Here is a 71273-nt window from a genome sequence, read left to right as displayed (position 1 = left end):
TGTAGGGGCCCTTCTGAGTAATGAGAGAGCCTTTCAAGTGATGTGTCACTCGATGTAACTGGGGGTGCATAGGTAAATGCTAAAATTTAAAAAAAAACGTTCCCAGAGCTAATTAAATGAAATTAAAACATTGTAGATTTTGTACCAAGCTATTTTATTATTGGGGGGTGTTATATTATAACACAGCTCTTTTATGGATTGTTAGTAAAATGTCGCTTTTTGTCTTTTTAGAGAACTTTTCAAAACGAAAAAAAGCATAATTAATCATCTAAATTTTCGCTCGACCGTTTTACATTTATATACTTAACCTTTTTATGAAAACTCGTCACGTCTTAACTGTACAATTTCTAATACGAATTGAAGGCGGTAACATGAAAGAGCATCCAACTGATCAAAATGAAAAATATTAATCAGAAACAAATATTTGGTTCTCCGTGTGAATGCCAGGTACGCATAAATTAAAGTCGATCAGACGTAATATATTTTTTTATTAAAGATGGATTGTTTAAATATTTTGATTTGTCTTTGAATAATTAATTAAAATGTATCGATCGTGTGTGGGAACCTTTTTCTCATTTTCCAATTTTTTTCGATACATTCTGCCATGAACGCACTTAATTTATATTCATTGCGATGGCAGTAATTTAATTCGAAACGAATGCGTCATAATTAATTTTTGTTCACCCGTCACATTACGGACCAAGTAAAGTAAAGGCATTCGGGTATGAAGATCGTTAATTGGGTTAGAATGGACGCCTGATGCCGTTTTTCGTAACGTTACTCTAATTCGCTTGACAGTAATTTTGTTTATCACTCTCGTACTCCCCATTTTAATCGAATCGGGGAGAGTTGTAATGTAATTTGTAGCCATTACTAGATGCACTTGCATTGAGCCATGACCCTTACCCTTATGTGTAGCCGCATGGCTCTCTCTGCTGTATTTTCTTGTTTTTTTGATGAATGATTTTGCACTTGACATTGTATGTAAATTACTAGATTAAATCTCGGGTCAGATTAAAAGGTTATCTTGACGTTTGCTTTTATATGCTGTTAAATGTTCCTTAACTATTATTTCTCATGTAGGTAAGGAACGTTATGAAAGTTAGTGGCACCGTTCTCTTTTGAGATGTGATGCTTTAGTAATTAAACTACAGCAATAATATCTGAAATTGTCCTTTTATTAGGAATTAGGATTATAGTTAAATCAAGGGGGTAGGGTAGTGGTTCAAAAGCAATTCTGCAACTGTGCTTAAAAGAGTAGTATTGATAGTCCAGTCATTCTGTACCGAAAAACGGCAAATAGACAAAATAATTCGTGTAGTTCCAATTTCTTTGGGAATGTGTGGTCGAAGATCCCCATAGGATTGTATAATAAAGTCCTCAGCGATTTTGGTGCCGCTGGGGCGAGGAGAGGGGGTTGCAGGTACAGTTTTGCGGATTTTGGGATATGTATCTTATCAAAACTCAAAACGAATATATTATGGTGGTTGGTAGCAGTATGCAACCGAAAAATATTATTTTTGCGTCACCTATCTCAAATAGCAGGATATGTGTGTATTTTTCAAATAGAGAACTGGTTGATAACTTCATGAGAGAAAGGATCATAAGAGACGAGTTAATCCCCTCTCGCCAGTTAATAGCACCGTCGAAAGGGCTAGTTCTATCTAACGTGTCACCTAATATCTCAAATGAAATCATCCTTTTCTAATTTAAAAAAATATAGACCGTGTCACGCATATCCCACATAGGTGCCGGGATAGATGACCCCGCGTATAAACGTGTTTTAAGTTTAACTATTCATGTCAAGGGAAGATAACGTTGAAATTCCAAATTCTGTCGTACATTTTCGTATATTTTCGTCCTCTGATAAGGTGTTTCACTTGTAAGGAGGGAGGCCACGTTGCAGGAAAATGTAAAAAGAAAAACACTCAATCCACTCAAAATTCATTAAGTTTATTGTTAGGATCACATAGACAGGTCAATGTGGAGGAAATAAATGTTAAACAGTACAATTCGCCTATCGAACAATGAAATGTAAATAATGTTGTTCAACAAACAGTTACAGGGATAAAAGAGCACACTCGCCGTCTTCCAGCCCATCAGAATTAACCTCTATATCACCCGTTAACTTCCTTAATAAGCCTTAGTTTAAAAAACAAAAGATATACAAAAACACCATCGAAAAACTTAACGATGAACCATTCTATGAGTTCAAGTCGCCGTTTCCAGGAAGCATTGACGTTTTATCATACCTATACCAAATTTTGTGAATATGTGACCGAAGTTTAATAATTATTATAATTTATAACTCCTTTGTAATATTTTATAACTCGAGTTCAAAGTTTGACACATGAACGTAGCGAGTGTGTGAATTGAACCAGTTGAAAAATACTTTTTTCTCAAGTTTTACACATATTTTTTTCTGAAACTTCAATCAAAATTCAAAAATTATCGTATACAGTAATGCAGTTTGAATCATAGCGATGTATATACGGGTATACGTTTCAATTTTAAATGTCATTATTAAGAATAATGCTGCAATTGTTTTTTCACTAGAGCGGAAAATCACATTTTCCTCACCCTTTTTAGAGACGATAGTAGTTGTTTTTAAAGTAGTTTTAGAAAAAAAAGCATTTAACATCATAGAGATGTGCCTAGTAGAGTGCCTCCATTATTTGTACGGATGGCACCAGAAATTAAACAGGTGTAGGTTGCGGTAATCGATCCTCGGTTGATACGAACTCACTGGTCAAGAGACTATACTGTTAACAGGTCATATACGACGACAATAGCTCGATTACAATTTGCTCACGGGCAATATCCAGTTGATTTGTGTAGAGTTGGGTTGGCACACACACCTATTTGCATATGTGGAGAACAAAGGGACCTCTTGGAATCCCCCAAAATAGTTTCTCATTGCAAAAATGTTTATATTTCATTCAAAATTTTCTAAACTTTATCTACACGTGAACTAAGTTTTATATACGTAGGTATGTTTCCTACAGAATTTTCTTTAATTTTCGCAGTCCTTGCAGCATTGACATAAATGACCCAGATTCCTACAAGACGTAGCCTTGCTTTTTATTTTCTCCCTGTATTTTATTTTGCTCGTGTTTCTTTGGAATTTTCTGTCGTAGTTGTCGAGAATTTTTAGGTCACACACAATTTCTTCTTGTTTCCCCAAAACCTTCGAATATCCTCCAGAATTCCGACTAACCTTTTTTTACATTACTTTAAATTTATTTAAAGATTGATTATTTGCAAATTTTCCAACATGTTTTGTTAGAATACTTCGTATTTCTTCATAATCTTTTGCGGTTTCCTTAAAATTTCCGCCTATAATTTGGCAAAGGTACTAATAAATTCCTAAACATTTTCATATGTTCCTTCCCCATTTCTCTAAAATTTCCTTATAATCTTTTAGAACCTAAAACTTACCCTTACTCTTCTAGATCCCATTAATTTTACTTTCGAAAGATTATCTCACAATGTTTCCTTTAAATCACGTAAGTAACCTTTTTTATACGAAATAAATGCATGTACCTACTCTTTTTAGAATTTACTTTCAAATTTCAATACCTACATCTTTTTTGGCGTTAATTTCCACACGAAACTAGTTCATTTTCTATTTTCTAAAATTTGCAGGCGTTAATTTTAGTTCCTTATAACTCCATTGAATTCCAATTCCCCAAATCTGTATCTGTATGTGAAGTTCTTCGTAGTGTTTCCTCAGGCTCAGAATGTCCTCCTGTTTTGTCTAAATTTCCTTTTAGGGAATACGACAATTTTATCATCTCGGGAAATTTACCCCTACTCTCATACAGGTTGTTTTTATGAGCTTTAGTTTAACGTTTCTGGGAAAGTGAAATAGGTAAATTTTTGAAAATTTGTACGTAGCAGTTACTCTGAAGGCCGAATCGATGTAAACATTTTCAAATAGCGGCACTACCGAAAATACCGGAAGTAGCTAGTAATTTCGTCTGCATCCACCATTGTTTAAAGTCAAAAAACTTACAAACCATAAATAAAGATATCGCCATGTGGGTATCAAAAGAACTGAACATTCACGTAGAATCCAAAAATTAGGGGTGACCATTTAAAATAACAAAGTTACTAGCTACTTCCTGTATTTCCGGAAGTGCAATCATTTTGAAAATATCAATTCGGCCTTGAGAGTAAGTCCTAATTACAAATTTTCAAAAACACCTACATATTTCACTCTCCCAGAAACGTTTAACTAAAGCTCTCAAAAAAAAATCCTGTATTCCTATACCCTCCTCAAGATATCCGGAAAGAGACGCTACATGCTATGTTACAAATAAACAATAATTAATTGCTTCATTTATTAAAAAAATTTTGTACTTGATAGTGTAGGGGTATTGAATTACGTTTAAACTTGAACAATTTTTGGCTTAATTGTCGTATTGTACTTGAACCGAAATTCTATATATAACGACTAAAAATAGATAAAGTTCGCGACGCAAACCATTAATTTGGATTTCGTGCGAGGAAGCTTTCCAAATGTACAACATCCATTATTTTGAATTATTGTGTATCTTCACACCTGGATACACCTTTAGGATTAAACTTCACCCCACGATAACTTCGTTTGTTCGTTATTTTAGTATAATGTTACGCACATGGTAATTCCCGTAGTAAAAGCTTGCACCACAAATCTCCGCTAATGCATTCGTCTCTTATTTGTAAAATCTATCTTAGTTATTTGTTTTCATTACCTACATATCGATTCGTAATCACATGGGACCGGCCCCCCTTAATACAAATACTTAACCATTAATGGGACACCGGATCTCTGCAATTTTCTCTGACAAAGCGATTAGTGCATAGGGAGTTGTGAATACGCATTGTTGTATAGAAAAGTGCGGACACATAAACAATAACCGACCCCTCCTGTTATACAACACCTTTCATTTGTCAATCATTCGGTATCATCGCCTTGATTTTGGATTACTCATTCTCCTTTACACCGCAATCACTGCAGCAACAAAAAAGCAATCAAGTTGAAACTGGTTAGTTGAATAAAATAAAATTTAATTTAATTGGAAGATGCCTGAAAATGCTAGTAGTTACTTTATACGTAATGGTCTTTATGGTCAGCAACTTAATGCTAATTGGCGTATATGTTATAAGATATTAGCAATAAAATTTTATTCCCCGTTTTTGAGGTAAATTAGAATCAATCGTGTTTACTTTACAAACAAGAGTCGTGCTCTATCACAGACAATGTTCCACCACACTCTCGACTAGTAAATCAACCCCTAATCGGCGTGATGCAGAGGGTTGCAAAGCTTCCCAAATAATTCATGACACTGTCCTATTTATGTTTCTATTTTATATCCCCGGCAAATGACTTTGGGGGAGAAAATTTCTGGATTATAAATTTCTATTTTCGTACGGATTGTGATTACATAAAAAAGCTGCACGAAATCCAATTAGGAGGTGTACGTAGACAAAAAGAAGTCCTATAGTCACAAAAAAATAAGGGAATTTTTTCGTTAGAACTAAATTTATTGACGATTCCTTAAAAATAAATTATGCGACAGTAAAACAAACCTGGCCATTCGATAAGATCTATCTAATGGTCAAGTGTCATCACACTATTTTAACGATTGGATATGCGGTCAGGTAAAATGCTTGGCAGAGCCTGATATACGATACCTGCTTACTATCTCTTCATCTAACTAACGTAATTAAACGAGACAGTCAACTTCAGGTTGTTTATTTATCGTACGAGACTCGCCCATTATTCGCATTCCTTATAAACAAACCACCATTTTTTTCTTTTATTTTGGACATTTTTCTGTATTGCTGTTATCGCAGATTTGTGTGTGGGTGAGAGGAGGTGCACTTGCAGGGGATTTAGATTGACAAAGGGCGAGTGGAGTAGCGAAACTACCCCCTAAGTTCAATCACTAGTCGGGGCATGTGCATTGGTACCTAATACTCAGATGCACAAAGGATTCTCTAATCATTTTCTTTTCACCTGCTACCCATAACGTCTGGCCCATCCATTTTCAGAATTTATAAACTGGGTGCGTTGGTCCATGAATCGAAGTGTTCCCTAGATTCTAGAAACATCGTGCAGGTGCATCATCCTGTTGAAACCAACAGTTTCCAACTTTTGATTTGTTTGTGTTGTGCCGTATATCGTTGCTACTCAATACTTTTTTTACGAGTCATATAAAAAAATAAGTTCTCGGAAACGAAACGTTGTGTTGAAACTCTCTCAATGGTCTTGTAGAGAGCTCAAAAAGTGGCAATGCGAAAGTGTTTCTATCTTTTTCTATTTGTTAACACCATCAGGAAAAAATTAAAACAAAATCGGCAAATTTCGGTTTTTCTGGCATATCTTCGAAAGTAATCGGAATTTTGTGGTTTAATATAACTCTTTAATTGCGCATCTTTTCTTTAATTTGACTATCGTCGTATCTTCTATGGTTTCAGATATCCCTATAATAGACACCCTTTCCTTGACAGTGGCAATAACACTTTTACTGCTTCCTGCCACTTTACGGACCAGAACTCAGAAACGGTACTTAAGTCCATAGTTACTAATAATATGGCTTGAAAGTGCATAGAATGCGAATGGATAAGGATAGAGCAGGTAACTGAAATACTTCGTTTGTCAAAGTTAAAAAATGTTAATAATCTCATAGTGTATTGCAAGAAAATGAAGTTTTACAAATTACATATTTATTTATGTAGGTATCATTTGCAACAATATTTCATCGTTCCACAGGCACCGCTGCAAAAAGCATGGCAATATTAGGAACTTATCTTTTGTTAAGCAATATAACAACTTACTCTTGTCTTTCTCCGGATTTACAATCATTCCTGCATTCACAGCCGGCAAAAACCACTCCGTTGAATGTGACCATCACTATACTAGCAATGACCATACATAATATAATAGAGAACTTCATTCTTGATAGACTCGGTAACTAGTATAGCTGTCTCGAATCGTAGGCGCATTTTATACTCTGCGTAGATTATCCAAAACTCATTCAAATCTATCAAGTAGATAGTAATGGCTATCATTTTCTTATCAAAGTCATTATTGGGAGTATTTTGTTGTTTGTTGTTTTCTTTCTTAACGTTACTTTAAGGTTATGATTAGAGCTTGCGAGTATCTTAAATTTTTTATTCCAAAGATTCGCAAATCGTCTTCACTGTAATAAGGAATCCACTATGAATGGGTTCAAAGAAGAGCAAGAGGGAAGGGAGGACGAAAACGAACAAATGAGGTACAAAATCGCCACTATAATACGTGAAAAATTTCACAGAAAAGGAAAATTGGCATGATAGCTTTCAGGGGAAGGGTATTCCATACCACCGAAAAATTCCCGGTGCTACATTCTTCCCCAAAACGAAATCAATGAATTTATACTATCTATCAACTATAGACTGATGTTTTCAATCAATTAGCTTAATTTAATACGAACCTAAAAGGCGATTTTCTCCAATGTGTCATTTAAAATTGCTATCATTACAGTTTTAAGTAGCGTCTTCAGTTCGTGCAAGATGGCGAAGATTTATAGGTAATAAAGCTAAAGAAGCGGACAAATTTGAAGTCTGCTAAAATAGTACGCATTTTAGAAATTTTGGTTTTCTTGACTTAAAAGCTGCTCTAATGTAATACCAATGGTAGTACGCATTATGCCTACAAATTGCTTTGACTCCTCACACTGTTTGGGTTTCAGGAAAACGCGGGGGAAGGTAGGCTGTAGTGCCTCATTTATATTTTTGTTAACCGTGCAAGTTTTCAAATCTTCATCTTGAGGGTTGAAGCAAGAGTCCAGTGCGCGTGCTCTATAAGGTTCGCTTCAAAAGAGATTGCCGTGGAAAGTCATGCGCCTGCTATACAAATTTATAAACACTCACCGATGCCACTTACTTTAATATTCCATACCACCGCATGAACTTGATATGAAATTTCATAATCGCGTATTTTTAGCAGAGTATTTTGCACAACTACATCGAAAAACAAATTTGAAGTACCCGCACTCAGTAGAGAGAATTCGATGATAATATTAATCAATAGATTAGGCTTTGTTTCATTGTTACCTAATCTATGAAGTGTTTGGTCCAGATCATAGTGCGCCTTAAAATACTACCGAGTGAGTTTTGACGCCTCCAAAAATAGCTATTTCAGTTTAACTTTAAATAGCCACTCTGTATAATTATAATTGTTTACAAAAAATAATGATCATTCAAACCTTTGATGAATTTAACGAAGCTATACCGTGCCCAAATCACGAAATGGAAAACCTTGCCGGCTTGCCCTAATAGGAAATTTTATGGATTACAGTCCTAGCGATGAAGGATGGAAGATTAGTGTTGTAAGCGATGTCCTCCTACTCCGAACCATTCGAAAACAATTTCTTTTGCGTTGCTCAGAACTGGCTTTGCGAACCTTTTTAAACTCAAAATAGTACAATCAACACGTGCAACGCGTGCTCTGGTGGTTAAAAAAATTGCCCGTTGAAGAAATTCGGTTTTAGAACAACCCACGAAAGTGGAGCGCTTATATCTTCACATTTCCTTCCGTCTGTCTGTCGTTCCGTGCTATACCTCAGTCTCTAGACCTTGTATCGACTTCGGGTTTTCGCTAAATGGAAGTTTTGTTATTTAATTTAGCTCTAACACTAGATATTATAAACTAATTACTCCACCTCTCCATCGAACCAAGTGTTCCGAACGATCCTATGTTTATAACGATGCGAAGATATACTACCTTAATGATGTTAAAATGCTGGGGATTGTTTCATTTAAAACTAAGTTAACACTGGATAGACAGAACGTGAGTCTTTGATACATTCTTCCACATTATATTATATAAATTTTATGTCATCACATCTTTTTAATTTCTCTTTGTACACGCATCCATCATTTATATTTAATTTATTTATACTGGTTTTTGGTTCATTTAGTGTAAGACAAAATTCGGTGTAACGATACCAGTTATATAGTTAGGGAAACTGTTGTTGGCTGCACTAGACGATGTCACCAGAAATTTGGCCGTTCAATAATTAAAACCTTTTTAGCTTCGTTTTTACATTTCCATTCGTGAATTTAGGGGTGAATTTTTGTTTGTTTTAAATTGAGGTTAAAAAAATGATCCGATTTTGCTGAATAGGTGACGGGTAGACATTTTTTGTACTTACTGCATGTCACATTTCAATATACCTACCCCCGTATACGTATTAAATTACATTTACCGTTTAAACACCTGTTTTAATATGTAGTCCGCACTGATTCACCATTTAGTTCATGAAAGAAATAGATATCAGTTCAGTTTCTAATTCATTGCGAATCGGACGCGTTGTTACCTATATTTCATTATTCCGTTTTCTATCCCTACTATTTGAGTACGGTGTAAGTACGATGTCGCATGGTGAGTGTTATGCATTATTTTGGGTTTTATTTAATATAGACCTTTCTCCATCACCCCACCCAAGGAAATGTAAATTGTAATTTTTGGAGTTTTTCGCCAAATGCAATAGTGTCTAGCCAAATAAGGGGATGCTAATTCCCAAAGACTTTTTTTATAACATTCCCACAACACCGCTACAAGATAGAACATAAAAAGTTAAAATGTTATGGGCATCAGTAACTTGCCGAAAACAAAAAATATGCTCTGCTCTTCCACTTAACCTACTATTGCACTGTTTCTGTTTTTTTATCTGAACGAACTCCGAAGCTGCGCTTTTTATCTAAAAAAAACAGTCTATACCTACAACAGTAGCTATAGATAATTTTCTGTACCTAAGTGTATAATAAATGTGCGGAAATTACATAGGTAAATCGGAATGGCGTTAATTGACTACACGCAATTGTCTACAAGTAATCGGTACATCCTGTATCCTTCATCAGCAAAAGGGATTACTGTGAATTAGTGACTCTCTTTGCTTCTTGTTTTTGTCTTGCGCAAGACCAGTGATTTTTGTTATTGCATGGCGTTGCAAGACAAAACAAGAAGTACCTTTGCAAGGTCTTGGCGATCGATTTTGAAAATATTTGCTTTGGGTGAAAAAATAGCTAGCCACAGAATCATCGGGCTAATAGATATTTAGATAAAAGGAACATTTACCTTTACTGGCGAGAAAATATTGAACTACGAGGCCCCTTAAGGTCGAGTCAAGGAGTATCACTTTACGGGCGAGTTTTTCATTACATGTTTCCCGAAATCGTTTTTTAATATAAAATTTCATTATGCATGGCTAATGACAGGCGGCAGGAAAATGAGTCTGGTAAAGTGTTACTACTACTGTCATGGAAACTAAAATTTCCTGACATACAGGAGGTATGTAAATGAAGGTTTCATGACGATTTCCTCAAAAATTTTACGAGTAGGCCGTCGCGCACTTGGGCGCGGTGCGGCAAAGCGCCTTTTTCGCTTACATTGATTTAAAATAGGCAAACACTCACTTGAGCGTAGCGCGGCGCGGCGTGGAGTATCGGCATGGTGATTTAAAAAGGCTTTGACGCCTTTTAAGATGCTCGGGCGACTGTAGATCATGTTTTAGTTAGTCTATATTTAAAAGTGCGGCGTCTTGAAAGGTAATTTAGAGCGAGGTAGGTTCGGTTAGCATAATATTTTGCAAAATAGGTAAAGGTTGACCCCTTAGCTGCTGCAGAAACTAACAAAATTTGCGGGTCTCAATTGCAAATCGAATGGTAATATGGCCATTAACAGGGCCGGTGTTCGCTCTGTGTGCCCCTGTCTGCAAACTGCAAAAGGGCGCCCTGGACGAGGGCACTTATCAGTTATGTGTGTATGTTGAGTGGGGAGAAGGGGCACTGGAAGTTTCTCGCGGAAACATTTTTAAAAAATTATTCCTAAAATAGCGAATTTTAATGTTCTCCAGGTGATCAGTGTAGTCGTTGTTTCCGTTGATTTTAATTTTATTTTCCTAATGAATGAAACCGCATTCCGAATAATCAATTTTGTATATTTTAAAGGGAAATTATTTACGTACAGAAATGGAAATACTTGCAATTAAACTTCTGCAGTTTAAAGTTCATGAAAGTTTATTGAAAAGCTATTTTTCGTGATTTTAAATTCACGCAAAAGCGACAGAGAGCTAACTAAACTAACATAATAATACGTATATTTCAATATTTGTGATATCGTACACACACATATTGTAGGTACATACCAGGTTGGTTCAAATTCGTAGCTCACCATTGGGATATCCTTAACGGCGAGAGATACAGTGTAGGTTATAGATGCTCCTTTTTGTGACTAAAACGCATTTGAAATGCCAATTTTCTAGCTTAAACGGTCCAAAATGGACGTACCCTCTATGGGCATTTTTTTTCGACAAATATGAATCTGTTATATCAGAACTTCCATAATACGTTAGATGTAGAAGCTACAGGCTACCACTTTTTTATTTTATGGATGCCATATTGAACAAAAAAAAAGAAATTCATTTGAATGAACCCTCCACCATATAGCCATATTGATTGAACAAGATCTAGTTACCCGTGGAGGTTTTGTTGAGAAATGAATGTAAAACATTTGATTTTCAAATTTTTTTGGTAGGTAAATTTATGTGAATGTGACACGTTATTATTTTTTATGTTCCCTATCTCATTCCGGAAGAGGCGGAAGAAGCCAATATGGGTCCCATATGAACTAAGAAAGTAATACTTAGTCTGTGGCTTCTACATCTATAGCGTGTTATGGAAATTCTGATAACAGATTCTATAATAACAGATTTTTGAAAAAAAGTGCGCATAGAGGGTACTATCGGGAACTGTCCATTTCCAACCGTTTAAGCTATAGGGACAATGAAACCGTGTCTAATTTTGTGTGGTCATGGGCGAGCAACTATATTTTTTTAAACAAACATCAATAGATTTTTCGTTTCACTCCATTATTAATCATCATTAATTTAGACATTTTTTTTAAACCTGCAGGAATTTTTACGAAGTAAATTAATATAAAGAGCAATTTCAATTTCAGGTGTCTGTAATTTTCGGCGTCATACAATTTTGACTAAACATGTTACGTATATTATTTCTAACAAAAGGTAATTCGATTTTATAAAAAAAAAGATTCTCGAACAAAAAAATGCATAAAGGTATAGTTTAGGCATATCGTTTTAGCAGTGATTGCTTAGTTCAGAATACTGTGTTGTCTTGGAAATTTGTTTAACTTTGGAAAACTCATGAAAAGCATAACGTGTCTTCGACAAATTCCTACCTACATTACGCGTCAAATTTGAAAAATGAATTAAACTGGGTTTTTAGTCTAAACATAATTGACTTGCTTTAAAATTATGCTGTGAGAGTGCCGAGTTTATGTAAGTAAATTGTAGGTACTTTGACAATAGTCTTTAGTCAGAATTAATTTCTATATGTCTTCATATCGGCAAGTAACGTTGTATACTTACACGGCCAAAAAGGATGCAGAGAACTAAACCAAAATGCGTCGACCCGTGAAGATTAAAAAAAATAATTCTTGTTAATAATTTTGCGTACATATGTAAATAAGTCATAAACATTACATTGTCATTATTCCTATTATAATTTTCAGTTCACAGACTTGTATAATTATCCTAATTAATTGGGAAACCCGCACGCATTCTTGCAAGTGCTCCCAATTTATTATATATAATTATCGTGGTTGGGGAATCTGGTCACTTTGCGGTGTTCTTTTTAGTTACTCACTGCCTTTACGTTTTCCCAGGAAGCTCTACTCTTTTAAGCAAAGGGAAATGTAGCCATTTCGCATGAAAGATAAAATAGCATGTAACAAGCGCGATGATTTTTAAATTAATAACTTGAGCCGTACATTAATTTTTTAGGAATTTATGCTTAATAATTGTTGTGTTGATTTTTATCCGTACGCTTTGTCTTGTCAAAAATAGTAATGAATCTACCTACTTTCAGATGTTCACTTTAGTGAATTAATGGAGTATGATTTCCTTTGTTTAAGTACCTATTATTAAATATTGTCCTTGTTTGAAAATTCCACTCATTTATTCAGGTCCGGCGTTTTTAATTAAGGGCCAAATCATTATTTTAGCTGAAATTACCTGCACTAGTTAATGGTAATTTCAGCGTGTACCATTTTGTAGTGGTGCGTATCTATCATTGTTACTATTAATTCTAGTAGGATTGTCCTTGTTGTAGGTAATCCAAAGTACATTACTACTACAATTATTTTACTATTATAGTAAAAAGAAAGCAAAATCATTTTTTTCAGTGTACTCTACAATTCGCTGAATAAAACATAATTTTTTATCCTAAGTATTGTCGTTAGGCGAGTTATTTTAGAAAAACCTAAAAAAAATTGGACATTTTCGTCGATTTTTTAACGCAGAAATTTCTCCCGACGTTATCAGTCGTGTTGGCAAATTTTTTCTCTTTCTTCACCATTTAAACAAGTTGGAGAAATAAAATTCTTTACCGGACTTTATGTAACCATAAAGTACAAATTGACTGAACTATTGTGCGTTTATGGAATTTTCATGTCAAATTAAACTCGGCGGTCATAATTGTAAATCTCCGGTAATTTTCTCTTGTATACCTATACGATAAGTCATGGTTTTGGATCATTAATGATGACCAGGAGTGTATAGGGATTGATGATCCAAAGCCCAATTGGTTATCTCTGCTAGAAAAAAATTCCGACAGTTAACATGGCCATTACTAATGAAAACATTTCCCGGTTACTCCTACGCCATTTTGTAATCAACACTGTTATAAAATGGGGAACACGACAAAGTACATTTTGTTTTTGTGCTGTTGGTCGATACGGAATATTTCAACCCTTAATTGTATACGACTAATATTCATTTTTTAATCTACGTAGGCACGTAGGTAAAAATCTACCATTTTTGTTCCACATACAAACCCATGTTTAAAATATAGGTAGGTATTTAAAATCGGTGGACGAATTCCATTTTGATGTTTTGGTACTTTAGACCGTTTGAAAACTACCACATTTGCTGGCCAATAACAAATGTAATATAAAACAAATCTGGTCAGCGTGTTCTTTTTCTTCTACATAGGTACGCGCTATTATGGCTATACGATGTACATGATCCTTTTACAAGGATAATAAACCTGTTAAGAATACGGCAGCAATAAACATGTTGCAAGCGATAGCAATATCAAGTTTATGGATTTACGATGTGAGTAAACTGGACTTTATGGTCTACTTCTAACATTTCTACAACGCAAATTTATAGCTACTTTCAATTCGAGCTCCTTTTTGTATCCATCGTAAAACAATAAACAATATTCTCTACTTAATTATTTTATTAACGTAAAAAATCCCTTTCTTCACTTTGACGTATAAATTTCTTGTATAGTGGCCGCCGAGATTTTAACTTTAAGATAACGTTGAATACCATTACAGACCGCGTACTACAACATTCCCGATTTGGCTGTTTCAGGAATGAAATTGGGAAATTCATATTGGATTATCAGAACGTGTCATGCGGGTTGCATAGGTTTCCAGAGCGCAATCTCCACCACCGCCAATGGACGTAATCGCGAACGGGATCAATTGCAGTTTATCCCATGGAATTCCAGAGCCACTCCCACGTTTTCACCTCGGCCATCTTGCACTTGTTATCGATTTATGAGAAATTTCCATTCCATAGCTCTCGATTTTATAACCGAAAATATTCGGCGCAACGTTCTTTGTTGCAATATGGAATTATTGCATTCTAACTGGGATAACTTCCCACTTACCTACATGATTTATAAACGCTGCAGTCTTTCTAATCGGTGCTTAGTCAAATTTAAACGTCCTAATGAATCCTGATGAGAAAAGTCGCTTATAAGGAAAAACCTCAAGAAAACCACGAAGTAACATTTGACTCTATTCTAAATAAATAAATATTTCCCAACATTTTTTTTGTAACATGTAAAGATGCATAAGATATCTTGTACCAAAATCAGAAATATTCCGGCCGTAATGCGTTCATTTTTGACAGGACCAAGTTTGTAGACACCAGCATAATGGCAAGAATATCCTTAATTCCGTATATTTTATATTTAGTGGTCGTACACCTATCGTATTGGGGTTGTTCGCTTGTATACCTCTAAACTAAGCAGATCAATGAAAGACACAATACTGGAAACCTTTTTATATACCTTAACATCGGAGTCATTTCATCCGAAATCCACAAGTTTGAATTAAAAAGGGTACTGCGGGTCACTTTTAGTTTTTATTTAAAACAATTGTGGATAACGCGAAATACTAAACCCACCACCAAGTATTTTTTTTATTGTGTAACTTCTGATTTATACCCATTGGAAGTCAAATTGGACCATCGTTCATGGTTGTATTTAGCTAATCGGATTTGCTTTATTTTATTGATCTAATGCAGAACGATGCAAAAACGAGCAATTAATTTATTAGGCATAAATTTCACTGTGTGCGCTATTGATATACCAATAACAAATTTAAAATTAACAACCCCAATATTATACGTCAGTCGTTTTCGCAACTGCAGCCGCACGATACCTGATGGGTGTTTTTTTAGGAGCTTTAACGGCTCATGGGAAAGAAATGGTATAGGATTTTGAAAATGTGTAGGTACTTAGGAGTTACTCAGAAGACCGAATCGGTCACATTTTTAAAATGGTGGCACTCCGAAAATACCGGAAATAACCATAGTAACTTCGTTATTTGAATTGGCAACCCTTTATTTTTATTGCATTTTGGGATTCTGCGTGAAATTTAACTTCTTTTGATACCCACGCATATTGACTTTTGACTTAACGAAAATTGCGGATGCAGACGATACCTTGAAAATTGATTACTTATAACTTGAAAACGGTTATATAGGTACCTAGTTTTGGCAACCTATTTTTACCAGTGCATATAGAGAAAGAATAGGGCTTTATTTTACGTACTTAAAAAAAATTGTTGCGCACGACCGCACCTATGGAAATCCAAATTTAAAACATTTTTCAAAGACTCAGTTTTTTTAAATCGAAGGACAAGTCAAATCACGGCAAGGATGCTTTATATGTAATATCATAAGCTTTATAATTAATTTATAAAAAAGGCAACAAAGTGATCAGCTAATTGGAAAACACAAATTTATATGAAAATAAGATCAAATTAAGTATTTAAAAACTCCCTCTTCATCAACACATGCTGAACATGAGCGCCTTCGTGCGTTTCAGTTCAATTCTTTTGCGTAAGTAAATGTTCTCTTGTAGAGTTTTGTATCCATTGTGATTCAATGGCTTGTAGTGTGTATCTTACTCTTAAGATCATTCATGTCTTCTCTTGTTGTGAGAGGTATAAACTCTGTCTACAGACCCCCACAAAAATAAATCTATTGGGGAAGGGTCCGGGGAACGACCCGGTCAAATATACAGGGTGAGATTTTTTTTCATTTTAAGCATTGGGATCTGGTAAACCATAAGACATACAGATTCGGTTAAATGAGGGAAGAGTTGTCGTTTTAAGAGCTTATTTAAGATATGCGTTTGTTTTTTTTAATAAAATCCACAGTTTACTAGATATGAGCGAAAAACAGATTTAGTGATTTTTCATTTAACTGTTGTAGAATATGCCCTGTGGGTATATATCTCCCGGTTTCCGATTCAATCCCACAGAAAAGTGGCAACTAAAAATCCTGAAATAATGCCTGTTTTATGTGAATAGGGGCACAATCTTGTTGGTAATACATATAACAACAAACAACATATTCGTGAAGAGGCAGTCTGTTGCAGGAACAACAATCTAAATAACGTTATGCATTCAAATTTTCTTGATACACATGGAAACGAAACACAAAATCTTGTTATAACGATTAAACATGCCGTTTTTACTAATATGGACCTCGTTTGGAAAGAAAATGAGCGATAATGGTATGTTATTTAGGATTTTATGGATTATGCAACATAGAAAAATTCTTTTTTATTTGCCTGAAATCTAACTAATACAAAATTTACTTTTTTGCAAGCTGTTCTAATACTTTTTTTTGTATTTTTGAACTTGTTTTTCCTCCAAAATTGTCTTTTCAGTGGTATCTGTGGGTACAAAACTTCTTCCCCTTTTCCGGTTATGCAGAATATTTTTCCTTAGGTAAATGTTTCAGGTGATACAAACTGGGATTTTTTTAAGGGGCGGTGGCACACCTACAACACTAATAATATTAACTTGTTCATCTTTTGGTGGTGTTTTATGTTAACTCATGGTGTTTTCTCTTATTAAAATGTATTGGTTTTCGGGTAGGTCTTGATTTTCTGTTTGGTCCTCGTTATTTAGCTCGGCATTTGGCGGCCGATTAGTTACAGAACACATTAAAAAGTCGTCATCTGTAAAAATTTGGTCGGCAAAAGTGAAAATGCCGCACTTTTTAAAGCCTGACTTTATATTTTCTGGCCTTATTGCTCTTTCAAAAGCTACAGACACACACACAGCAAAATCGCAAATCGAAAGAGTTTGACCAGGGTGCCTAATGCCTATAATCGCATCCATTTGTCGATTTATGAGTTTATAAAAGCTTTTAAAAGAAAAAAAATACGTTGATATCCAGGGGCTGCAATTTATGACAGCAATGAGAGGGGGGGAGGTGATAGTCGGCTTTTGCTTCTTTCACTAGACTAGCTCTGTCGGTTCTCTAGTTACTTTGCAGTTCTCTCTAGGTTTGTTAAGAGATCTCCTTTATCTGAAAAAGTTACTACAAAGGGGTTCTTTGAATCTTGTACTGTTCAGCATTACATAATTGATCAAAAAGAAACACGGAAAATATAAAAAACGTCGAAGGGCGCATCTCTTTATTGTTTTTCAATAGAATGTTCTAAATACTAAAATTCTACCTGGTTTACATTTGAATGGTTATCTTCTACTAAGTGGAGGCGGCCATCTCTTTTAATAAGATTAAATAGATCAATATTTTAAAATTGAAACGTCAACGATTTATACTTCAAATGCAACCTAAATTCGTTTTACGGGGAACCATTAACATATGAATGACCTCTGAATTTGGTTCCCTTATACTGAAATATAACTGGAATTCGATTTTGATTCCGCAAGCTCGATTATTATTATTATTATTATTGAAAATACTGGTCACAAATGAAGGTTTTTTTCGATAAGAATACAAATAGAAAAACAATCATTTTACATAATTTTCAAAAACTTTTTGGTGTGGAAACATGGAAATCTTAGTAGTGATCGGTTGATTCAATACTCTGGGGTAGTTAACAGGTGACTTCGTGGATGAATTCTTAAACCCTACGATATGAAATAATCTCCGACAACAGCTCTTGGACATGGACGTGTTTGATGATTAACGTTGAAATGCAGGTGTCGGTTGTTAGTTCTCCTGCTCAGTACAGATTTGGATTGGCAAAAGAAACTAACATTGGCATAAACTCAATTTTAATGGGTCGTTCTTGAATGTTAATCCAAACTAGAAACCTTTTCACTGATTTGCCCATCACTGTATCGGCACAAAATGAATATGAAATTGACAGTTTTGTCTATCGCAATTTCGCTTTTCTACGGGATGGAAACGATCACGACGGCAGACCCTAAGCTTGCTATTTTTGACGGCTCGCTTTACAATGATTTATATGGCTTCTGTTATAAAATAAAGTTTCTTATTATACACGACAATAAAGGGAAACAAACCATCTCGTGAAAGTTTTCTTTCACTCGATGGTTAAAATATCCCTTTATCGTCTTGTAATTTTCAGAGATGCCGCCTTACAGAGAGCTGCCAGAGAGTGTAGTTGCACTCTGGCAATTCAAATATTGCTAGTAATGAAAGAAGAACGTATGATTTCCAGATGATCGGCTGCAAATCGAAACTTAAATTTCATAACAAATACCTATATTATTTCATTTGTGACAATAATTTTTAACAAGAATTAGATTAGTGTAGGTATATATAGGATTGGCTAATTAGTTTCAATTCAAAAGCTTCACCCAGTCGAGTTTTAATTTTCAATAGCTTTGAACTTTATTTAACAACATAATTTTGTTACAGGTTCTTAAATACTGCGACCATCTTCACGGCAAATGGTACTTTTCTGAAATTAGAGCAATATTTTCGAGAAGATATCTTCTGCAAAATGTCGCGATTGAAATTTTTCTTGCAAGTCGAAGTAAGTCTACTCATTCTTTAGTAATAATCAATCATATCAAATAACCATTTCAGCATCAATTTTATTTGCCTTCCCTGATCAGGCGACCGTTAAAAAGGTTATTAAAGCTCTGCCAAGAGTCGGCGTCGGAATTAAGTATGGAATTCCACAAACGAGGTGCGTTTACTATTGTCTAGCGCGCGAGCCTGTATGTAATTAAACAATTCTTGCAGGAGAGCGAGCATGATGTCGCCCAGGCAGCTCATGAGGAACTCCAACATGACCCAAAAATGGCAACGAAGAGAAATTTCCAATTTTGAGTACTTGATGTTTTTGAATACCATTGCGGGTAAGTAATGTCAAAGTGAAGGTGGAACTTTAAAATTAAACTGTAGGTCGTCGACACTCTTTTTTTTAGAATGTAAATCAAAAGTCAAAAGTGAAAATTTTCATCTAGCATTACAAAAATAAATCACGTCCACTTCAATTATAAGAAATTGAAATTAAATTCTCAGTATGCAGGAAATAATTCCACATGTTGACAGAGCGTGAACTTAAACAGTTTTTGTAACACTGAAGAAAATGTCTCATGCAAAATTAGCAGTTGTCAGAAAGGCTGAACTAAATTAAAAACACATACATCACGTGCTTCGGCGACCGGTAGAAGCCTATATATAAACTACAATTAAGCACGCAGAAGTGGAGCTAATGAAACTGTTACGTTTTAATCACCTTCTATTTAAAGACATCTCGTCGAAATTAATTTGTTGAGGGCGCTAGAGTAAATCAGTTTATCGTGCGTTTTTAAAATTGAGACGCCGCCACCGCTTCCAAATGTACACATTTGTTATTTGTAAGCGAACGTCGCGACGCATCATGAACAGAGGCGGATGGTGCTTGTCACTGCGAATTAGGCGCCATCTCATTCAGTCTAAGCCGTACCAGTCTGGGGATTAGAGTTACCCCCTTTTGATGTAGTGCAGCTTAAAATTATTTCCCGATTTTATTTCGTCTCCGTTGGTAAAAGAATTCTTCATTGCTCAGAGTATTTATTGGCACCCCCAGAATGTTGATATTTAATTACAATACCAGACGGAATTTAACTTAATTGTCGACATTTAAATTATAATTATCAAAACAGACCACTGCTCTGAGTGTTCGGACAGCAACCCTATCAATTTTCCCAACTTAATAGAGTAGCATCCACTTCTAATCGATATATGGACGTTTGACTTGACAATTTTTTTTACTTTTCTTTAAGTTTCCTCTTTATTGCCCAAGAATTTTCTCTTCCCCCCTTAACATAGTCCCTTATTCCATCAAAATTGCTTGGGAATTCCGTATACTTTGAAAATTGCCCCCTTATTCCTGCAATTTTTATCCACCCTAATAATTTTTTCCTATTCCATCAATTCCAGAGAATCATTCGTATTTCCCAAACTATCAAACAACTTTTCTTTATTATCCTAAAATTTCGCTTTTATTGTTAAAGAACTTTTTCCTCTCTTATTCTATAAAAATTTGCAGAAGGTCCTATGTCCGGAGCATTCCATATACTCTCAAAATTGTGCCTTTATTTTTGCAATTTTTTAAAAATTTTTTCCAATGTTTCCTCTTTATTTCCCAAGAATTTTTCCCCTCTCTCTCTTAAACAATGTTGTCTTATTCTATCAAAATCAAAAATTTCGAAGCTATATTTCTTCCTTATACTTTCAAAATTGTCTTCTTTTAACATTTTACCCTTGTTATTGCCCAAGAATTTTCTCATCATTCCCAACAATTTTCTGTTATTCCTTCAAAATTTCTCTATGGTTTCTAAAAATTCCTTAATCTCCCAAAATTGTTCTCTTATGCCAGCAAATTTTCTTTATTCTCTCCTACAGACATTTCTCATCTTTCAAACATTTTTTTTTATTTCATCAAATTCTCAGAATTTCCTTATGTTACTACTCAGAAAATTCTGGTCCTGCAAATTTTGGCTATTCAGCCCAAAGTTATTACTCAAGAATTTTCGCATTTTATTCTTCACCCAGACGAACTTACTGCCTACTTCATCGAGTCTAGGAATATTTATGGAGTACTTTCTTATTCCCGGGTACGAGTGTATTTAAGACACCTCAACATCGCGCCGATTACTGAAACAGTCTTGTCATAAGGCGATTCTTATTCTGATCATTAGGTTCAAAATGTTCTCGAAAAATCCTATAGATATTCTATAATGTTTAGTTCCCGACCGAATGTACCATAATGTCGCCCTTATGTTACCGTCTTTGCTTCTAGGTCGTACCTACAACGATTTAAATCAATATCCAGTATTTCCTTGGGTTCTTACGAACTATGAAAGCAAAGAACTTGATCTAAGCCAACCTAATAACTACCGAGATCTATCCAAACCAATCGGCGCATTAAATCCGAACCGGCGAGCGTATTTCGAGGAGAGATACTCCAGTTGGGAGCACGAAAGTATACCGCCATTCCACTATGGAACGCACTACTCGACCGCAGCGTTTGTTCTTAATTGGCTGATACGCGTCGTACGTAACCAGTTTCGTCCAGTTGTAGTCGTGAGTAAAAAAATTGTACGTTTCAGGAGCCTTTGACCACCATGTTCTTGGCGCTTCAAGGTGGAAAATTTGATCACCCCAACAGGCTGTTTTCGTCCATTGCGCTTTCGTGGAAAAACTGTCAGCGCGACACGTCTGATGTTAAAGAATTAATCCCGGAATTCTTCTTTTTACCCGAAATGTTCGTAAATTCGAATCGTTACAGGCTGGGAGTGCAGGAAGATGGTAACACGGTGGGGGACGTCGAGCTTCCACCTTGGGCGGGTACCCCAGAAGAGTTTGTGCGCATCAACAGAATGGTAATTCACAAGTTATGGATGATCACAGTTATAAAGTTGTTTGTAGGCGCTCGAATCCGAATTCGTATCCTGTCAACTACACCAATGGATTGACTTAATATTTGGTTACAAACAGAAAGGACCCGAGGCGATTAGGGCCACGAATGTGTTTTATTACCTTACCTATGAAGGTAGTGTGGATATGGATTCCATCCACGACAGCGTGATGAAGGAGGCGATTGAAAACCAAGTAAGAAACTTTGGGCAAACGCCCTCGCAACTACTGATGGAGCCGCATCCACCGAGGAGTTCAGCCATGCACTTGGTATTCCAATCTAAACCTTTTCATGTTTAACTGTAAACATTTTCAGTCACCAATGATGTTCTCGAGCATACCGGATGATGTATGTATGACGATGAAGTTCCTTTCCAACTCGCCGATCGTGCACATTTCCGCAAATACGTATACGCAGTTGCCTTTGCCTTCCGTAGTTACAGTCACAATGCACCAGCAGTTCGCTGTAAATCGGTGGAACTCCAGCTATGCCGCGGTTGCACAATCCCCGAGTTTCGCGGATACACCGCAGAATCAGTCGGCAAACTTACCTCTGTCAATGGATCCCGTACTTTCGCAAACGAATAACAGTACAAATCCGATGCTTAGACGACACTTAGGCGACAACTTCAGTCAAAATTTAAAAATACGCTCAAACTGCTTCGTTACAACCGTCGACAGTCGATTTTTGCTAGCTTGCGGATTCTGGGACAACAGCTTTCGGGTATTCTCAACGGAGACGGCCAAAATTGTTCAAATTATTTTCGGTCATTACGGCGTCGTCACGTGTCTATCGCGATCCGAGTGTAACATTACTTCAGATTGCTATATCGCGTCTGGATCGGCCGACTGCACCGTGCTGCTGTGGCATTGGAACGCGAGGACGCAGACTATTGTTGGAGAAGGCGAAGTGCCGACTCCCAGGGCGACGCTGACTGGGCACGAGCAACCGGTGAGCAGTGTCGTAATATCCGCAGAACTCGGGCTTGTCGTTTCAGGATCATATAGTAAGTTTTCAGGTTGTGCAAGTGTCTGTGTTACAGCTGTCAAAATTGCAGGTGGACCTGTTTTGGTTCATACAACCTTCGGCGATCTACTGCGGTCTCTAGATCCTCCTACGAATTTTATTTCTCCAGAAAATATAGCTATGTCGCGTGAAGGCGTTATAGTTGTTAATTACGAAAAAGGACACATAGCCGCCTTCACTATAAATGGAAAGCGATTGCGACACGAGTCGCACAATGATAATCTACAGGTAAGATTGTTATTTTAATGGGTTTCGTTTAAACGTTGTGCTTCTAGTGCCTATTATTAAGCCGAGATGGAGAATATTTAATGACAGGTGGAGATAAGGGCATAGTAGAGGTTTGGAGAACGTTTAACTTGGCTTTGTTATATGCCTTTCCAGCGTGTGATAGTAGCGTTAGGTCCCTTGCGTTGTCACATGATCAAAAGTAAGTACCTAATAATAATTCGTAGTACGAATATTTCTAAGATGTTCATGAATAAGAGTCATTTAGTCTCTAAATCGCGTTTAAATTAAACACAGGTTGGATAGAAAGACTGTCTGAATGGTGCCAAAAATTCTCACTCACTCTACATAACAATGTAGAATAGCTTCAAAATTAAAGTGTAAATACTTATTGCAATAATCATGGGTATGTCAAGAAAATGTCCAAAAAGATCAATGGCTGAAAAGAAAGCAGTTGAATCCATTGAAAGTGAATCATTATCCTCGAAAGTTTGATCTTGATAAGTATACCCTAACCATAAAGATAAAAATAAATTTCAGCTTGAGGTTTATTTAGGCACAAGAGATTTCAAAAGACTAAGGTCCAGTGGCACATAAAAATAATCTGGTATTAACCTACAGGATTACATTTGATCAGGGTGTACATTTGATTGGCTACATAGTGGGTGTGTCTACACCCCGATTGGATAATGGCAAAGTTCTTAACCAATCACGTTTCTTAACACCAGGATCAGGATTAATCCCGAATCAAATATGTTTGTACAAACGGCCCTGAATTTTCCAAACATAAAATTGCAAAATAACTTATCTATTTCGATCATGCGCAGAGAGAACCAATTGGAGTAGTCCCGACAGGTTTCCTTCTTTATTATTGGTCGTTCTTGGACCAGTCATTTCAACATTCCCATACAAGATATTGATGAAATCAAATATTCAATTATTAAATCAATTCAAGAAATTCTTATTTACTTTTCACTTTTTCACATGTCTAAGTGCGTCTGCGTTGTAGCGCGAGGATCGGGAACTACGTAGTTAACCATTCTGTAACATCAACCAAAGGGACTGGACGTAAGATTAATTAAATTAATTAAACGATGAAATGAATTTACCTGAGAAGTTCGATCGTAATTATATCGATCGTCAGTTCGCTCTCACGAAAGCAGGCTTGACAAACCAATCGGGAGCAAATATCACAGATATTCCAAAATTTCGATGATCTTAATATTCTTATAAATAATTGTTAAAGCTTTACTTCGTATTGTGGGCTAAAACGCATCTGTCATTTAGAAACATTTAAAATTCGTTGGCAGTTGATAAAATGGATCAGTGATCAGTGTGATCATTTCTATTTTTTTAACTAATTGTGTGTGTCGTAATGGATTGTGTTATAAAAAAACCTGATCAGGTTAACAAGGGAATTACTGTATGCAAGATATTTTACTTCCCTACTGGACTAACTAACTAATTTAATGTTTTTGTCCATAGGTTTCTGCTAGCTGGTCTAGCGTTAGGCTCTATAGTGGTATTTCACATTGATTTTAATCGGTGGCACCACGAATTCCAACAGCGTTATTGACTATAAGAAAGTACTTACACGGTTTTTAATAATTCTCATAATTATTATTCCATTCAATTGTTGTAGTATATTTAATATTTTTAGCACTTTGACTTAATTTTGTGCAATATTTTAATATTAACAAAAGTAACTAAAATAGTTATATAGATCCTCTTTTGGTTGTTACAAGTTCAATCATAGTAATAGGTCTTAATAGTTATGCTTTAAGTAACGTATTTACTTACGGTGTAGTATGCATTTGATATGTTGTATTTTAGCGTTAAGGGTAAAAAATTCGAGTCAATCTTTAAAGAAGCTGGCTTATCGTGAGCACGACATGTAGCATTTGCTTGCAGCTTGCACAAGTAAAAAAAAAGAAAATAGTTGAGCCAGCGTATTGTGAAGTCAGAAAATGACGAAAATTAATTTAACTGCAGGGTATTTAATTGTATGAGTGACTCTTAGACTACGTAAATTACACATTTTTTAAATACCTTGTACTTAAGAGTTATTCCCTCCAGCATGTATTATAAATTGCAAATCTGTCCAGATGAATCAAATTTATTGTACATAACTATAGTTCTTCTTTTTTAATGAATGCTATTTAATTCATGGTATGTTGAAATGGTTATTATTCCATTATTTTATTATATGAGAAAAAAAGTTGTACTTAATTGTAAGAGATATTGCAATGTATGTTTGATGTTAGCAATAATACATACATACGTGATTTGTATACAGTATAAATATATGTGTTTTGTTCTAGTTTTTCCTTTTGATATTGTCCCGTTCCAGAGTTCTTTACAAAGCTCTTTCCAGTGTTGCCTATTCCCTTTCCAGACAGAGTGATCAGACCTACAGTTCAAAATTGATTGGAGAATGTTATTTTTTCTACAGGTTACGATAATCTGATCGATCTACGACAACTCTCATTCACTCAAATGTTAGAGGCAACCGCCTTTGCTTTTTTTGCAGGTTTATCTGATCCTTTTTTATTTTTTGTTTTTTTTTTCAGCAGCTCCAGGGAAGTTACTTCGTGCAACTGAATCTCGGCCGTCCTTAACTCTCCTTATTTTTTCTTCCCATTGTATAATGTATTTAATAGTATAACAAAGACTATTTATTATTATTATTATTATCTCAGTCAAATATTGCTATGAAATTCACGGAAAAACGACTTTTCCATTTGATTTAGGATGTCAGCAAATGTCAGATCGACTGTTACCTTTTGTTACCTCCAGATTCTGGCCTGTAAAAGTCATTATGACAACAATTGGCAACATTGGACTACTATATCAACAGTTATAGGTAGTACCGTACCTACTAGTAAGACGAGCTTTGCTCAGAGGTCCGCGCACAATCGGATGTTTGAAATTAAACGCTATAATTGAACAAAAAATTTAATTAAGAAGCAAGAAAATACAATTATATTTAAGTTTGAATTTACAAAATAAACGCTGGCCACAGTGAAAGTCGGCGGGACGTTGCGGTAACTCGAGCGCCACCATTAAGAAGATTCAGAAACCCTGCTTCTGGACCAGGTCGGCGGTTTCGGTACCGTTTCGGAAGCCTGTGGTAATCAGACGGAGGAAATTGCGATTACAGCGAACGGGCGGTCGGTGACTGGCGTGGTAGCGGCTTTTCAAAGCAGGAACGGAAGCACAACTTAACTAACGGGAAACAAAAAAAAAGGTAAGTAACGTCCCTTCGTAATTAACAAAATGATATCAAGCGCTTACCTCGAAATTAAACGATGCAGTAATATGCAAAATTAAACACTTAGACTTGACACGAAAGCCAAAACGAAGAAAGATTCCCTAAATCATGCGACCTTATATGCAAATCCCAAAATAGGAAATGGGAACATCGGAATTTCCAGCCGCGATCTAATCAGACGAGGTTTGTTGCAACACAATTAGTCAACTAAATAGCCGGGGTGAAATTCCGCAAAGCGGTGATATATATAGTTAAATTAACACCGATCGCAATCAAGAATCCTGGGAGCACCTACCTGAATACGAGCGACCTTCTCGGTTCCTATCCTTGATTTAAATTAACGTAGGGAAACTGAAATGAGCTAATACCTATAATTAACAGAGCTGAAATCCTAAAATATTAATTTTTCCTTGCTTCCCCCTGCCGAGGGCTGTCGGGTGCAACAAAAATAATACAAGGGAACGGGAACAATTAGAAATTTCACAATTATGTTCAGCAACTGGTTTTTCCTATCGGCCGGCGGTTAAAAAGGCAGTGTACAACCTTCCTTTTTTACCAAAAATCGACTGCACCAAAATTTCTCGGGAAAACACTTGTTCTTATTAATTTTGGTGCGTAGAATCCAAAACAATTCGTACTTTTTCGATCAGACTTCTCAATCAAAAGTTATAGACTAGAAACCAATTTCGAAAGGAAATTCAAAGGGCTGTAACTTTTGAACTAGTAGCCCAATCTTGGAACTGTTTGAAATTATGGATTCTACAGGCCACATTCTATGAGAAAAAATTTTTTCTGGGTCGATCTGAGACAATTTTTTTTTGAGGGCCTCACAAAAAGGCAGTGTATTATAACCTTCCTTTTTTACCAAAAATCGACTGCACCAAAATTTCTCGGGAAAACACTTTTTCTTATTAATTTTGGTGCGTAGAATCCAAAACAATTCGTACTTTTTCGATCAGACTTCTCAATCAAAAGTTATAGACTAGAAACCAATTTCGAAAGAAAATTCAAAGGGCTGTAACTTTTGAACTAGTAGCCCAATCTTGGAACTGTTTGAAATTATGGATTCTACAGGCCACGTTCTATAAGAAAAATTTTTTTCCGGGGCGATCTGAGACAATTTTTTTTGACGCCCGAAAAAAAAGGCAGTGTACAACCTTCCTTTTTTACCAAAAATCGACTGCACCAAAATTTCTCGGGAAAACACTTTTTCTTATTAATTTTGGTGTGTAGAATCCAAAACAATTCGTACTTTTTCGATCAGACTTCTCAATCAAAAGTTGACTAGAAACCAATTTCGAAAGAAAATTCAAAGGGCTGTAACTTTTGAACTAGTAGCCCAATCTTGCAACTGTTTGAAATTATGGATTCTACAGGCCACGTTCTATAAGAAAAATTTTTTTCCGGGGCAATCTGAGACAATTTTTGTTGAGGCCCGGATAAAAAGGCAGTGTACAACCTTCCTTTTTTACCAAAAATCGACTGCACCAAAATTTCTCGGGAAAACACTTTTTCTTATTAATTTTGGTGTGTAGAATCCAAAACAATTCGTCCTTTTTCGATCAGACTTCTCAATCAAAAGTTATAGACTTGAAACCAATTTCGAAAAAAAATTCAAAGGGCTGTAACTTTTGAACTAGTAGCCCAATCTTGGAACTGTTTGAAATTATGGATTCTACAGGCCACGTTCTATAAGAAAAATTTTTTTCCGGGGCGATCTGAGACAATTTTTTTTGAGGCCCGAAAAAAAAGGCAGTGTACAAAACTTTGCCCGTGCCGAGTATGTGCCGTGCAGGTTCTTTGCACGAAAGTGAGAATCGGCCTTACAACCTTCCTCTTTTACCAAAAATCGACTGCACCAAAATTTCTCGGGAAAACACTTTTTCTTATTCATTTTGGTGCGTAGAATCCCTAAAACAATTCGTACTTTTTCGATCAGAATTCTCAATCAAAAGTTTTTGAAGTATTAAAACAAACTGTTTAATTCAAAAAAGTTTCTTGAAATTTTTTTTTTAATCTAAACGGATTTTAAACAACCTTTTGTGAAATCGAGAATTTTTAAAATCTTTTTTGAATTATTCAAAAAACTGTTTGATCAAAAAAGTTTCTCGGAATTTTTTAATTTTTTTGAAAAATTCAAAAAGGATTTTACTTTTGAAAGTTTTTGAAATCTTTTTTGAATTATCTCTCATGGACAATGGGAGTTGGACACACTGTTATTTGTAGCTTATGATATACGCAATAATATATTGGAATTTCTTTCATGTCTTCATGATTAATAATTAAACAAAATAAGGTGTTTTATTTATTGCAAAATAAATGATCTTATAATGTATACGCAGCGCCATCTATTGTAAAGAAACTACTACAAACATTTTTTTTGGAAATCGTGAAAATACTGCAATTAGCGCAAAAAAAAACTATCATCTTTCGAAAAATTACGTCATTTCCAAGCATTTCTGACACTTTCTCCTTTAAAATTTGCATAGGCCTCTTGTATGGGAACGGATTGTCAAAAAAAATATTCGTATGGTCTTATTCAATACACAATTTAATACATTTAATCGGAAAAATATCCTTTTTGTAGGTACATTTTTACCCCTCAATTGGGCAATAAAATAACAATAAATTCGTCGAATTTCATAGTTTTAATCTATTGGCCCTTCCCGGTCGATTTCACACAAAAAATAAACGCTGTACTTGGCCACCCTGTATTTATAACGGGATTCTCCGAGTGATTGTGTCGACACAATAGACACTTTCTTTCCTGAGGACATAACCTCTCTTTTTTTAACCTAGCTAAACGTTTCTGTTTTAGAATAAAAATTGCTTCCCATTCTGCAATGCCTATCGCCCAGGTAAGTAAATTTGCTATCTTCCATGACCTGCTGATTTACTTTGACACAGCTAGCGGGAAACGACCCCTCCGAGGAGAAATCCAAAACTTTTGTGTTCCACGATGAAGGCCATACACTAGGAAACGTTCTGCGTTGCGTAATTTCGAACTAGTAAGTTCATTACACGCGGACTTCCCAGAGTTCTAATCCTTGAAATTTGCAGCAACGACGTCGAGTTTTGCGGCTACACGGTTCCTCACCCCGCCGAGTCGAAGATGCATTTCCGGATACAAATGCGCAAAGGTCGCGCGATAGACGCGCTGCGACGTGGGCTTACAGATTTAGTTAAAATGTGTGATTATACCATAGAAAAGTTTAATGATGAATTGATATCTTTTAAAGCAAAACAATTAAACACTGACAATTGACGACTCAGTCTCATTTATGGGAGTAGTATAAATATATAACAACGTCATTTCGAAATAACAAGTTAAACTAGTGATGGTTGTATTTTTATTGTTGGGTCCTCTTGCTCGGTTTTTTGCCGTTTATCTGGAGGTGAGTCGATGGTTTCTGGTTGTTTGCGCTTAAGCTCATCTGATGACGGGTTGGCAAATATCTGTTGCTTGAACAACTCATATTTTGCAGGGTCAGATAAAAGACTGTCAGGTGCAGCAAATGATTCTTCGTTCGGATCTTTAGTTGTTGTTGGTTCAGAGCTCAGTTCAGAGTGATAATCGTTTAGTTTTGATTGTGTAGAGGTGGAAGTGTCAATTTTTAGAATTTCTCTGAGTACCATTGTAGCATAGCACGAAGAATCCAAGCAGAAGTCTAGACACAACCCTTTATACTGACCGGTTGGGTGCTCTTGAGGTTCGGCTTCACCATTTAATTCTTCATAGTCAGATCTGATTAGTACATCATTCGGATGATTGTATTTCTTTGTTTTCCAACTTAAGTTTTTTACTTGGGCCAGTATTTTACGGTAGGTGCCACTAAGATTGTAGGTTTTCACTTTCTGTTTCGATAACTCCAAAGTTAACCCATGCTCTTCTAAAATTTCCTTGTACCAATCCTTCACTTCGTTCTCCGGGTAAGTGATGTCATAGCCAGGAAGAGGTAAGACCACATCGTGAATGGTATAAGTACTTAGATCGTTCTCAGTTAATATTTTCACTTCCAGTCGTGTTGGCGAGGTATTCTCAGCTTCAGGCTCTTCTTCGGTAGGGCGATCCAATTCGTCCACTTCAGCAGGGGGCAACTCTGCTTCAGATAGTAAAATGAGGTCGCCAACAATAGGTTTCAAGCCGAACTTCTTAATACGCTTGGAAACAATTTTGTTCCAGACCAAACTTTGGAAAGAATGAAGATAGAGTAACCGCATAGTTCTAGGGATATTATCCAAGGCATTAACGTAGTCGTTTTCGTGATTCTTTGTAAACCCCAAAAGAAGCTTTGATTCTACGCACTTATTATAAAATCTGGAGAACTTCTGACTGGCGATATTACTGTCGTTAGTCTCCTTGTACGCTCGTTTAGCCTCTGCTATTTCTGAAGTTGGATCCTCGGATGCTTTTGGCGTGAGAATAATATCGCAGGCTTCCTTCCAATTTCCCTTTAGAAGTGAAACTCCTATTTTGTAGGTTGGAACCTCCTTGTCAGCACCAAATCTTTGCAGGCCGTAATAATTGATGAAACCATTTACTTTCAAAGACTGCAGCGCTATATCAATTAATGCATCTTCAGCAGTGACATTTCTGAGTGCTATACGAAACTGGTTTCCAGATAAGTGACCTAATTTTAATGGTTCATCCCTAAATGAGATATTACCGATGTGAATGTAACGCAAACACTTTGTGCGCTGGATAAGTTTACGTGGATCCACTTTCCGCACAGAAAACCACTGGCTAGTCTTTGCGCGCTTATCCTTCACACCCGCATACGTAAACAACGAAGACTTCATCTTCAAACAGTCGCTAATTTTAAATGTGGCCTCTACAGTGTCGACAGACTCCTTGTAAACAATAAAGTGGACGTATTCACCTAAATCCTTGGGCCAAACGAAACGATTATCAGCCGCATTCCCCTTATTCTTTGTAAAACTAATTATCTTTTTGTCATTTACTTCCTTGGTGTTCGTAACGATCTTGTTACCAAACACTCGCCTAATCGACTCGTGTATAAGCGTACGCTGCTCCTTACTGAAATTGCAGTCGATTTCGAAGTTCTTCTCTTCGCATTTCGATAATTCCCTCAATTTCTCCCACACATCCGCCGACAGCAGCGTGGTATCCTCAACCAATTCGTCATCAGTCGGTACGGCAGGTACAAAACTTTTAGGCACCGCTAGATCGGTTAATTTCGCAATTTCTCCCGTCTGGCTTATTTCGTTAACGTGAAAATCGGAAAAGCGCGCTTTGATCACCCCCGAAAAACCCTCGTGATCGCCGACGTATTCGGTGATACCCACCTCCGACTCGGTGAAGCTTTCTTTTGAAAAAAATTGCCTATTTTGACCGTGATTGTGAAAATTTCTTGGTGCGTTGTTTCTGTATCGTGACGATTCGCCTCTGGAGTGATGCCGGTTACGGAAGTTTCGTCGATTTCCACGAAAAGACATGTCTGCAAAAGTATAAAGCTACAAGGCAATTACAGAGAGCACTATTACCTGTTGAATTTTTTAAATTTTATTCACAGAATATTCATTCTCTCCAACACACAAATGCAATGAAAGGTGATGTGGAATGGAAGGTGCGGTTGTTTTGAGAGATGAAAAAGAGAGGTTAGAACGCGGTTACGAAAGGACCTTGGAACAGATTAACTATTTTCGGACATTTGAACTACTGCATTTGTAGCATGTGAACTACACTATAAAGGGTGTGTTACTGACGCTGCCAATTGATAACATGCATTGCATACCTACTTTTAAGTACCTATACAGAGTGAATTACGTATCGTGCACAGCATCAGAATTTTGTAATTCTTTACTCTTTTACAGTTATAGCAAATCGTATTCATAGTAATAGCAATAGTGGAACAACATTTAAAACATAAACGCGTATAGGCTATAAGAACTCGCACGTTAGGATTCTACAATCGAACCCTCGCAAATCCAGAACTAATGGCTCTTTAAATATTGCCGCGTAATGAAAATATTTACGGAGTTGCCACATTTTATTTTCTTATTGGCCCTATAAAATGCGCGGCAAAGTATTTGGAGAAGAAGGGCTCCATTTGCTCCAAATAGCATTTGTTGTTCGCTATTATAAAGGCCGTATGAAGCAGAGGAATTCAAATCAAAGAGTTAAAAGGAGACAAGGTTGGAACTTGGAAGGAGGCCCTTCATTGTAACAATCTTGTCATTAAGATCTTAGATTTTTCTAGTTTTTCCAATTTAACTGGCGATGTGTTTTTGAAGGATTAACTTCTATAAAAAAATTAAAGTAGACAAAATTTGTTATAAAGTGCACTAGCAATCGCCAGTAATTTTTCGTCTTCTCGGGAAATCATAATAACCACAACAACTATAAAATATATCGTCTAATGTTTCTCATCATTTTTAATTAATTTAAAACTACTTTGATAATGCAGCTGTAGTTTGATTCTTCATTCCTCATAAGATAAATAAAGGGCGGATCTATCATGTATCAGTTGTCTGATGGATACAGGTGACTTCCTATGTGAATACTTCTGTTCCTTTAACTTGGTCTAAGGGTTTGAGTTATGAACATGTATCTTTTTTGTGTTGTAACTTAACCGTGTAGAGAAGAACGATTTTAGGGAGTGTAGCATTTAGTAACAATGCAAGTGTTGTACAAGTCAGGTAAAAATTAAAGGGTGGTTCTGTAATTCTGACCCAAGGAAGGGTATAGATTTGCATTGCCATCGTGTTGAAGATTTTCCAAGGTTCTTGGTATAAATTCTTCTTGTAACTTCCTCTTCTTATTATATTGAAGTACTTTTGGAACTCACCTTTTGTACTTTTACTTTCCAGCCAGCTCAGGTAAAAATAGTTAAAAAGAGGAAAGAATTTAGTTCTATTTCACTGATATCTCATTAAGTGTCAATAATTTGTAATCACAATTTGGAAAAATACTGATAATCCAATATGTTTATGAGTTTATGTAATTACCTATTGTGTAGACCTCTCTTTGATACAAAAACTCTTTACTCCTTCAGTAAAAAAATTTATAAGTGGCAGACAAATTCCAAAAGAGTATCAAAATGAATACATGGCTTTATTTAAACATTGAAATTAAGCAATTTTATTATAAACACGCTAAAAATAGACAGGAAAGGGAAACCTAATTCCTACTAACTCCTAATAAAATACCCCTATAGTTAAATAACAAATTCAATAATTATAAGGTTATATTCATGCGCCATCATAAACTTCTCTAAGTATACTAGGTATAGTAAAAAAATATAATACGTAGGTACCTTTCAATTGTTGCAATCCCAGCAAGTCGCTGAGCTCAAGAGGATAGAGCTTTTTAACGCCTCGTTTCTAATTTCTACAGGTAGTGGTTTTGGACCCTGCTTTCCCTCGATTTTGCTGGATATCTTCTTCGTAGAATTTCTTCAAAGAGACCAATTAAGGCAATGGGAGGTTTTACAATGTCGACAATGACATTTTTTCGGCGAAGAATTTTGGCACTAAAAAACTTCTTCTCTTTCACTCACTTTTATAATTCACTTAAACTTAAACCAAGTAAAAAGATTATTTTATTCTCCTCTGAGAATTTTTGTACGATTTCTCTAAAACTTTAATTACACGTTCTTTTTTTCTAAATTTTTAATTAAGAACTTAATGAAGTCTTAAAATTGAAGGTTGCGGAAATGTGTAAATTTGAAGCCAAGTTTTAACCAAAAAATTAAAGGAAGTTGTTCAAATTTTTGAAACTAGGTATAGTTTTGGGCCGCAGAATATATTATTGCATATTGACCAATAAATACACAAGTGTAAGTAGCTGAAGAACAAAACTTAATGACCTTCAATTATTGTTTCAGTTTAAGTATTTGAAATTGAAGAAAACTTGCGGCTACAATTTTGGATTTATATTAAAACATGATAAAAGCAACGAAGATTGTATTTAGATCCTGAAGGTTTTGATAGGGTACGTAGGGGTAATAGAGAAAGAATTTTCAAGCCAGTCTTTACCGAGGTATTTCATATCCCAGACTCGCCGGTAATACGTTATTTTCTAAAGCGTTTAACCCTCTCACGATAATTTTCTAGACAAGACTACAATTCTGTGCAGAATGAAATACCCGAGGAAATACCTCTTGGTATAGGAAGATTCGATTTTTTCCCAACTATTATGATAATGTTAGGTAAATGCTGATCGGTTATGAAGAAATATACCACAATACCGTGAGAGTGCTAGTGAACTTCTCCTATCGCCAGTAAAAACTCACTTAATATGGAAAATTGGGTAAATGTGAAGGAGTTTAGGGAAAGTTTAAGGGAAATATAAAAACAGTTTATGAGAACAAGAGCAAATTTTAACAAAAAAAAACGGGAATAGTGATCAAATTCACTTGAGGAAATATAAGATATTTTGCGGGAATCAAAGGGAGACATATAAAGTAAAGAATTAAGAGGCTGTTTTTAAGGAAATCTTACTTTGGCAATTGAGAAAATTAATAGGGAAATAACACAATTTGGAAAATTAAAAGGCAAATTTTAAGATATGTATAAAATTGCTCACACTACATGAAACTTTGGGAAAGAAAATAGAAGTATATTCTTGGAAACTTGGGTAGGGCTTGTCAGAATAAGTGGAAATGTTAAGGGAATGGAATATGACACGGACACACATAGGGAGATTCGGAAGACAAAAATCAATCTTTAAATAAATGCTGTTGCTTATATCTTTAGAAATTGTGGAAATTTAACGTAATGCAAGAATATTTGAGAAAGTTACAGTGAATTCTGGAGAAGATACAAGGAGGTTTTGGGGAGTCACGCAGACATTATGTGTGACTAAAAATTCAGGAAACTGAGAAAACAAGAAGTGACCAGTGAAATGTAGCTAATTTATGCAAATGCAAGAAGTTGTGAAAATTAAAGGAAATTCTAAATTTTACCCTACCTAAATAGGTGTAGTTTTATGTAATGTAAGTGATCCCCTATGCCAGTAGGGTGCTTAATCGGGGAGAATTCAAATACCCAATAATAGACAAAAAATTACTAAAGTAGAAGCACTTTCGAACATACTTGTATGGACGTAAATGTAAAATTTTTATAAGGAGCAAGCAGTTCAGTCTCTGAATGTATACACTGTCTTAGAGACAAGACTGTCTATCATAAGGGATCTCGGAAACCATAGAAAATACGACAATAGTCAAATTACAAAAAAGATGCGGAATTATCATATACTTTGAAGAAAACCAGAAAATTACCATTGCTTCCGAAGATATGCCAAAAAACCGAAATTTGGCGATTCGTTTTTATCTTCTCCCTGATGTCATTTGAACACCTTCTCATTGGCACTTTTTGAGCTCTACAAGACACCATTGAGGGATTTTCAATACAATAACGTTTGGTTTCAAAGAAATCATCATCAACTTGATTTTTTACATGGCTCGTAAAAAAGGTACTTACATACAGCATTGAGTAGCATTTTTTAAATTACGAATACAACAATGTATGACATAGGAAAAAAACAGAAGTTGCAAACTGTTGGTTTCAACCGAGGTTTCAACAGAATGGAGCACCCGCGTACAACGCCACAATCTTGCATGTTTCTGGAATTTTTCCGATAGGTATTCTCCCACGATTAGGGCGCGGATGCTTTTGCTTTTTTTTGTGCCGTACATCGTTGGATTGGTAATAAAAAATGCCACCTATATTGGACACAGTGTATAGATTCACCCTTAGTTGGTAAAGATAATCAGAATGCGGTAAATACTCATTTACTCTAAAATTTACACGTACAGATTGTTTACTTACATCAATAAATTGAAACGTTGGCCGTAGGTAAATACGTTTACGTGCTTCCTTGCAAAATTGACGGTGTCACATCAGGTCGATGAAGCGTGCATAAGCTTCCTATTTATAAAGGTATGAAGCACTGAAAAAGTAAATCGTCAAAAACGTACCTACCCTTTCCTTTCTACAGTGAAAATGTTACTCGAAAGAAAATATTTCTTTTGAAAACTCAACCTTTCCCGCTGCTAGTGTAGGTGCGAACAAAGAAGCGATGTTAAGAGAAGTTTCGATTAATTTTATTTAAGGTGAAAGTTACTGACGTTGATTGAAATGTGAAGCGTTCCTAAAATTGATTCCGCACGGTTGTATCTAAAATGAAGGAAACTGTGTAATGAATACTTCAAGAGATTTGTCTTCATGCGCCGTTTGACAAACGATCTTGAAATGACACATTTATTTTGTAACAAACATTACCATTTATTTTTTTCCTTTTGTTGGTGCAATAGAGGATTTTTATTTCAAAACGAATTGTAATTTTGATTACCAAAAAACCAAAATTGCACTGTCTATTTAGATACCTGGGGATAAGTTTAAGGAAGTTTTAACTTAGTTTTAGAATTCACGCCCACCCACCCAGATACCCCTACTTTAAATTTATAATGTGCAGCCCCCATAAAATCTCTTTAAATATCCACAAGTACAAAAACTTGTCACATTTTGATTGTCTTGAAGTCTTGAAAACACCTACAGTTCAAGTATCATCGGGAAATGATTACTGAATAATTGACACTTACCTACATCATTATGGTGTATTTGGAATAATTTATATATTTTCGGTTTATAGCGTCTGTCGTCGCTGATTGATTTCCAGATTTTTCATCCATTCGTCTCTATTATAGCATTGCTCCCCCGACAGGTTTCTTTCTGTCATGCTTTTCTTAATGGCTCCTTCCCATGACGCTCTGGGCCGAAGAAATTTCGATTTGGTTAAGAAGGAAGTCCCATCTCGAAGCCGAGATGATGTCCTTTGAAAATTAGTAGAATAGACTAGCAATTTAAAATAACAGTTTTCATTGAAGTTGTCGTCCACATTAAATGGACAGCATTCGTTTCATCGCTCGTGGGGGGTTCGTTTATTCGGATTTTGAAGTAGAATTTTAAGTTTATTTTCATTTGTGGTCGCACAATAAATTTTGTTTATTCGAAAAGTCGTGTGTTTATGCGACCCCTTTAACGACTCAGATACATGACTCATGCTTAATTATTATGATAAAGTTTATTTCAAGAGTCTTTGGTCAGTGATCCTTTTGGAGTTCAAGGAATTTCATCGTGACCATTGTTTGCTTTGAATCTGGAATTTAAAGTCAAAATTGAATGTTTGTGCCGGGATACGCGATGTGTACTGGGAGAGTTTTAATTAGTGAGCTAGTTAGGTTTGGGGTGTTTTGTGTATGGTTCACTTTGACCAGGACCATTACACACAGCATTTTTATTGGCTCCCCGAACGTGGGTCATATTTGCTTGGTTTCAGCAAGAGGGAGCTTCGCCACATTATGCTGTTCGCTAAATGTACGGTTTCCAGGTCCATGGATTGGCAGAGAAGGAGGTGGCATAGAATGGCTACCACGACTTGACTCCGCTTTAGAGACATTTAAAAACGGTGGTGTATAAGACTACACCTGACAATATATTGTAACACATAAATGTAGGCAGATTACAACACCCTTATTGTCCGTGCAGAATTTTCACTCAGTTTTTTTAATCACTTTGCAAATTGCAATCGGTGATTCATTATGATTTTCGAATGATCTTTTAACGAAGCTATATCAAAAGTTACTATGCATTTAATCAGATTTTACAAAATGCACAAAATGAAAGAGTACAACGTAAAGTAACGAAATAAAATTAAATGGGTTCTAAATTTATATAAAATACAGCGTTTAAGGGTTGTTTGTCCAATAATATCAAACAACGACGTGTTAAAGCGCAGAAAATTAAGTTAAACTAAGTATAACCTCCTGAAGAAAATGCTAATGAAAACAATTACTTGGGGCGTTTAATGCTGATTAGCACATCATTTCCAGCAGTCAGCCTTAATTATGTTGCAGGTAATCCTGAAACTATTTAAAAATCGCTGCTTTCGTATTTTCTTCGAGCGCAAACTCATGGACTGACACTGTGAAACACCCCCGAGGGTTTATTCGCATATAAAAGGCGCCCGATTTGGATGAAATTACATAAACAAAATAGCACTTGTAGAGCTTCAGTTTCGGTGTTACTATTATTTTTCAGTATGAAAAGGGTGTACCAGTTTCAACTTTGTTTTCTAATGTATCTTGCGGTCGTCTGTACCGGAGAGGGTAAGTTTTTGGCTATTGAAGGTGTTTCAATTTTTAAAGTCGCTTACTATACCTTACTATACATTGAATAGTGTTTTTATTCAATGCTATACCCTAGTTAATTAATGTTGCAAAGGAGTATGATTTGTTTAGATGTCCGATAGTTTTTTTAATTAGTGATATATATGCATGACGCCCCTCCACAGCTATAAACCTTTTAAAAAACCCTATACTCTAAAACGATAAGAAGTAAGGCGTATAATGTAGACATGTAAAAATTGGATAAAAGAGAATTATGTTGCATTACGACGCTTGAAAGTCGTATCTAAATAGGATATGTTCCTCTCTAATTCTTTTTCTGAAAATACTGGAAATGTTTTTCATTGTAATTGAGCTCACACGTTAATTTCAAAGGGGATTCAACTGAAAACAGTATTTAAAAATCATGAAGATATAAAAAAATGTTGATTTCAGAAGATTGTTTCTCTGTTCTTTATCAAAATGGATTTGGGCCAATAAAAAATGGAAACCTACAGGGAATGTTTTTCTTGAAAACTTTCCATTAGGGAATTTTTTTTCATTTAAACATATGGGCTACGTATGGTTTAAAAAACGGATCAAATGCATGGAATAAATGGCTATATAACAGGCAACAAACTCTAAAAGAATTTACCGTTGCTAACAATACCTTATTTAATTATTTTTCCAAATTTTTAATATTATTAAAATTGTCGCATTTGTTCATTTTTAAATCCGTTAATATCTGTTATTGTTAACTCGGACAATTCGTTTCTATGGAAACAAATGCATTCGTATATCTATATGAGATCAATTTAATGGTACAATGAAAAACCGGCATTGAGTGGTGAATATTTAATGATTTTTTTATGTACCCCTTATGTTGTATAATAGGAATTACATTTCTGTACTATCATTTTATACTGGAACCAAAATTAGAAGCATATCCCTACGATTCCCTTAGCTGTAATTTTTCTGGTACAATTTGCAGTGCGTATTACAAGTGAGTAGAAAAAATGCAATTCTACGAATTACGTACCATACTTCTTCTACGACCTCCGTGAATTTCAAAGTAAAAATAAGGCAAAATCTAAAACGACGAATGTTGACAGTTTTCATATTTGTAGTCTGTAGATAATTATCACTTCCAAAGTACATGATCTATTCTAATTTTTTTCCTTACGCACGGGTGTAGGTAATGGGTATTTTATAACATGCCTCTAAATTATACGTTATTTTCTAGGTTTTTTTCATAATCATAATAAATTCACCAAAATCTATACACTTCTTTCATAGCTTACATGGTCCATCTGTGTACGAAATTTGACTTCTACACAATTGTTTCAATAATTAAGTTGCACAAACCTAAAATCCGCAAGAATATCTACAGCCTAGTTGAACGGTTACTCAAAAGTGACATTGTGAACTTGTCCAGAGATTAAAAATGAGTCTGTCAACCTTATACAGTGCAATAAGAGAATGTGAAGAAGGTAATCCTTCCACCAATTTAGAGAGAACTGGAAAACCTTATGTTTTACCACAAAACAGGAATAAATGATGTGCATTTTCGAAAAAGGCCCGAAGTGTCCCAAATACACCCTGCAACAGGGTTGCATAGTATAAAAGGGAAACTGGGCCACGGCTAGCTTTAATAAATTTTAAATTCCCCATTTCACAACGAAAACAACAATTAATGAATATTGATTCTAGATAAACCTTTTGTTATCTGCAATGAATGTATTTGTTTGCGCCAAAAATTTTGCTGCGAGTGTGAGGATAGTTTAAATTGGGGTAATTAACCAGAAATAAGGGTTGTAGATAGTAACGTTCTAAATCAACGAGTAAACTAGATCTAATATTTATATGGTCAATATAACCAAATTTATATGGTTTAGTTCTTTATATTTATTACCTGCATTCAGATAGCTAAAAAAGGAAAGAAATAAGTTTAATTTCGAAATCCATGAGAAAAGGGAGAAGAAGGAAAGTTTTGTTGCATAATCTAATCAAGGTAAAAAAAATTTATGTTTTTGTTTCGGAACAGTGTCAATATGATACCAAAAATGAATTCGGCATCTTCAATTTATACGAAAAAACGATACCAAACTTGGACTTTTTTTACATCCTTGGTCCTAACAGCCACTAAAATTCAATGTAACCAAATGGATTTTAAATAAATGCGTTCGTTAGTCACAAATATATGTCATTAATGCTGATTTTAAATTGCCAATTGATTGGATTGGATTGGATGCAATTTATTAAAAGGAAATTCCATAAAAAGGTCAAGCCTCTATTGTTTTTATAGATATTGAAATCTACAGTACCTCCATTTAGACGATTCTTCGAAGATGGTATATTCCCTTACAATACAGCTTGGGAATGGTGACGTCGAACTAAAACGAACAGCAAATCTCCAGAAATTCTGCCCCCAACGTACCTATTCGGGATCTTCTCTAAATTTGGAAAAATTCACGGGTATAAAAAATTCTGTATTTATTAAGTGCATCATCAGTTAAGATTCCTACTTTGACGGCAAATCTTCCTTAAAGTTTATTAAGTGAGTCACCAATCGAAATTCCGAGTTTAGCATAAATTGATGTTTCGAAAATCTTATGATATGTGTACGGAAATAAAACATTGAATCTTTGCTTCTTTCCTGGAGGGTATTACATACCTCCCAGACCCCCCAGGTTGGGATAATCCTTAGGAAAGGAAGATTCGGTTGTCCATTATGAAATCATTGAATAAATAATCTTCTTTATTCAATGATGAAATCTATAACAGAGTCCTTAGACATTTTGAAATATGAATGTAGCACCGGGACCTCGAAGATCTTATGATATGTGTACGGAAATGAACATTGAATCTTTCCTTTTTTCTGGGGACATTCCATTCCTCCACGACCCCCCGGTTCGAATATTCCTTAGAAAAGGAAGATACGATGTCCTTTATGAAAAGCAGAGTTCTGAAGGCTAAAAGTTTTGAAGTACCGGGGGCTCTGGAGCGTATGGACTTACCCTCTACACATATCATAAGACCTTCGAAGCGCAGAGATCTCCCCGGTGTTGTATTCGTCCTCAAAACGTTCAGCGCATATTGTCGGATTGTCGTATATTCTGTATCTGTATGTGAAGTGTACACCCGATATAATATTTCACAAGATGATTATTGATTCCGATTCGAATTTTTCATGCGGCAGATTTTCTTCCTGGACCAATTTTTTTCTTTTTCGTTTGGGAAACTATTTCGTCAGGGGCGCCGGAAGAAAATGCGCTAGGGAGGGGCCCTTACATTTTTGGAATAGAAAATGTTACCTAATACTATTTTTAAATTAGTCACTCAATAGGATACGCAGCTAAATCATATATCCAATAAAAACCACTTGGTGTAATAGTGTAATAGGTACATATTAGACACAAAAGAAAACAAGAACAAAAGTAACAAGTTACAGTATTTACTGAAAAAAAAATGAAATTAATAGCACTATATTATAAAATTTGCTGTGGTTAGCACAGATACCACTTGCACACCGGCGCATGCGCGTTGTACCTTCTTTTAGGTCCAAAAATATGTGTACCAAATTTGGTTCCAATCGGTTCAGCCGTTTAGCCGTTAATGAGAGTTTAACACACTTGCGCATGCGCTATTCTCCCCGAAAGCTTTTCAGCTCTTCCTTTTATATCTAAGAATATGTGTACCAAATTTGGTTACAATAACAGTACACTACAGACAGACCGACATCATCAAAATGTTGTTGGATTCGGAATCCTGGTGCTTCAAAACGTGTATTTCCGAAAAAAAGTAGGGGGGGGGGTCATTTTTTGCCCCAATGCAATACCTCTCTTACTAACGTGCAGGTGATAAAAATTACAGTGCGTAAGGCAAATTCGAGGGCAAATTGTAACATTAAACTGTGTCTGCATAATTTTTCTACTCACAACTATAACAAATTACCAACCATAATGTTATTGATTACAATGTCGAATGTAGAGTAGGGTAAAACAATGTAATCGGAAGAATAAAAATTCCTCTTACGTGATGGTTTTGTCCGCCTGTGCGCCTGTTCCCCGTCTAACTCAAGAACGAAAAGACACAGCGATGTCAAATGTTCGCCAATCGATTTCTACGAGTTCAAGAATCAGTGCTATTGAATATGAGCCGGATGAAAAGTCTGGTTTCCCAATACGAGCTGAGTAACAAAATTCCCCTACTGAATCGTATGCGATTCTTCGTATATTCATCACTTTATGTGCATCTATTCCATAACAAGTTAAAAAAGTGGTCACTCGCGACCAACGAAAGCGCATTTTCCCCGCACAGAATCAGTAATAATACTCGTAGCTCGGGGTCGGGAAGGAAGTGACTAATCCAAAAGTCTTTTGTCGTTCTGGCCTCGAGGCTGTGCTACACTGTATAAGAAAGAAACCACAACGAAAAAGCTTAAAGTGGAGGACTAGTAATGGTAAAGACGGACAAAGTGCGGACAATAGCGTTCGTTTTCCTTTTGAAAAATGCGCTAAAAACCGCCGAACCGAAATATGTAAGTGACATGACAATATTGTCATTGATGTTTTTCCAAAACAAAACGCCACCTTGCGGTCTTCGGTTAATTTAATCTCTATAGTCTATACAATATAGCAACTTTATGGACATTGAGGTAACTCAATAAGGTTATAAAAGGTTTACCTACTTTTGCTTTGTCACCGAACAGCGATGGGACAGAGAAAGGTGGCTGTGTTCTGGTTTTATTGTGAGCTTTCAACATTTTCTAAAAGGGATTAAGTGATTTCTCAAATCCCAGGGAGGGGCCCGGGCCCCCCCTTGCCCTTTAGTAGCGGCGCCCATGTATTTCGTAGATGTATTTTTCTAAAGCTAATATTCTTAGTGGACAATGACAGTTGAGAGAAATTTTCCTTTAGTTGCGAGATACATTCGTGAGGAGACTTCTGGATATTATCATTCCTTTTTTAGTGAATTTTTGCAAATTTATTTGTAAAAGGTAACTTTTAATCTCACTTTGGCTGGCTGGCAGCAAATGCGGGCCTGTGGAAGTCTTCGCGAGGTGGTCCATTTTGGGCACCCAGTTATCTTCCGCTGCCGTTAAAGTTTCTTAAGGTTCCAATCGCGGTCTCTGTTTCTCGTTCCGCTAATAGAAGCTTGAGCTACGAGAAGTGGCCCAAAAATTGAGTACTATTGGGGGATGGTTTTTAGTGAAATCCACCAAAATACGAATTGCGGGTGAACGGGACGTCGGAAGCGTGTACCGGCAAAGGGAATGGTAGCCTTCGACAAGATCTTATTGATGGTGGCTAATAGAATACTGATCTGCCACACAAAAATGCGCTGAAGTCCCTTCGACCTCACACGAGGGCGTATTGTCCGTCCGTCTGTCTATCTGCTTGTCCATTTCTGTTGGTTTTGAACTTTCCTATTCTCCTGCAATTTTTGCAATAGTTAGCCTATGTCTTGAAGGTGTGCCAGACGGCCATGAATTTATTATAACTTTTACATGCGACAACCAATTTATCTCAGATTTTATGCATACGCATGCCTTCAATGATGTCAAGTCAAAATTTTGAAAAATGAATTGGTTTGTACAAAGTATAACTTCCAGATCAGTGACTGGCAGGGGGAAACGTGGGAGGGGAGAGAGATTTTATTTTTCATGGTACTCTAATTAAATCTCTCAACAAATGGAACTGTTCTCTACCAACTGCCGTCCTTCCTTCTTACCCCCTATCAAAATATGGGGATTGTCCTTCATGGTACTGTAATGAAAGGAATTAATTTCTACCAACCATAGTCCTTCTGCACGACCTCTTATCGTGAACGGATATAATGCCTTATATCTCAAGAGCGGATTGTCGGAGGAGGGTACCTACTCACAAAGAAAGATTAAGGGGTCTGGAAGAAATATATTTATTGGTTATTCCAAACCTTTAATAGCGCCAACTAAACTGTTCACTAAGCTATTTCGGTTTAAACGATGCACTTTATCTAATTTATACTTATTTACTAATGTTGAAACGGATTTTCTACTCATTTGATTTAAAAACCCGCATATTATTATCATTTAATCCACAATCCGAAAAATACAATTCGTTTTCAGACCACTTTTTGTCTAGATTTTTTGCGATAAAAGGTGTGGCTAACTTTCCAGAAATATTCAAGTAACTCCGTAATATTGACTTTTTTTGCTCTGAGCTATACGGTTAACGCTTCCGCAGGCCAGAAGCGAATTGATCTTTTAATTTGCGCTAGAAATAAACTAATATCTTTGAACCACGCACGAGGTACTATCTCGTAGGCCAAGAAGGAATGCCTGCCAAATCTCCCCTACTATCCAAATTGATTTACTACCACCCAGCAAATGAGTTTTAATTCATGAAACGCGATCATATTTAATGGTTGATTGGTCTTCTCCGTTTCTGTACCACCAATTAAATGAGAGCTAGGTCAATCCCAAGTGCAATTAACGTATGCCACGTTTCATTTCTCACGGTACCGAAATGACCTCGTGCTTATTATGCACAACCCCCAAAACCATTTTGGAACGAGACTTTCCCAAGTTATTAAAAGTTCAGCCCACTGTATAGTCCAAGAGCCCAGTAGGAAAGTATACCTTGAACGCCCGGACGATTCTAATAATTTTCATTGGATTCGCCATAAAAAGTTGTATTAGAATCGACAACGGTGCCGGCGAAAATCCTGCCGAAAGCAATTAAAAAAAAATTAAATTCGCCCCTTATTTTTGGAAAATGTACTTTATTGTCCCGGACGTTCAGGAAGAGTACTAAAGGGTGCATATGGATGAGTTTTATCGGAAAAAGTCACGGTGCCGGGGCGCAACTTGCCGCAACCCTTGGCACCGCGACTACAAATGGGGTGGTAAATCGTACTAAACTACCTTTTTCTCCCGGACCAAAATGACCTATATGAAATATGTAGCTTGCGATTATACGAATATAAAAAACCAACGGTGCCGACTCTCAGGATGCCGGAAGTCCTCGGCACCGTCGATGGAATCCGGGCGCGCGCGAACCTATTGACATTGCGAAAATTGAAAAATTGCAAGAATTCACGTCACTTAAGTATGTATTCGGTGAAAAAATGTAACAGCGTGGATACCGCGAGATCAAATATGTTCCACAAAATTTTCTCGACGAGAAAAGATTCTGAGAAACTCGTCAAGAAAATCAGAGGATTTGATTCGTGTACCATTCCGCCTTGTAGTACAGGCAAATTGTCCAAAATAGACAAGAAAATTGCAAAGTGGTTGAAACTTGGTTTAAGACGTTTGAAAATATGTATATCTCAAGGAACCGAGAAGTCCCTAACCACAAGAGGTGTGCCGGAGTGGTCATGCTCAAAAACTGCTTCTTGGTTTGAAATCGGCATTTTAAAAAAGATTAAAAATTAAAACTGCACTTTCTGAATGTAAACACAGCAGAATAATTTTCAAATTATGGCTGTTATTATTATTTGATAACGCATCGTGTTTCATTTGTTTAATTTTCCAAGGCCTTCTCCGCCAGGGGGCTAATTTTGACACAATGATTCAAAATCCTAAAAAAATCAAAAAAATCAAATGGAATGATATGACTTTTTCTTTATGAAAAAGTAGCCAAATAACATCCAAAGAGAACAGTGAAAACCGTTTTTCAAAATCTCGTTCCTAACCTCAAATATTGGGAAAATGAGATTAATTAATTAAAATGCTTAAATTGAATCTTAAATTTACTTTTGACGTATTTCCGGTATTTGTCGATGGCGCGAAAGATTGTTTGGAAAAGCACCCTACACTCTTAGGTAGGCCTTGGAAAATTAAACAAATGAAACACGATGCGTTATCAAATAATAATAACAGCGTAATTTGAAAATTATTCTGCTGTGTTTACATTCAGAAAGTGCAGTTTTAATTTGTAATCTTTTTTAAAATGCCGATTTCAAACCAAGAAGCAGTTTTTGAGCATGACCACTCCGGCACACCTCTTGTGGTTAGGGACTCCTCGGTTCCTTGAAATATACATATTTTCAAACGTCTTAAACCAAGTTTCAACCACTTCGCAATTTTCTTGTCTATTTTGGACAATTTGCCTGTACTACAAGGCGGAATGGTACACGAATCAAATCCTCTGATTTTCTTGACGAGTTTCTCAGAATCTTTTCTCGTCGAGAAAATTTTGTGGGACATATTTGATTTCGCGGTATCCACTCTGTTACATTTTTTCACCGAATACATACTTAAGTGACGTGAATTCTTGCAATTTTTCAATTTTCGCAATGTCAATAGGTTCGCGCGCGCCCGGATTCCATCGACGGTGCCGAGGACTTCCGGCATCCTGAGAGTCGGCACCGTTGGTTTTTTATATTCGTATAATCGCAAGCTACATATTTCATATAGGTCATTTTGGTCCGGGAGAAAAAGGTAGTTTAGTACGATTTACCACCCCATTTGTAGTCGCGGTGCCAAGGGTTGCGGCAAGTTGCGCCCCGGCACCGTGACTTTTTCCGATAAAACTCATCCATATGCACCCTTTAGTATTCTTCCTGAACGTCCGGGACAATAAAGTACATTTTCCAAAAATAAGGGGCGAAGTTAATTTTTTTTAAATTGCTTTCGGCAGGATTTTCGCCGGCACCGTTGTCGATTCTAATACAACTTTTTATGGCGAATCCAATGAAAATTATTAGAATCGTCCGGGCGTTCAAGGTATACTTTCCTACTGGACTAGTAGGATTCGCAGGACGCAGCAAAAACCGATCGCTAATTCCACCAATCATATAATTTATTGGAAAATTCGACCCTCTAATATATCACGCTTGAACTACTCGAACCTTTAAAAAAATCCAAACTGTACATAGGTATCTATACAAATTCGAAAAAATGAAATCCAAATTAAGAGTAGGTACTGTAAAGGATGGTTACAAATAATAGGATGGTATTTGGAAAAATACCTTTTTAATTTGCCGAACCATTAATTATAGGACCAACCGCTATTAAATCACAAATTTGTATCGGTAATGGTTGCTTATAAATTGCCAAGTTCATACGTTCATGTTAAATTAACTGCTGTTATAGAGCGAATGCTTCCTTTACATTCCCTACTTCGTAAGTCATAATTTTTCACGCACATATCTCAATTCATTGCCTACCATGCTAAATAATTTCACGCACTTTAATATTTAAAATACACTGTTACTAAATTTAACCTTTAAGTTACACTGTCAAATTCAAACTCTCCCCTACTGTAGAAGCCAAAAAGAAATTTTTAATAAAACGGTGCCACAACTTGGGAAAAATACCTGGATGTTGCAGTGCTCTGAGGTGTAGGCATTTTGTGAAAAACCCTCCGATTATAACAGAAAAATATGCTACTCTGTCGTATCGGAAATGAAAGCTTTTTTGGATAAAAAGTACAGATTCAGAGTTCGTTGAGGGCAGAAACGCCAAAATCGGCATCAGTACCCCATGAAAGCGTATTTCGGCACCCAATTTTTATTACCTGTCTGGGCTATAATTATTTTGGTACACCTTGTTTTTTTTTGGTGCGTTAAGTTGTCCCCTTATACCACTCCCTTGCAACGTTGTTGTGGATATGTTATAAAACAAAGTTTATGAGCCTTAGCCCTCCTTGAGCGCTCGTTAACTACTGGACAAAAACTCCAAAAATCGATTCCGAACCTCCTTTTCTCAACCTAACACATTCATTACAACTTATTTCGTTGAGCTGAAAGAGAGGTGACGCACCATTCTATTCCCTTTTTTGTGTCCTACAGTTATAAGAACCAAAATAATGAAGAAAACTTACAATGCCACGTCGCACGCCTCACTCAAATAGAAGGAATTCATTGAACAATAAACAAAGACAAACAGAAGAGGGAAATATCAACACGCCCGATTCGCAACGAATTAGAAACTGAACTGATATCAGGGTTTCTGTTTGCTTCGTGATTAAATGGTGAATCAGTGACTACAACTTAAAACAGGTGCTTAAACGGTCAATGTAATTTAATGCGTACGCGGATATCTTGAAATTACAGCAAGCCGAAAAATGTTTTCCACGCCTGTTATCTATATGTATACTGAAACATCGTACATTGAAAATTTTTGATTTTTCGGATATGTCCTTTTTGATTTTGCAGAAATGTTCCTAAGCGACGAGACAAATTCCGAACACGACTAAATTTGGCACAACCTTCTCCCATCTGGTTTACCGAATGATATAATTTTTTGTAGTAATTTTGATATGTAAAACAAACACATTACAAATGGGTTACCTACAAAAATTAAGTCAAGACTACCCTTAATTGAAATTGATGTAACTAATATTTCTATCTGCTTCTATCACATGAAGAGAGCGCATAAATGCACCTTCTTACACCAATGCGTACACCACGGTAGCTGCGACCTTCTCTTTAACATGGACGTCACACATTGGATTTCTAATAATTATTCCGATTCGAAAAAGACATGCGATCAGAAAAATTCTTCACTCGAATATTCAGTGAATTACTTGAAGCACCTTTTGTGTTCTTTATAACTATCACTTTTTATCGAGCCCAGCATATGTTCGATTATTCCCATTCCTTTTAGAAAAAAAGAACTGCTCGAATGTCTCGTTGTAAAATAAATAAAGAGCAAGCCCACCACATTTAATAAATATCTGACCATTTTGCAGTAAAAGATCAATTTTTTGTTTCATCTTCAGCAACTTATTTTGGATTCGGTATAGGCAAGTATGTTGAAAAGCCATAGGTACCAAATATTGTCGAAATTAGAACTGTTTCTCATACCACCCTGTTTTTGCATCCTTTTGGAGTAGAAATTTTGGAAATAATTTTAAAAAACTAAAGTTTAGTCCTTTTACTTGCTGCGGATTCTGAGACAAAAATGTAAGAGAAAGCGCAATTGTGAATGGGGTATTATCATCAACTTTAAATTAGAGTTTTCATTTTCCATGACAGACAATTTCCACCGGCGATGAAACCTGGGTGTATCACCGAGATCCTCAAACGAAAGAATATTCGATGCAGAGAGCGCATAACGGATCTCCATCACTAAATAGAGCATTGTTCAGCGGGAAAATTAATAAAGAAAATTGTTTTAATAGAGCTAGTGTCAAGTTGATACGTTAAAATGGTCTATAACAAATATAAAAAAAATAAATACGTGAGCAGGAGGTGGGACTAAGTTTTTACGGAGGGTGAAAATCGTATGACGGAAATTTACGGCAAAAGTTGAGATCAGAGACAAAAGTGTTCAATGGAAAAGTTGTAGATCGTGAAAAACTCTACAACTTTCTTTCTAGTCCCTTTCTACATAATCCCCTCGTATTTGTCTAATTCAGTATTTCGAGGTTTCCCCATTTAGTTAAAAGAAGGGTTAAATTTGTTTTATTACTCTTAAACACCTTTAAATTAATTGTAAATTAAATTTAACGCAAGAAAACAGGGCTTTTCTCTTGTGTTAATTTCCTATCCTGATTAATTTTTTTTTAATGAATAGTCGCGGGAATGATCTAGAAAATATTATTGAAAATCTTTTGAGCTACGGTTTAAATTAATAAAAAAGTCATCACCTTTGATCCAATTTTAAATCGCCGAAAAACTCACTAATTAAATTCTTAGCAATGTCATTCCTTATTAAATGGAGCTTTGAAATTCCGTAAATTAAAAAGAAATAAACCCTTAATAAAAACACAATTATATAAAAACGTAAATGCTTTCCTGACAGGCAAATGAAATTATAATGGTTGACAATTTCGCGAGCTACTAGGTAGGAAAGAGAGCATGTTAAACAATATATTGCATTGTGACTAATACAGTAATGAAAACTCGCAAGCCATGTATGAAAATCTCAAGCTTTTATAATCTAAATAATTGAACAATCTAAATAATTGAAAAATGGCAAAGTTCCTTCTTGGCATTGAAGTTTTTACCTTCTATGGATGTCCTCTTGGCTCTCATCCAACTTTCGTTTATATTACCAATTTTGAGTCATATCGAGCATAATCCTCAACAATAATAAATGCATCTGTTTCAGAAGAACCTTCAAGAGGACCGAAACGCACAAAAGTGTCACCGTACGCCGGAATCATCCCATTTCTACGAACCGGACGTTCCGGACATCCCCACTTCACACTTTCCGAATATGAAAGTAACGGTAAGGGCGTTAATTTCAATTTGACCGGCGTAATTAGATCGTGTTACAGAACCAGTCAAACACGCGAAATCGGGACGCACAATAGTGACATTCCCGGGGGTTGGACGTTCGGGAACGCTGGAGTACGTTCAAGGCGCCGATCCGAACGGAATGGATAAGAGGAGCGATTTAAGCGGCGGGAATGGCTTGTGGTTTGGCCCGCGTCTTGGTCGGGTTCAAAAAAGGTACAAGGGTGACACGCCGGCAGCTTACCTTTACTTTGGAGGTGGTGAAGTTTTGTCGTCTAAACGGTGGCAATTCTAACGGTTTCGTTTTTCAGAATATACTCCCAGACTGGGACGAGAATCGGCTGAGGAGATTGAAGACGACGGTGAAGACGAGAGTAATTTAAATAAATCAATGTGAAATGACGTTATGTAAATTTTATGAAAGTTGGGCGTGTTTCGTATATAAGCAGATATTTTTATTATGATCTAACTGTTTAAGGGTTTATCTGAATTAATAACTATGTGTGTAAATCTTCCCACAATGGACTATTAATAAAAATTATGTGGATAATTGTTGTTTACTCAAGTAATCGATCTTCATATAAAATAAATGAGCCGCATTAATAACCCTTCTGATCACATTTTGAACTTCTCGCCTAGACCGGCCACCTTATGGGGTTCGTTAAGAGACTTAAAGTCCTTTGTACTCTTCCACTTAACCTGTGCTTTACTAGCAAAGTAAAATTAATACAAAATTTGGATGGTCTACATAACAAGAAAAAAAATGAAGAGATGGTGGATGGATTCGAGTAGCAGTAGTATAGTAACTAAGATCGTGCTAAATTGTTTGTTTAAATTTATGTAGATGGCCTCATTAATCAGACTGCAAATTCATGAAAAAAAGTATCACTTTCAAAACTAGTTGTACAAATAACTATTTTCAAATAGAATGGCCTGTTTTTATTTGTGATATTAATTCTAGACAAAATTTTCATTTGATTCATTCATTGTCCTATACCTAAAGTAAAGTTGGTGATTTTCTGGTAATTTAATAATATTTATTAATTGTGGGCCGGAGCGTCATCTTACTGGTACCATGCTTTCATCCCTTGTTGAAGAGGCAAATTGTCAAGGGCATATCGTTCACAGGTTGCTGTATTCAAAATTTTGAGATATCGAACCCAGTTCAAAATTTCTTCATAAATGACAGCAAAAATCTGTGTCTTTACGTCTCTTACACAGAAGACATTGAAACTCCGAACATCTTGGAAAATTTTTTTCCTTACTACGTAAAGGGTTTTCCGTTACCTAATAATGACTATTATACTTGTTGGCGTTGAAGATTCAATTTTTAATGAACTTTGCCTCATCGTTTCATATAATATTTGTCAAAAAGGTTACAGCTTCTTGACACAATGACCACAATGACCTCTCTTTCGAATTTTACGTATTTTTTAATGAAAATCAAAGAGTTCAACTAAACTGTGGTGTTTCGGAAGCTTCTTATTTTGCTAGGAATTAATTACCGTTACTCAGGATATTATTAATGTATGAAACGATATAGAAAAGTGAATACAATTTACTAACACCTTATTCTCATGGAGTTAGATCAATCATCTTCTTGAGAATTAATACAAAAACCTTTTTACAACCACTAAGGACGATATCTATAGGAGCCTTCAGAATAAAAAATGTGGGTTCCTAGAGATCACAAAGTTTCTCCCCTACCCTCCCAAAAGTGTTGATTGGAGGATCCAATTTTCAATAAAGAACAACAATATCAGTAAGATCCCTAAGCTATCTGTTAAACATTTTTAAGTCCCTAATAAACGGGCGGACGGGTGTTCTGAACCACCCTGTATATGTAAGCCAAAGCCAGATGTTTACAATAAAAATTTGGGAAAGACAAATAATAATAATAATAATAATAATAATAATCTTTATTCCAACCTAGATACAAAACTGTAAACACAACAAAAAATTAAAAATTATATAAAGTATAAATTAAGGCAGTGCGAAAATAAACGAAAACTTAGCTTAAAGATAATGTACTAGGTGAAATAATACTACACCAGTAAGAGTAATGAGAATAAAATTGCTCTGAACACTGGGAGGAAAAGCAAATTCAAGATCATAATACAAACGCCATTCACACGTATAGAAATCTAAATAGAGATCAACAGATATAACTATTTAAATTTAATGAACATATTTTCAGCTCAATAAAATGTACGCAACGTATCTCTAGTGAAGCATTGGTGGAAATGAAGATGTATAACATAAACCAAGCAAAATTAATCAAACTGTAAAATTAACTTAAAATAAGATACATGTTTTCCAACTCAGTAATCGTTTTAGTAAATAAAAATTCCTTAGCTCTTTTCTTAAACACCCGAACCGATAGTTCAAATATACTTTGAGAGTAATGGTTAAAAAAATAATTACAAAATTTTGGACCGAGGAACAAGACTGTTTTTTGAAAAAACGATTTAGTGACTTTAGGTAGACGCAGCAGTTTCTTAGAATATTGTCGAGTATTGTGAATTCCAGTCCCCAGATCAACTGTTATTCCAAAGCCACTACTCATCTGATAAAATACTAAAACTTAATTAATCATCCCAAATGAGAGACAGATCCAGCACTACATTAAAAATCTCAAATTCGGCAGAAGGTCCAGCTTCAGTTTTAGAAAGTACGTTAGGTACATGTTTTTAAATCCACCGCAGAAAAGTGCAAGAATTATTGGAATATTTCAACAAAACAGAGCTAATGGCCAATAATATGGGAAAAAACGAAGTATTGATAGGTTTGTGGACTTATTTTCATTATTATGGGAGAATTATGAGTTGAATATCAATAAACTCTTAATCGCCATATTAAATGCGAGAAATGGTATCCTACATCAGTTAGTTATGAGCCTACATGAAATAATAGAGGAGCCCCGAAAAATATAAAATGTTTTACCAAAGGAATTGTTTCAAATTTAAAGCATATGCTTTCCCTTTGATTACCGTTAGAATTATAATATTTATAGAATAGGATAGTTTACCTAGAACAATTTTGAACGACATATAGTTATTTAGCTTTATAGTAATTATATTGTTATAGATATAGATGTTCAATTTTCCATTGGCAATGATTCCTTCATACTCAATTTTTGGATGTGCAATGTCAGTCGATCTTTTTAGTACCTACATTTACGTGGTAATTATGACTAGAAGTTATTCCTGCTAGGAAATCTGTAATTCCTTTTTCACATAACACTTATTTCACTCACATTTCCTTGATATTGCTGCTTCTATTACTATGGGCTCCCTGGAAATTTTACTTTGGAGTTTAATAAATATATGGATAAAGTGCTCACCCCAACAGTTGGACATTACCTTCATTAGTTCAAAGAGTTTATAAGAAATAATCAATGGTTACTTTCTTTTATAAAAACTTTACAATTAAACAAGACTGATTGTCCCTTCAAAACCCCCGATAACGGCAAAACACCAAAAAAAACTTGACTGAAAAGCCTCGATTAAAGTCTTCTTCTCTATTAAAATCAATGTCCCGTTTTCACTTTCGTTCCTCCTTAACAAAATACTGCGTCTCCGGAAGAATAAGCATTTCCTTACTTTGGCGATAAGACGTTTACTTTTACTTAGATTAACGCAGCGATAAACCTCTTATCGCACCGACCGGAGACCGGAGTGTCCAATCTCTAATTACAATCAACTTTTAACGTTAAAAATAATGTAAATGCACATACAGGGTGGTCCATCGCATGGCGTAGTTTGCACAACAATAACTGAGGGTGTACTTGTACAGGCCTAAATATTATCCACGAACGAATGACTTCCGTATATGGTAAAAATGGTCCATCATATTATTAAGTAAAATTTTGGTCGGCATAAATTCGTTGGTGTCAAGAATCCCCTCGCACTTTAACCACTATCGTATCCTAATCAACGTCCCGACTTTCCACCACATGCGCTGAATTGCCCTCCTAAAATTCGTCTATCCTTCAAAACTAAAGCCCCACTCCGTTCTACCATCTAAATACAACGATCTATTTACGCTTATCACTACCTACTACACAACACCATACTATACAAAAGTATTAAAAGAGCGAAGAAACAATCTGAAACAAACGCCAAAAGTCATAAAATGCATTACGACAGTAAACGTCGAAGCCATCGTATTTGGAGACACACACACAGACGTTGTGGTCGTATATATAAATAACAATCTCAATAAATTAAGAAGCAATTCTTAAGAAAATACTGCCTATTTCGCAGAATTAAGGGAACTGGTGATAATGTTGTTAAACATAGGAAGATTTACACATCTACCGCTTCATAGCGAACATGAACAAAGGTATGTCTGGCTATAACAAACGATAACAAGAACTGTATCGGGGAAAGCAAACGTGGTGGCCACGATCTTTTTGAACCTAAGAGTTTCGTTCCGTTCTGTTTAAAGCCAGGCACGAGACAAAGATGGAGGTTGGTTAGTTTAAACAGATAAGCTCTTTGCGTTCTAACGGGCGAGATTTAAATAGCGCCATTTTGAATGCGCTCGAGTGCAAGCCAGTACCATTTCGCGTCAATACAAAAGGTTTTGCGTTTTCTTCAAGAGCAACCCCGAATAAATATCAATGTGTGAAATCAATTCGTTGTCGTCATTTTAAGCTGGGTTTCAAAAAATATCCTCGCGTATGTGAGAAGATTCGTGATTCTATTTCAAGAACCAGAACGCGTAATTAGTTGATAAAATGTGTTTGGCATTTTGTTATCTTAAATTAACGTTTATCAATTTAAAAGTTAAGTCGCAATCAGTTTTAATTATGACATCGATAAGTTCAATGGTATTAATTTAAAAAAGAATCATTTTGAATTAGTCTCCTATTTTAAAAATGTATCTACTTCAGAAGTACTTAAACTAAATTATATTAGGAATTTAATTATAAAAGTACATGCCTATACAGCAACTTCATATCATTTTAGGTCTCTGATAAGAATACCAATGATAAATTCACTGTTTTAACTGGCAGAGACGGGTACCTTCAGGATGAGAACCGTGCTCTTGTATTTGATAATCGTTATCGTAGTTGATAGTATGTAAGTATTTTAGCCATAGCCACAGTTTGTTTTCCTAACCCGGATATGTTGCTTTTTTGGGACGGCAACCTAAATTTTGAGGCAGAATATTCTATCGTTAGTTGGTTAACACCAGTGTGGTCTTCATTTTACACCTAGTATGCAGATTTACCAATTCTAGTTCGCGTTTTCGTAGGGTCTCTAGACCTAACATTAATTGTTGCAAAATGTAACGACTAGTTGACGAAAAACACCACATCCGCGTTCAAGAGTTGCATAAAAATCGTTCACTGCAAAGCTACGGTCCTAATGCCGATTTCCATGTCAATTCTAGGGAGTGACCTTTAGAATGACTTCCATACAAATAATTTCCCTAAACCGTAATGATCTTTAATAAAAAAACTCGGTTTTTCAATTGTCATTTAGGAATCCCTCCAAAGAGGATGGTTTTCCTTCAGATTTTCTATTTGGCGTAGCAACATCGTCGTATCAAATTGAGGGAGCATGGAATGTTAGTGGTAAATTACAGCAATCGTACAAGTGATTGTATATTACGGTTACATTTTCAGGCAAGGGTGAAAGTGAATGGGACCGATTCACTCACGAAATTCCAACGAGAATTCTTGACGGATCAAGTGGTGATATTGCGTGCGATTCCTATAACAAAATCAAAGAAGATGTTGCCATGCTGAAGGAGCTCGGTGTCGATTTCTATAGATTCTCGTTGTCCTGGCCCAGGTTGCTACCACTTGGATACGCAGACCATGTAAACCCCGATGGGTTACGCTATTACAACGAGTTAATTAACGAGTTAGTCGCGAACGGTATAAAACCCATGGTCACTTTGTATCACTGGGACCTACCGGTAACTTTAGCCGACATCGGCGGTTGGACTAATCCCGTTATGTCAGATCTATTTGTGGATTACGCAAGGGTTGCTTTTGCGAACTTTGGTGATCGAGTTCCGTACTGGATTACGTTTAATACGGACGCGCGGGGGTATAGAAGCGACAAAATTCCTCCGGCTCTCAATCAATCCGGAATTTCTGATTATATGTATGGACATGTTGTACTCTTAGCCCATGCGAAGACCTACCGCATGTACGAGAAGGACTACAAAGGCGTTCAACAAGGTAAATCCACCACGTGCAGCTGCATTTAACAAGAATATCTTTAATAGGTAAAGTAGGAATCGTGGGAATCGACGTCGTGTGGTATGAGGCTAAGACGAACAGCACTGAAGACTTACTCGCAGCCGAAAGAGCAAGACAATTCATAGTTTGTAATTTTTGTACAAATATCCGAATAGTGAAACTGTAGCTTTCAGTATGGATGGTTATTTAACCCGATCATCGGTTCAGGAGATTATCCTCAAATCATGAAGGAGCGTATCGCGTTTAGAAGTGCGGGCGAAGGCTACCCGAAGTCACGTCTGCCCGAATTTTCCGCGAAAGAAAAACTCCTCATCAAGAATTCATGCGACTTTATTTGTTTGAATATTTACACAACGCACCAGGTGCAAAACGTTCCCGAAGCGGCGTTTTCGGCTCCCGATTATTTCAAGGACGCGCGAATTCAACTTTCAACCGATCCAGCTTGGCCTGACTCTAATGCCGATTGGTTGAAAGTTGAGCCTTCGTCCATACGAAAAATATTAAACTGGGTTAAAAGTGAATACAACAATCCCAAAATTGTCATATCCGAGAATGGCTACGCCGACCGTGGAGAATTGGAAGATTACGACAGGGTGAATTACTATCAGGTATTTCGTCAAATTTAATAATCGCACTTTGAACATGGCATCATCTTTAGAAATACCTTCGGCAGCTTTTGGCGGCTATAAAAGAGGATGAAGCGGATGTCATCGCCTATGCAGCATGGAGTTTGATGGATAACTTCGAGTGGGATAACGGATACACGTAAGTGTTAGCCACTGAGGGATTTCGGAAGGATAATGCTACTTTTAGGCAAAAATTTGGTTTATACCACGTTGATTTTAACGATCCTAATAGAACAAGAACAGCGAAAGAATCCGCTAAATACTATAAGAAGGTGATAGCTCATAGAAAATTGGACAGTGTATAAGAACCAATTATAATGTAGTCATTGCAAATTAGAATCCTGCTCGTGGATGTAATACGAACTAATACAAAATAAATCAAATCTAATCAATACAATCACATTTTTTTAATTCTTAAAAATGCGCTAAAAATTGAAATATTTCTCACATACAGGGTATCCTATCAATATTTTTGGTATTTAAACCGAAATAACGTCTACATGATGTTTACACATTTCCCCTCATAAATTGAACACAAAACCAAAATTACAACTCCCCTTTGAATATAAAACAAAACCATAAGAATTATGGATTTTTGATCAATTTTCCAACTGATCTCATTTAATCAGTGCTTACTAAATCATGTGTAAACAACCTGAAATATCTACATTTCAAAACGGGGGGTTTCCTGAAAGAATACATTAAATTAAGCTGAATAAAAATGATGCCCAGATCAGATATAGCATGATTAAGTAGTAAGTACATGGTCTATAAGGGTGCTACTTGAACTACCCTTAATTAAGGTATGGAATAATGTACATCTTTGTAGATCGTACTCCCCTATATATTTCGCATCCGGGCAATTCGCAGCGAAATCATTCGCATCGGGAATATTTTCACCTTCAAATTTCGGTTAGTGAACAGGTGGACATTAGCGTATGGAGAATTCCCATTAGGGAGAACTACTAAAGGACTCTACGAAGTGCCTCAAATGTATGGAGTAATGTATACTTTGTAAATATGTAAATGTCCACTTTGTGAACAAATTTATCATATAACAGTTATTTGCTATTCCGTTTCTCAACAAAGGTCTGTTCCTGGGGGTTTCACTTTTTGAAAATAAAATCTTAGGTACGATATAGATTTTTTTAGTTACACAACATATCTACTGCATGTTTTTTTAATGTAAAGGTTTCTGTTGAATAATATAAAACACCGGTTTATAAGGAAAATTTAAAAAAAAAGCAAAGAATGTGTTGAACAGTATGTATAAGGCAGACATGGTACTAAAGAAAATTGTTCTTGGGATTATGCAGAAATTAAATATGAGGTAACCTTGTTAGAAACAAATTATGAATATTCGTAACTGCTGGATGACACTTTCGGCTAGAATTATAGGTTTTGGTTTCTTTCTCCGAAGAATTAAATGAACGACTATTTACTTTTGCATACAAGGAAAGCTTACATTTAGGAAAAAAATTGCATTTTGAAAATCTATAAAACAGTGAAAAATCACATATTGCTTTTAAATTTCCCAATCTTTCAGTTACACCGATTTCGATATACCTAAGTATCATTCACTTTGGGAAATCATATTTAACTTGAACTTCCAAAGGGGACTCGATGTCAATCCTTTTTTAATTGCCCGTTATTAAAATGTCTATGAATGGCTGTTAGTATTGGGTGAAAGCCTATTTGCCAATGATTTGAGAACAAACTTGATGATCGCAGGATATTTGTTTCGAGGATATTGAGTTTAAAAATGACGAGAATCTAATTTTGGAATTCTGGAAATTAAGCTCTCGCCAGCACAGGTGTGTATGACAACAACTTAAAAAAAGGAAATAAGCATCACATTGAAAGTACCTCAACAAACGAATAAAGTGAACGAAAAAGAGAAATTACCCAAAAGGTCGGAAGACTACGTTATACCGACGTAGGGAGAGACAAAAACTTGACCAAATAAGATAAAATAGGGCATTGTTCGGCTGGGTAGTAGGCACCAAAGTTTGACATAATCGCTAGAGCAGATTTTACTTTTTTTTTCCTGTCTCCGGAAGGAAAAGTGTTAGGTTCGGTTAATCCCAAGATTACTTGAACTTAATCAAAATTTATGGCGAATTCCATAAGAACGTGAAGATTTCCAAGATACGTGGAGCTTCATTGTCTTCAGCGCTTTGAAAGACGACCAAGTTTTATTTACTGTCATTTATGAAGAAAATTTAAACGGGGTTCGATGCCTCTACATTTTGAATACAGCTATGGATTTGCCTCTTGAACAGCTGATGAAAGTATGGTGTCAACAAGATGGCGCTCCAGCCTACAATGATAACGTAGTCCACACATGTGACCCCCTGGCCCCTAGATCTATGCATTTGCCGACTTTGACTTTTTCTTGTGGGGACACATAACACATTAAACAAGTAGTCTACAATTAGATACGATCATAAGGCAATCATGATTTGTATTAAAAATTATTTTATTAAGAAAAGTGTAAATAACTTGAAAATCATCAATTTTATGTATGGAACAATGTCATATCAATCGAATGAAAATTTTGTCTAGAATTAATATCTGAAATAAAAGAAGGGACACTGCTGCTTATCATTTGTGAAGACCCCGTAAACTTTTATGAAAAATCATTGCGATTATGCGAATAACCACCATTTTTTATAGGTACCCCCAACATTTTATTGTTTTACGTCTAAAGTCACTGAGGAACAAAGCGTCAAAGTACCCGTTATATCTGTCAATTTTTTTCTGCAAAACGGTACAAGATGTTCATAGATATTGTCCGGTAAATTGACCTTAATTTTCAAAAAGGAATCTAAATGTGGAAGTTATGTAAGTATACTGTACTTTCTCCTTCACTGATATGAAAACCTGGATCGAAATATATTCGTTTACGACGATGTTAGCAAAGTTTCCTTTGAAACGCGTATCTAACAATTTTACAAATTTGTACCTATGCGGGTTTGATAAACGCAGTTTGCTTTGTTTGTCAAAAACTGCAAATATCCCTTATTTTAAAACAGAACTAAACAAGTGAAGCAGAAAAAGAGGAAGCAAATACGGAGATCTGGTTCTAATAAACTAGATAAATAAAATCAACGAAATGTATTGCGAGGTACAATCGAAGTATTACTATAAAAAGAAATTGTATTACATCTGACCAAAGATCCTTTATTTGACGGACGGAAGCATCAAGCATTCATGCGTTGGTGGCACAAACACTTTTTAGAATATGTCTTAAAATGTCCACTACAGTATTAGGTACAAAGTAGGTGATATTCTGTTGATAAAAATAAAGTAAGTATGACGCGAGTAGTAGTACAAAAGATTAATCACTTACACTTATGTCAAACTTAAAGTAGTTAGAGCGCGTTCGGCTGAAGTCAAGTGATGTACTCGGCCTACCTATTACTTACGGTAAACGTCCCCAAAAAAATGTTGTTATGAAGGAAACATAATTAGAAATACGGTATGAGTGGTATTTTGTACCTCAGCACAATGCAAACGTTACACATAATTTTTAAAAAGGTATATACAGTAGTCAACTTGACTAGTCTCCCTACTTTTCGACCCTGTTTCAAACCTTTGCACACTAAATGTTGACGACACACCGCGACTAAATATTCACAGTGTAAGCGGTACATCCTAAACGAATATATTTATTTTTAATCAAAACGTATGCGAGACGTATTTAAAAGCCGGGAAACTAAATAATTTGGCGTTTTACGTGAAGTCGGTGTAGTGGATTTGGTTTTTCGATGTTGGCGCCAGAGATCCCCAGCCGCTATCTTGATCTCGATCCGATCAGTGTGTCAACAAGACGTGTGCAGGCCTTTATAAATATCGCTGGTTTTGGTGTTCTTTCTGAAAGACACCATGCCTTTGGTGAAGAAAAGTGCTCAGCAGAAGAAGGAAAAGATTGTCCTAGCTCAGCTATATACTAGACCTAGTGGAAAAGTCATCAGATTAAAACGCGTGCTGATTAGCGCGCCGCCGCGCCAAAGCAGACGCCGCTTCGGCGGTAAATATCTTCCTTATTTCATCATGAACATGTACTTTTCCGTGCAAATTTAGATTCGTCACAAAATTTCGCTTCTAATGAGACCCATCTCATTTAAGTCTTGATACAAAAACCTTCTCTAGCTCAGAAAAACTGAGTCTGTCCATAAGAGCCCATGTTAAAATACCCTGTTTTTACTGTCAAATATCTCAGAAACGGTACATAGGAACACTTTTTTCTTTTGACCATTGGAAAGTGTGTCTCTCAGAGAATAAGTGACCACATTTTCACCAACTTCTTGTTACTTTACCTAGGCGCTCTAACTACTTTAAGTGAATTTTTAGTACAGAAAATGCCCGTGCGTTTCGTATTATGTACTCATAGATTTTTTGTAATCTTTTCGCTATTTTGGTCACCACCAGACTTCAATAATACATAAATAGAAGAAAATCATAGAAAAATTACAAGGTGTCCAAATTTAAAGGGATGATTTTCCAATAAATTATGTGACTAGTGACTTGTAAGAATAATCTGTAAGCATTCGGTGGAATAGAACATTGTCCTTTTTGCATCTTTTAATTTCTGTAGAGTATTGTTTTATTAATGGATTCCGGATGTCTAAATATAGTTTCTTTTCGTTATAAGATTTCGTCAATGTGATAAGGATTTGTAAAACGATTGGTGAAATTCCTACTCGAATTTGGATTAGTCACGCTGGAAAAGTAAAGTGTTTCATTTCAAGAAAGAAATCCAGGTTTCAGGAAAGCCTAAATAAATTAGGCCGCTCACCCAACAAATATTTTTTGTTGTGTGTACGCACTATAAGAACAATTAATTAGCTCCCGATAAAAAATTAATATCGTTAGAAAGGTAATAAAATTCCACATTTCATGCAATAAAAAAGACTTGGTTGTTCCATTTAAAAAAGTCATTTTTCATTGAAATTTTGAAAATTGACGGAGTGATTTTTTAACACAAAAGAAGTACAACTTTAGCCGTTCGGCGTATGTCTTTACATTTCATGATTAGTAGTACTGCCGAGTCACGGCACAGCATGTTAAAAAAATGCAACTATAAATCAGCCTGTAGGTATAACAATTGCAACTTCGTTGAAAATATTTTTAGGTTGTAGCCTTAAAGAGTCTTTCAATATGCCTCGACAAGGAATTTTAAATATGTGCGTTAATAAACCCATAATCTTCCACCCACACACTAATGGCCCACCCTCTATAGTTACAGTACATTATTTTACGAAAATTATCGTTCAATTTTCAATTTCTATTTGTACAAATGAAATTGTCTTGTTTTCATCCGTTTCATAATCTAAATCATAATAGAAAAAAATGTCGATGGTGTAAAATAGTAATTCGAATTTTGTAGCCCATTTGTGTAGATTGGCTTATGAAAACGTTCAGGAAATATGTGCAATATATTTTTAGGATATAGGGGCTATTAACAGGGATGCAAATTCAAGCATTCAATAGTAAGATGTAATTTTCATCAAAATTCCGATGTTTTTTATTCAGTAAAATTAGCCATGTAATTGGGTCCGAATACATTAATTTAAAATAGGGAAATAGAAGGATAATTTTGATTTGTCCCGAGATTTGTACGTTATTATAAAAAATCAGGAGAAGGCAAGAGAATGGCCGCGAATTAAAAAAGTGTGACAAAATGTTAGGGGTAGAAAAACTAATCCAGATAAGTATAAAAAGATAGTTGTAAACGAGCTGGATTGTGATATTTGCTTTATTTATCAATATATTTGTGTTAATCGTATCAGGCTGGGTTTAATTATTATTATTATTAATCAGGAAATTTGAAATCAAACAAAAAATTTAGAAGTCGATACACCAATTAATTATTATTATTATTAAATTAGCTGACGCTTTCCACTGGAGTTGTACATTTTGATGTTTTCAAAAATTTAAAGGAAGCGGTGTGTTTCCGTTTGCATGCAATGAACCAGTATGAAAACACGTACATTTTAGTCATAATGCATGTCCATATCATCTTGAAAATCCACGAAACAAAATAAAACGCAATGACATTTAATAAATATTACTTAAATGGTTATAGCATTTTTTTATCTGTTTACCCTTCATTCTCTCCTTATTCTTCTAGACAGAAAAATACATTTTGTTTCTAAATTTACCCATTTTTACTTTATACCGTTTTCGATGTATCGTCCCATTTACATTCTACACAAAATCCCGTTTTGGAGCTTCGTTCATCTCTATAGGTATTGTAGGCGTATTGTAGGTGGTTAACCGAATAGTAATTTTATCTTTTGCCTTTTGCTTTGTCGAAGTGACGTTGCATAAGTACCGTAATTTTGAGCTTTTCCGTAAATTTATTTTGCATTCAGACCGTTTAATTTCTGCATTTACATTAAGTTTACTGAACCGTTTATACAGCTTTTGCTTTTTATTGCACAGTAATTTCTACGGCTTCGTTTTATTGCAACGCAAGATATTTGTTACTTCCTGTCCCATTAATTATAAAGGGGAATATTGTTTCGCTTTCCCGTAGACACCGATAATTAATTTTGGTGCTATTATTCTCATGAGGGAGTTTGCCATAATTTTGTTTTAGTTTTTCAGAAGTGCCCGCCCCCATTTGCTGCACTCGACCGATTCTTGGAGTTGCCATTTACTCTGATCGAGTTTGACCGAGGCCTCCGGGACCGTCCCGCAAAACGCTGATAGCGCTCGAGACCGTCTGTCCGTACGCCCGTCCTTCCGTTCCACCCACAGCACAACTAGGTTCCACCGACTGCCGCTACTTTCGTCCGCTAACATTTTTTTTTTAATTAAACTCCGCCAAGGCTCACTTCATTTTTCATGTAAATTGTGCGAGGACTTGCTAGCGAAAGTCGTCGCACTTGACGTTGTAGGGGTATGAAGAACCCAATATAGACTTGAATTCTACGACAGCCAACATCGAAATGTTTATCGCTTGATTATTCACATTCAGCGCTACGCTGGCTCATAAGGGAATGCCTTCAAAATCTCCTCCGGATTAAACCTTACCTATCTTTTTCAATTAATTAATGCCCCAAAATGGGGATTTATTAATGAAATCGGACATTTTTATGATAAGAATTAACCCGATTCAATTCCTGTAATGGAATTCAAAGCCGCATTAAACAATGATTGCCAGTTTTACAAAAACTAACGGACTTTTTTAAAGAAATTTTAATTTTGACACCCTGTGCCCTTTTCACTACCAAACTTAAAAAATACGCAACTCTAAATACATTTAAAAAACCAACTCCTTTTAAAGGGCCCCCGTGTATTGTTACGGTACAATAATATAGGGCAAATTAGTTTTAAGGTTTTAACAATATAATTATGCAGAAATAAATGCAAGAATCACCGAGTACCTTTAAAGCAAGTAGTAGTAATTAAGTCCACCATGTTTTTTATTGTGCCAATAAGAATCCTTATATTCATGAAAGCCCGAAAGAAAAAAGGTTGTGCTTTCCCACTGAAATTCAGCTAACTAAATTATGTTTTTTCATACTTCATTTACTTTTAAGCTGCTCTGGAGTAAAAGTTGCACTTTAGTCCTTTAAATGAATGACAAAACACGTTAATTAGATAATGCATTGGGTTATTTTCGTCTCCTACTCATAAGCGGTATGTGTAATTTTAGTTTGGAGAGTACAATTCGTTTACAACTTAATGACCATATGAACTCCTACAAATCGTTACACTGTAGTCATAGGAATAGTCACCGGGCCAATATACCAAGAATGTTTTAAAAATGGCCTACCAACGATTTTACCCTTACACATCTCATAGTTCGGTTTCTCCTCACATTTCATTCATCCTTCTAAAGAAAAACTATCAGTCTTTAAAAGAAAAAAGTTAACATTGCTAACAATAATGAAAAGCGTCAAACAAGGAACACACAAAGATCCTGCCACCTAATGAGATCGCTTTTTTTCCATCAGAAATAGGAAAAAAGCGCCACAAAAACTGTATTTTTCAATTTAAATAAAAAATTAATACGAAAATTAAGGCAATACTGTCTTTTCATCATTCCTCACTCGTTAGAGTACCGGTTGTCCTCTACCCTACGGTTAAAACCAACCCAGACTCCATTTTCAGGTAAAGGAATAGGACTCTTCTTGCTGAGAGTTAAAGGTATTTCCGTTTTGCTCACCGGAACAACCTCATACTGCTTTAGCACCTCCACAAGCACCAATTTACACTCGAGTAGTGCAAACCTGGAAGCTAAAGACGCCTTTAGCTTGCCGACACTCTTCAAACTCACCTATACAGTTTCGCGGCCCCAATCCGAAAGGTAAAAAGGTGAACGGATTAATTTGATCTTTGTTCGCACTCGAAAAGCGACCCGGATCAAATTTCTTCGGTTCGGGATAGTTATTCGGATCCCTATGAAGCTCACGGATCGGTATCCAAATGAGATCGCCCTTTTCGAGACGCACCGTAGGATCGCGCGCCTTTTCCGGCTCTATAACGTACGGCTTTACGCATCTTCGATCCATAAATATCCCGGGCGGATGTAGTCTCAAAGATTCTAAACAAATGGGCTAAGTACTGGCAATGGCATTCGGCAAATTGCCCAAATTACCTGAAACAACGCAATCTAAAAATTTCATCGATAGAAGCTTTTCGTATGTAATTTGTTCACCGACGGTTTGCCTTATTTCTGCGAATAGTTCATCTTGAATTTGAGAGTTGATCGCTAATTCGTAAAACATTAGGCTTAAAGCCGTAGAAACCGTATCGAAACCGGCAAAGAAGAATATCATCGCTTGGGCCGTTATGAGATCATCGGTCAACTCAATTTTGTGGTGCTTAACATTAGCCGAATTCTCCCCTTGTGCCATACGTTCTTTTCTAACTTCTGTTAGCAGATAAAGCATATCTGGTCGAATAACGTTGTTCTTTTCCCGATAACGTAACGTATCAGTGATGACGTCAGTGAAAAATTTGGCTGCGGTTGTTGAAATCAATTTCACATTTAAATACTTCATTAATTTTGGAAGAGTGGCGTATGCGAAGAATTTTAATCCCCTAATTCCAGAGAAACTAGTAATCTGCTTTCCCATCATGTAAAATTCGTTGTGTCGGTTTTTTAGTGAATTACATTCGACACCGAAAGCCGTTGTTCCGATAATGTCGTTCGCCACTCTCGAAAATGTGTCCTTTAATTCGAGCGTCATTGTATCTCCCTTGGTGTTAAGGTAGCTCACAAACTCTTTTACACATTCCTGCATTAGAGAAAATATAATTCGCATTTTGCTGCTCGTAAAAGTAGGGCTAAGCATTGTTCTCATGTCGTGCCAACCGTCTTTGACTAAAAGAATACCGTATTTTTATGGATACTAAGTGGCTTTTGTTGGGTGTGGTAATTTCACCTGATAAAGAAAACAAGTTTCTTCCCCATAAGGGATCTACGTCTGGAGCAATGTACTGCGTGTGATCCGAAAAGTATTCAAAATCTTTCACAGTAATTCTCTTGATAAGTTCTGGATCACGAACCATCAACACCGGCTGGGTAAACTGGTAAAGTCCCACAAACCTAAAGCCAAAATGTAACACGCCAAAACGTTACCATTACCAACCTCTCAGTGGGAAAGGCAAGGTAAATTGTACGCAGCACATCGCCGAATGAAGCTTTTTGAAAAATGTTACTTGCAAAATTTCCAAAAAAAAATCTGGGGCTCACATAAGGTACACCTCTGACCTTCCAATACTGATTCGCTTTAGCAATATTTTTATAAACCAAATAGAAGAACGCAATAAAAAACAACACTATAACTGCGCCACCCATGTTTTCATGCACAGTATACTGTTAATACACAAACCAAAAATTTCCGTTATACAAGACGAATATAAAACCCAATTTATTTTAATTGGGATAAATTGCTTAAACTGCGCTGCGAAATATAACTGTAATAAGATCGTGTACGATTGACGTAACCTATTGTTACACAAGGTGTTTCATTAAATTATGCTACTTATATAGTTGGTAGTGGTTGTGTGAGGACGAATGGTTCTAATGGGTGCGTAACGATGACTACGAGCCTCTCTGATTCTATTATTTTGTTTCATTTGATTTTTAGTTCAAGATCGTGAGTGTATATTAAATACCTAAAGAAAAGTTAAAATTGTTCTTTTTTACTTTCATAAGTAATAACACGAGTGGTCATGTAATTGCTGGAAATTTTTTCAAGCAGAGAGAACGAATGGTTTTTGAACCATCAATAACCACTAGTGCAAATGACCACGAGTGCTTGCAGTAGTGGTTATTGGAGATCCAAAAAATCATGAGTTATCGAATACGAGTATACAGATCCCAGCTCGCATCAGTTAACAATTTTGTGTAGTTAGCGACTTTTCAAAACGATCTTATAAGGACCTAGTCTTAAAATAGTATATTAAGATACAAGTGTATAATCAAGTCTTTAAAGCACGCGCAACGAGTTTAAGGGCACGACGCAAAGCGGAGTGCCTTTAACGTTACAAGTGCTTTAAAGACCAATTATACACGTGTATCTTATAGTATTTTTTATTATACCTGCAGTATAATTTAAAAATAGGAAATACAATGAAATCATATTGACGTTATACTCGAATACATATCTAATTAAGTGGGCTTGGTGTTCGTAATTTCACGATTGCCATGAAAATCATCACTTGACGTTTGCTTATAAAAATCATCGTCTTTGGTGAATTCAAAACTTCAAACATTGCTGCGACTAAAAAGTGGAACAGATTTGGAAGCATACCCTAAATTGAGCGCGTTTGTGGAAGCTTCAACCAAAGGATAGGTACAAGCCAAAGCAATGTTCTGCATTTACAGAAAGCGACCTAAGAGGATTTTTTATTTCAACCCCAGATGACAGTTTCAAAAGTCATACTTGAAGTATCGTTACTTAGCAACTTTAAAGCACGTGTGTTTTAAAGGCCTTTTTTCGCACGCATTTGAGTGTTTAAAACGGAGATTGTGATTCAGGTATAATAAAATAGTATATTGAAAGACAAGTGTTACAATGCGACCTATTGTAATACGACTATCTTGTGGCACGAGTGGCGACGCGAAGCGTAGCCACGAGTGTCCGCAAGATAGGAGTATTACAATAAAGCATTGTAACACGCGTTTTTCATACTATTTTTTCTATTTCGGTGCTTTGATTTAATTAAAAAAATCAGAAACTATAGGGAGCATTAGAACCATTGAATTTAGATAGTTATAAATTCAATGATTAGAACTAACATGTTTTATGTTGGGAACACTTTTTATGCCGTTAAGTTTTAGGTTGGCAGCGTAGTAAGACTGACATTTTGAAGTTCAAACATGGAAGTACCCCAAGGATTATATTATATAGTATCCTTGGAAGTACCCAACGAAGTACCTACTTGTACTAACTAGTAACTGCCAACTTAAGAGATGAGTTACCAAAAAAAAAACGACTATAATCACTGTCTTTGTACAACTGTTTTCGGCGAAAACAGTTGTACAAAATCATCATTGTGACACCGAAATAGAAAAAAAGTGTTTATTAATTCGCGGCTACAAAAGCGTCCAGTAGGTCCATTTCATTAATAAAAAAGTGAATGATTAATTTGGAATTTAGTCTGAAGTGCAAACAGTTTCCAAATTGGGATTATTTGGGGTTGGCAGTGAGATTTATCATTCATCAAGGGAGAAGATTCGCGTATTTGGATTCAAGTATATTAAAAAGACTATCGTTTAATGAATTTCCGGCCTTTGTATTGAGTTACTGTGTGTATCATTGAGTTCCGCAGATTGCAAACGTTGCAAAATTGCCATTTTCATTGTATCCTGATAAACGAAATGGATTCAACAAAATAGAAACGTAAAAGAATTAAGTTTGAATGTTGAGATTGGTAGCCACTTTCACGATTATCGTCGACAATATGAAATTAGTGTTCATATTGGAACAAACATTAGCGTACAATAACAATTAGTTGGTGCGCCGGAAAACCGTTTTGTAGCCGCTGCTTCCACATAAAATGAAGAAATATTGGTTACTACGCCCTCACTTGCTGTAAAGTCTCATTAATATTGTAACGGAAACGCTCCAGACATGGCGTCGCCTTTGGCGCTCTGGAATTTTCTACGCGCGCGATAGTGGGATTTGTATAGGAATATTCCAGACTTATCCGGTAATTACGCGAGTGTTCTTGACTTACATTGCTTGCGTGTATAAATGGTTGCGGACCGAACATCGCAAGCAGTTTTTACTACCGAACGAGATCGAGTACGGATGAAACATCGAGCGCGGAAATATAAATTGCGAAGTGTGTGATATAAATAGTCGATATAAATTGTACAGTTTTTATAGTGTTTTAGTTTTGTTTAATAAATATTGATATAAATCGAACCCGAATTTATAAATCACGTTACAATATTTATAAATAAATACAATGATATTATGTATTACCCTTCATCAAAGATCATGTAGTATGATCCTTACTATCATGAGTTAATGTTGCTTAAAGATGTTACGCAAATTTGTCTAGTCCTTATGGTTGCATGTAGGGAATGCAATCCCGCAGCAAAATCTCAATCCCGGTATTTGCGGGATTGTTAGATGTTAATCCCGCGGGATCCCGCAGTGGATCCCGGTATTTGCGGGATCCCACAAAACTTTAAATAAATTGGCAAATAAGCAATTCTGTGCGGTTAACTTCTGTATTAAGATAAATGGCTAATTATCACAATATTTAACAAAAAAGTAGGTACCTTCAGCCTAACTTAGAACTCAAAGAAACCTCACCTGTCAAGCTCAAAAAGGTGAACTTCTAAAGTGCCTCAAAAATCATAGTACATTTTTAACGACAATTCAACTCATGTATAAAAAATCGCATAAGCCGCAGTGCAATTGTCACTTTGACAGCGGCAAAAGTTACCTGCAACTTTTCCAGCGACAAATGCACTAGTGGTTTTTTCACTTTTCATTTTGGAACAATTATCGCATTATCCTTTCCCATATGATTAGCTTGACGTCTGTCAATAATTGACTAGTTTGGTGAATTTCTTGTTAGTTAAATTGTCCTGCCGAATTACACTCGAGGTTTATATTTAAACGAGTAAATTTGGGTTGTTGCAATTCAAATCTGTTTCCTTTTAGCAATTGAACTCGAAAAACTGTCAACCTAAAAATGCTCCACCTTCGGTGTCGCATTTTTATAGTTGACAGTTTTTTCTCGTCTAATTGCTAGGCAACAGATTTTCATTACCTTAACAACCCAAATTTATTCGGTAAAATACAACCTCTTGTGCAATTATAAGTGAAAAAAGGTTAACAACAATTATTTAAAGAATAACTTCTCCGTTATGCGTTTCATTAACAAATTAAACAGAGTCGTCCCCTTGGTCGAGAAATTCCTCAGTCCCGCAAATCCCGCGGGATCCCGCTCCATTTATGTGCGGGATTAATCCCGCAAAAATGCTGTGGGATCCCGGTATTGCATTCCCTAGTTGCATGGGTCTAAAAGCCTGGCGATGGGATCTCGTATGTTAAAAGCTAATGTTGATCAAATTTGGGTTCCTAAAGTTAAATTCAAAGCCGAATAAATTGAAACCACTG

The 71273-nt window shown here is 35.9% G+C and overlaps 6 protein-coding genes and 2 long non-coding RNA genes across 10 annotated transcripts; 4 read left to right on the top strand and 4 right to left on the bottom strand.

Moving 5' to 3' along the window:
* Positions 1–6660: 6660 nt before the first annotated feature.
* On the bottom strand, positions 6661–8000 carry LOC116167816. Of its 2 annotated transcripts, XR_004144652.1 has the most exons (3): positions 7916–8000; positions 6826–7031; positions 6661–6766 (listed from the first exon to the last, which is right to left on the bottom strand). It is a non-coding gene; the product is annotated as an uncharacterized LOC116167816 (long non-coding RNA). The 2 variants fall into 2 exon arrangements; XR_004144651.1 differs by lacking the exon at positions 7916–8000 and having other exon boundaries at positions 6826–7457.
* Positions 8001–18710: 10710 nt separating this feature from the next.
* LOC116169191 (neurobeachin-like) lies at positions 18711–25178 on the top strand. Its single transcript, XM_031485220.1, has 11 exons — positions 18711–18740; positions 19002–19119; positions 19173–19275; positions 19332–19447; positions 21379–21632; positions 21689–21961; positions 22008–22265; positions 22312–23002; positions 23054–23250; positions 23298–23449; positions 24733–25178. The coding sequence occupies exons 1-11, from the start codon at positions 18711–18713 to the stop codon at positions 24821–24823; spliced, it is 2283 nt and encodes a 760-aa protein (XP_031341080.1). The 3' UTR covers positions 24824–25178.
* Positions 25179–29223: 4045 nt separating this feature from the next.
* On the top strand, positions 29224–29855 carry LOC116168329 (probable DNA-directed RNA polymerases I and III subunit RPAC2). Its single transcript, XM_031484099.1, has 3 exons — positions 29224–29376; positions 29426–29526; positions 29579–29855. Exons 1-3 carry the CDS (start codon positions 29362–29364, stop codon positions 29781–29783), a joined length of 321 nt encoding a protein of 106 aa, XP_031339959.1. The 5' UTR covers positions 29224–29361; the 3' UTR covers positions 29784–29855.
* LOC116168328 (pseudouridylate synthase 7 homolog) lies at positions 29780–32161 on the bottom strand. Its single transcript, XM_031484098.1, has 2 exons — positions 32024–32161; positions 29780–31977 (listed from the first exon to the last, which is right to left on the bottom strand). Exon 2 carries the CDS (start codon positions 31973–31975, stop codon positions 29846–29848), a length of 2130 nt encoding a protein of 709 aa, XP_031339958.1. The 5' UTR covers positions 31976–31977; positions 32024–32161; the 3' UTR covers positions 29780–29845.
* Positions 32162–33636: 1475 nt separating this feature from the next.
* Positions 33637–37287, bottom strand: LOC116169478. The gene is made up of 3 exons (XR_004144964.1): positions 37084–37287; positions 36311–36658; positions 33637–34011 (listed from the first exon to the last, which is right to left on the bottom strand). It is a non-coding gene; the product is annotated as an uncharacterized LOC116169478 (long non-coding RNA).
* Positions 37288–38526: 1239 nt separating this feature from the next.
* Positions 38527–51364, top strand: LOC116168745. Of its 2 annotated transcripts, none has more exons than XM_031484715.1 (4): positions 38527–38649; positions 50693–50812; positions 50862–51077; positions 51132–51364. In XM_031484715.1, the coding sequence occupies exons 1-4, from the start codon at positions 38583–38585 to the stop codon at positions 51215–51217; spliced, it is 489 nt and encodes a 162-aa protein (XP_031340575.1). In that variant the 5' UTR covers positions 38527–38582; the 3' UTR covers positions 51218–51364. The 2 variants fall into 2 exon arrangements, with proteins under 2 accessions (XP_031340575.1, XP_031340577.1); XM_031484717.1 differs by having other exon boundaries at positions 38538–38649; positions 50696–50812.
* A 4263-nt stretch (positions 51365–55627) lies between these two features.
* LOC116168744 (myrosinase 1-like) lies at positions 55628–58063 on the top strand. Its single transcript, XM_031484714.1, has 7 exons — positions 55628–55907; positions 56313–56404; positions 56456–57019; positions 57067–57164; positions 57214–57648; positions 57699–57805; positions 57854–58063. The coding sequence occupies exons 1-7, from the start codon at positions 55858–55860 to the stop codon at positions 57969–57971; spliced, it is 1464 nt and encodes a 487-aa protein (XP_031340574.1). The 5' UTR covers positions 55628–55857; the 3' UTR covers positions 57972–58063.
* Positions 58064–65646: 7583 nt separating this feature from the next.
* On the bottom strand, positions 65647–67528 carry LOC116169296 (cytochrome P450 9e2-like). Its single transcript, XM_031485356.1, has 5 exons — positions 67278–67528; positions 67071–67234; positions 66281–67009; positions 65960–66226; positions 65647–65919 (listed from the first exon to the last, which is right to left on the bottom strand). Exons 1-5 carry the CDS (start codon positions 67484–67486, stop codon positions 65729–65731), a joined length of 1560 nt encoding a protein of 519 aa, XP_031341216.1. The 5' UTR covers positions 67487–67528; the 3' UTR covers positions 65647–65728.
* Between the last annotated feature and the right edge of the window lie 3745 nt (positions 67529–71273).

Source organism: Photinus pyralis, unplaced genomic scaffold (genome assembly GCF_008802855.1).
Source record: "Photinus pyralis isolate 1611_PpyrPB1 unplaced genomic scaffold, Ppyr1.3 Ppyr1.4_LG4, whole genome shotgun sequence".
Classification (NCBI taxonomy): domain Eukaryota; kingdom Metazoa; phylum Arthropoda; class Insecta; order Coleoptera; family Lampyridae; genus Photinus; species Photinus pyralis.
This window is presented reverse-complemented; position numbering and strand designations above follow the sequence as displayed.

Bases quoted from the DNA above. Each gene is read 5' to 3' on its own strand.
- LOC116169191 (XM_031485220.1), top strand. From the start codon at position 18,711: ATGCCGCCTTACAGAGAGCTGCCAGAGAGT. The intron at 21,633-21,688 runs GTACGTAACCAG...TGTACGTTTCAG, and splicing joins TTAATTGGCTGATACGCGTC to GAGCCTTTGACCACCATGTT. The intron at 23,251-23,297 runs GTAAGATTGTTA...TTGTGCTTCTAG, and splicing joins CGCACAATGATAATCTACAG to TGCCTATTATTAAGCCGAGA.
- LOC116168328 (XM_031484098.1), bottom strand. From the start codon at position 31,975: ATGTCTTTTCGTGGAAATCGACGAAACTTCCGTAACCGGCATCACTCC.
- LOC116168329 (XM_031484099.1), top strand. The intron at 29,527-29,578 runs GTAAGTTCATTA...TGAAATTTGCAG, and splicing joins CGTTGCGTAATTTCGAACTA to CAACGACGTCGAGTTTTGCG.
- LOC116168745 (XM_031484715.1), top strand. From the start codon at position 38,583: ATGAAAAGGGTGTACCAGTTTCAACTTTGTTTTCTAATGTATCTTGCG. The intron at 38,650-50,692 runs GTAAGTTTTTGG...CATCTGTTTCAG, and splicing joins GGTCGTCTGTACCGGAGAGG to AAGAACCTTCAAGAGGACCG. The intron at 51,078-51,131 runs GTGGTGAAGTTT...TTCGTTTTTCAG, and splicing joins AGCTTACCTTTACTTTGGAG to AATATACTCCCAGACTGGGA.
- LOC116169296 (XM_031485356.1), bottom strand. From the start codon at position 67,486: ATGGGTGGCGCAGTTATAGTGTTGTTTTTTATTGCGTTCTTCTATTTG. The intron at 67,235-67,277 runs GTTGGTAATGGT...TTTTGGCTTTAG, and splicing joins CTTGCCTTTCCCACTGAGAG to GTTTGTGGGACTTTACCAGT. The intron at 66,227-66,280 runs GTAATTTGGGCA...CCATTTGTTTAG, and splicing joins TTTAGATTGCGTTGTTTCAG to AATCTTTGAGACTACATCCG.
- LOC116168744 (XM_031484714.1), top strand. From the start codon at position 55,858: ATGAGAACCGTGCTCTTGTATTTGATAATCGTTATCGTAGTTGATAGT. The intron at 55,908-56,312 runs GTAAGTATTTTA...ATTGTCATTTAG, and splicing joins GTTATCGTAGTTGATAGTAT to GAATCCCTCCAAAGAGGATG. The intron at 56,405-56,455 runs GTAAATTACAGC...TTACATTTTCAG, and splicing joins GGGAGCATGGAATGTTAGTG to GCAAGGGTGAAAGTGAATGG.